General features: G+C 47.0%; 2 protein-coding genes across 2 annotated transcripts; one reads left to right on the top strand and one right to left on the bottom strand.

The window, feature by feature from the left end:
• Positions 1–29379: 29379 nt before the first annotated feature.
• On the bottom strand, positions 29380–30793 carry LOC132385972 (zinc finger protein 420-like). Its single transcript, XM_059958202.1, has 2 exons — positions 30268–30793; positions 29380–30131 (listed from the first exon to the last, which is right to left on the bottom strand). The coding sequence occupies exons 1-2, from the start codon at positions 30791–30793 to the stop codon at positions 29446–29448; spliced, it is 1212 nt and encodes a 403-aa protein (XP_059814185.1). The 3' UTR covers positions 29380–29445.
• An 18237-nt stretch (positions 30794–49030) lies between these two features.
• Positions 49031–65182, top strand: LOC132385971 (E3 ubiquitin-protein ligase TRIM39-like). Its single transcript, XM_059958201.1, has 6 exons — positions 49031–49441; positions 50067–50162; positions 50573–50629; positions 52524–52546; positions 52634–52752; positions 64574–65182. The coding sequence occupies exons 1-6, from the start codon at positions 49031–49033 to the stop codon at positions 65125–65127; spliced, it is 1260 nt and encodes a 419-aa protein (XP_059814184.1). The 3' UTR covers positions 65128–65182.
• The last annotated feature ends 6907 nt before the right edge of the window (positions 65183–72089 follow it).

Here is a 72089-nt window from a genome sequence, read left to right as displayed (position 1 = left end):
AGCGCCCTCGCAGTATGCACAAATAGCCTCTGGAAGTGTGACAAACAGTCTGAATTTATGTTGCGTGTGCCTTATTGATCGATATATTTTCAGGTGCTTCGCTATTACTTCTTGAATGCTGCAAGCATTTAACAAACAATGGTTGTTAAACTAAATGGCATATAGTCCCCTGCTCTTTGCCTACATCATTTTTTTGAACATTTGCCTTCCTCCAATCCGCCGGTACCAGCCCAGAATCCAAAGAGTTTTGGTAAATTGTCACCAAACCCTCAACTACATCTTCTGTCTTTTCTTTCAGTACCCTGGGATCCTGCCCAGGTAGGGCATGTTCGAACAGGAAAATGGTAAGGATATTCAGTGTCATCATGAGTACCAGTCTTCATAGTATCCGAAGCATCTTCAGGAAGTGGTGGCTCAAAAGAGTGCGGCATCATTAATGACCCCCATCACCGAAGATATACCCTCTTCTGACTGTTGCGATCAGGGAAAAGGTACGGAAGCCGGAATACACACACTCAACGATTGAGGAACATCTTCAGTTCCTCCGCGATCAGATTTCCGAATGGACTTTGAACCCATGGACACTAACTCACTATATTTTTGCACTACTTATTAAATTTAACTCTGTATAGAATATAGATGCAAAGATCAGAGGAGGACTGGGAAGGGCAGTATTCTGTGATCCTATCCAGATTCGCGCTGCGCATCGATTTGGAAATATGCCATTGATCTCAGCAACCAGCGGAATGAAATGCTGCAGTCTGCGCGCTGGTTGTAATTTCTTTCGTTATCGGAACCAGCAGTGGTGCTGATATTTATAACGCTGTCCAAATTACTTGACCGACGAAAACCATCGTGTTGAATGTGTTTAATAAGGAACTCAAGATGTAATTAGATTAAATTTGTCATATATCATCGAGTCCACCGATTCCCATTGCTAGAACGCTAAAATACTACAAAACAGTACGGGCCCTTCAGCCCTCGATGTTGTGCCGACCCATATATTCTTTTAAAATAAGTACTAAACCCACACTACCAAATAACCCTCTATTCTACTTTCATCCATGTGCCTATCCAAGAGGCTCTTAAATGCCCCTAATGTTTTAGCCTCCACCAACATCCGTTTCAAGTAATTCCAAGCACCCACAACCCTCTGTGTAAAAAACTTACCATTGAGGTCTCCCCTAAACTTCCCTCTCTTAACGTTATACATATTCCCTCTGGTGTTTGCTATTCATGTCCTGGGATACAGGTACTGGCTATCCACCCTATCTATGCCTTTCATACTTCTATCAAGTCCACTCTTATCCTTCTACGCTCCAAAGAGAAAAGTCCCAGCTCTGCTACCCTTGCCTCATATGTCTTGGTGGATCTGTGAAATACAGGAGGGCCCGCGGTAGAGAGGTCGGTAAAGGAAAGTATGAAGACATTGCAAGGATGGAACTAACTCAGGAGTTTTGTGACTGGGAAAATACTGAATTGTTGTTGTTCCTTCATTTTGAAGGCAAGGTGGTGAATTGATGAGGGAGTGAGAACTCATCAACCAGTTGAGCAATGTAGCGGTAGCGTGTTCCGCATGTTGCTTAAGATTTCCAGCATCTGCAGGATTGTTGGTGTTTATGTACAGTGGGATCTCCGTATTCAGCTGCTGCTGCTGCACAACGCACGTAGCCATTATATTTGTAAATCAGACAAACATTCTGGTTGAATGTTGCTGGAAGGAGGTAACGTGACAGGATTGCAACTTCCATGAGTCCAGTTTTGCAAACTCAAGGCTAACTTTAAAGAATTAGAACTAGAACTCGCAGAGTACCTGGTTCAAAAAAAGTTAGTATATACAAACGTAATTACGCAATTTTTGTTGTTATATTAACGGAGGAATACAATGTATTGCGTCGTGAAACATTGAGTAAGAAATTGTTTGTTCACTGGGTTGTGTGTGATGTGACTGATGAACGACTGTCTTTAATTGGCTCAGTGTAATATCCCGCTGCCTTTAAAATGATCCGACAGTTCTCCTAGACAATTAAATTTGTTTAATGCTACTGCACCATTCGAAAATGCGATATCCTGCAATTTACTACATCGCGAGCATTTTCTATCCCACACTTGTAGCTGTTGGCATTGTCGGTAAGAAACTGGAACGGGCTGCAATTCTGTGGCCATGTCCTTGTTTTACATTAGCCATAACGTAGAACATTTCTCTCGGTACTTTTGGTTCTGGTTCTTCTATTAACGGCGTCATTTAATTTCGAAATTTTTTAGCCATTCGCTAAACAATTGCAGAAATACTTGTGCAAATGTCTCGTCAAATATCAGTCTGAAAGTGAAACCTCTCCACGGTTCCTCCTTGATGTCTTATTTTTGCCAGTCAATTTAAATTTGTCATTCTGACTGATAACGTATCTTTTCTACACGTTTTAATCTATAATACATGTTACCTTTAGACTGTGCGAGGGATATCTCACAAATGCTGAATTACTCCGAACTACCTCTGGTCCATTGCTGTCGATATGTCCCTCCGCTGTCTCCAGCTAGGCACTGCTGCTCATTTCGTTTTCGAAAACTGCCTCAGGCTGGTCTGAGGACAGCGTTTTGAGTTTCTACTTAGCAGTCGGGAGATGCCACATGCAGAGACGCTCGTTTGGTTTTAGCAGAATCAATTCAATTACTTATTTTGGTTTGGACATGCTTTCCCCTCGTCATATTGAACGCTCCGGGAAGTAACGCTCTATGTCTTTACTTTTGTTTTTTCTTGCAGTTAATTTAACGGCGATTATGATCCTATCCCGCGGAAAATGTGGTCTGTCTAAATGTATCACTCACTACCTAGTGGCCATGGCGGCGGCGGATCTGTTGGGTGTTTTTCTTGGTGCCCTGATGGAGCAAACCAACAATATCTATATGTTGGCTCATTTCTTGCTCATAACTCCGGTATGTGCCGTGTCACTTGTTCTGAGGATTGCAAACACGGACTGCTCAGTTTGGTTTACAGTCGCCTTCACTTTCGATCGCTTCGTTGCTATCTGCTGTCAGAACCTGAGAAAGAAGTATTGCACCGAGAGAGTGGCGACTGTGGTGACAGTAATAGTGGGGACGATGAGCTGTGTGAGGTGTATTCCATTTTACTTTGCAGTCGTTCCATATGCAATCATTGACCAAGTTCCATGGCGTTGCACCCAAAGAGCTGAATATTTTACTTCTCCCTTGTGGAAAGCGTACGAGGTATTTGACAGCATCGTAACACCATTATTGCCAATCAGTTTGATCCTGTTATTTAACGCGTTAACCGCCAAGCATATTATAGCGGCAAATAGAGTCCGGCAGGGACTGCGAAACAAGAACGAGACTCAGAGAGATGAAGAGATGGAGAACCGGAGAAAGTCACTGATTCTATTGTTCGCTCTCTCGGGTAATTTCATATTGCTGTGGATGCCCTACGTGATACATTCGATAAACTGGCGAACGGAAAACTACTTCTACACTGACAGATTCTACAACACCCCGATATACATCGCACAGCAGTTCGAGACCATGCTGCAGTATCTCAGTTCCTGCACCAACACTTGTATCTACGGGCTGACACAGAGGAAATTCAGAGCGGAGCTGAAAAATGGAGTGAAATATCTGTTTACATTAAACGGGCATCTCTGTAAATAAAATGCAAACTTTATTTCATTTTCAAGGCAACACGAGTGAATCTGCAGATGCTGGAAATCAAGCGCGACACACAAAATGCTGGCAGAACTCAGCAGGCCGGACAGCATCTGTGGAGGCGGTAGTGACGGCGTTTCGGGCCGAAACGCTTCATCATCGCTCCTGATGGCAGTTCTGCCAGCGTTTCGTGTGTCGTCCTTATTTCATTTTGTTTGAATTCCCGAATAATTGTTCCAAACGCTTCATAGATTTCATAGCTGTTTTAGATGGTAAAGAAAAACAATCCTTGAGTCAAACTCAGTAATTTATGATTAAAAACAAGAGGAACTGAACGAGCTGATTGGATTCCAGCGACATGCCTGTTACGCGAGACGATCTGTGTTGCAGAAAACTGGATCACTGATTATTGTTTTTTTATGAGAGGAATGCAACATCGTAAGATGAAAAGTTTTAAGTTAGAAATGTGCGGAAATGACCAGGAAATTAGATGAGTAAACTATTGGCTCCATATAATATGAAACAAATAACGGTACTTTAACATCCGCGCAATGAGAACAAACACTACACTAACACAGCTCGATTGCAGAGTGCTGGAGAAGGGCGTTTGTGCATCTTAAATGAGATTTCTAGGAAATGGGACATGAATCATAAATATTTTCAGACCATGTAATCTACTGATAAACCTCCCACGTGATTTCTGGGATTTCTGTTTTCGTCGTGGCGATTTACTTTGTTTGCTTTAAATTGTGCGATGCGATTTCAAAGCACAGAGCGGAAATTAGCTCCACATTGAAGTTTTCGGACGTTGTGGGTTCTTCCTCCTCTCTTCTCCATTCTTGTCTGAACGATGCAATATTGTCTGAAAAGACACTGAAATCTGATGGCTACAGCCGCAGAAGTAATCAAGGCAGCAGTTAGGAGAAAAAAATAATCATCATCCAGTAATGCAGACGTTTTCTGTCTGCCCCCGTTAGCAGCTGATCTCCACAGCAATTTAACGGCAGGTGGAATTTCACGTCAGTGTTGAGATAGGATCTGGTGATACATTTCGAATGCGAATACATGAAGATACGTAAGCAAACGAGGATGTTGTAACCTCGGTGGTGTGTCCTACCCATAATACTCCAGACAGCTGGAGGCGGAGTAAAGAACATGAAAGCAACAAACACAGGGGTGTGTGATGATGCAGGGCGATTGTGAAGAGCGGTTGAATCGACGAATTACATACTACACGGAAACATCAAATATCTCGATCGTCGACATCCTCCTGACGACAATTCCAGTTACCGGCATTCAGCCCGTAAACCTACAAATCACTAAAAATAATAATATTATGAATATATGTCTGGAGAAACAGCTTTGGTGCCCTGGGTCACCCGGATAATGTGACGAATGCTCTTGGAACAGCCCGCATCAGACTCGCCAACGGGAAAGGCACCTTCCAACTTCAACATCTTCTCCACCAGCTTCCTTTTCCAACCCCGCGGCACCGGGGAGTCCCCGGAGTTGGATGACTCAGCGGTCAACCTGTCCCCCTTTTCTAACAGTTTCTCGCTGGCGTGCCTCACCGTTCCCGGGAACGAATGCGCCAGGGACATCACCCGCTTGAAGGTGACCTCGCTCTTCGCAGAGTTCCTGAAGATCACTGCCATCCTGCTCGCCTGTACAACCGAGGGCTTCTGCAATTCGGGCCTCACCAGTAGCCCAGCAGGAAATCCCGACTCCCCCTCGTGGTCTTCCGGAGCGTCCACTAAGAGGGCTTCGCCCCCAGGAACTCCGGGAAATTTGGGGGTCCCTATCATTCTCGCTACTTCCCCAGGGCTTACCACCATTGGCTTCGACTGGGTGAACCACAGTCCCCCGTTTAAATTCGGTAACCGGCCCAATGCTGCCACGCAGTTCCTCAAAATCAGCTCGAAACACTGGGTGCACAGACAATGTCCCCAACAAGCTCTCACCCGCCTTCTCCTTGCAAGAGGGGTGTTGGTCCCCACCAAAAGCGCCCTCTAATGCATCTGGATTCTCAGCAAAGGGAGCAGAGGGTCGGTTAGCTGTCACAGCTCTTACTACATCAGGCGCCAACCCCCTCAAACTTCCTACCAATCTCTGTTGTTTTCGTCATCACAGCACTGCCACTCATCTAACAACTGAGAGGTCTGCTCCACCCAGGTCTCCTGTTCCTTTTCCCCCTCGGGGGTAAACGTCATTCCAGAGAAAATTCTTAGCTTCCGGTTGGAACCTTCTGCCTGTGCGCTGGGCCACTTATTCGCCAGCGCGGTAAGGGCTGATGCCAACTCAGAAACCGCCATCCTTACTGGGGGACGGGGACTAATTAAACTTTCCAAATCCGACCACTCTTCCCCCTCACTCCACAGAGACGATAGAACCCTGTCTCTGAAATCTCCGCCTCCAACTGCGGGCAACTCAGCTTGTGACCTAGCCTGCTGGGCTCCCTCCTCCTTCTCCCTGACAGTATGGACAGGCCATGACCCCGCCTCGCCTGGGGCACCGATAGACACCGGCAGTCCCACCGGCGTTTCGCCAGCGCTGGTCTGAAATGAAACAAGCTCTCTGCCCGCAATTTTTTTAAATTTTTAATTTTTTTCAAATCTTCGCGCTACGATTTCAACTTTGCCAAGATCTACTCAAAAATCGAATTAACAACTCATCCGGGGTACGAATATCCACCCCACTCAACACGCACGCATTAATTACCGGGAATTCCACAGAGGCACACCATACTAGCACAGATTTAAGCAGGGCTATCACACAGCTTCCAACGGAATCAATTCAGGAGGTCGTCCCACAATTGTAACTCACAGGCTCACTCAGCTCCAGTTCATCTAGGAGAAACAGCCTCGGCCCCGCCAAACTGGGTAATCGCGTTTGTGTGGATGCTGTGTAATGTACCCCCAGTTACAGACCCACAACGCAAAATATCAGACAGTACACCATATGCAGTTAAATGATTGAACTTTATGAATCTTGAACTGAATATAGGGTTAGTAATGAAAATAAACGAAAAACGGCCCAAAGTCAAATCAAAGTCACGTTGGAACTCACTCAGTAGTCATTCTTTCACCATCGGTCTCCTCCGAAAGTCGAAAACTTTCGGACCCTCAGATCCCAGTGCACTGCGTCCGGTGGTCTACCAGACCTCTCCACACGCGACTTCCCTCTTCATCCCTTCTTCACAAAAGACAGCGAAAAAAACATCCCACAAGACACAGCAACAATCTTTTATTGGCTAACATGCATCCTGTTATCTCCAGCCATTACCCAAACATTGCTGCTGCAGAGAAACCGTTACCTCAGCAGTGAACATTACAAATGAGCCATTACATTAGCGGTGACACCGGACAGCGCGTTACACAAGGATGTTGCGAAACCGTTACCTCAGCAGTGAACATTACAAATGAGCCATTACATTAGCGGTGAAACCGTACAGCGCGTTACACAAGGAAGTTGCGAAACCGTTACCTCAGCAGTGAACATTACAAATGAGCCATTACATTAGCGGTGACACCGGACAGCGCGTTACACAAGGATGTTGCGAAACCGTTACCTCAGCAGTGAACATTACAAATGAGCCATTACATTAGCGGTGACACCGTACAGCGCGTTAGACAAGGATGTTGCGAAACCGTTACCTCAGCAGTGAACATTACAAATGAGCCATTACATTAGCGGTGACACCGTATAGCGCGTTACACAAGGATGTTGCGAAACCGTTACTTCAGCAGTGAACATTACAAATGAGCCATTACATTAGCGGTGACACCGTACAGCGCGTTACACAAGGATGTTGCGAAACCGTTACCTCAGCAGTGAACATTATAAATGCGCCATTACATTAGCGGTGACACCGTACCGCGCGTTACACAAGGATGTTGCGAAGCCGTTTCCTCAGCAGTGAACATTACAAATGAGCCATTACATTAGCGGTGACACCGTACCGCGCGTTACACAAGGATGTTGCGAAACCGTTTCCTCAGCAGTGAACATTATAAATGCGCCATTACATTAGCGGTGACACCGTACCGCGCGTTACACAAGGATGTTGCGAAACCGTTTCCTCAGCAGTGAACATTATAAATGCGCCATTACATTAGCGGTGAAACCGTACAGCGCGTTACACAAGGATGTTGCCAGGACTGGGGAGCAGGCCGGATGAGAATAGCTTGAGTCAACCCGGACGTTTTCTCCCAGGAGCGACGTAAGAGGAGAGGTGGCCTGAGAGAGGTGTATAGGATAGTCAGAGGAATTGATCGTGTGGAGAATTAGAAGCTTTTCCTCACGGCTAAAATGGTTACGCAGGGATTGGTGAGTTCATGGAATGGGCTGCCGGCGGAGGTGGTGGAGTCGGAAACGACAGGGTCTTTAAAGGGACTTCTGGATTGCTACATGGAGCTTAGAAAAATGGAGAGCTATGGGTAAAGCCTATGTAGTTCTAAGGTAGGGACAAGTTCGGCGCATCTGTGGAATTTCTATGAACCAGACTGCTGTTTTCCCGCCGGATATAAAGAGTTAAACTAGTATCGCCATTTCTTTGTGTGGATATAATTCCTTCCCTCTCGTTTTACCACTTCCCCCATACATGCAACAGAGTTATGTGTTCCTTAAATGTGTCTCCCCTTTATGTTCATTATCACATTTAGTCTTGCCTTAACCGCCGAATTCATAACCCAACCAAACACTCAGCGACTGATTTGCTAGGTGGAAGGGCTTGCCGTGCGCAGTTTCTGGGTTCACTCGGGAGCTTGCCGTGCGCAGTTTCTGTGTCGAGTCGGGAGCTTGCCGTGCGCAGTTCCTGGGTCGAGTCGGGAGCTTGCCGTGCGCAGTTTCTGGGTCGAGTCGGGAGCTTGCCGTACGCAGTTCCTGGGTCGACTCGGGAGCTTGCCGTACGCAGTTTCTGTGTCGACTCGGGAGCTTGCCGTGCGCAGTTTCTGGGTCGAGTCGGGAGCTTGCCGTGCGCAGTTCCTGGGTCGAGTCGGGAGCTTGCCGTGCGCAGTTTCTGGGTCGAGTCGGGAGCTTGCCGTGCGCAGTTTCTGGGTCGAGTCGCGACCTTGCCGTGCGCAGTTTCTGGGTCGACTCGGGAGCTTGCCGTACGCAGTTCCTGGGTCGAGTCGGGAGCTTGCCGTGCGCAGTTCCTGGGTCGAGTCGGGAGCTTGCCGTGCGCAGTTCCTGGGTTGAGTCGGGAGCTTGCCGTGCGCAGTTTCTGGGTCGAGTCGCGACCTTGCCGTGCGCAGTTTCTGGGTCGAGTCGCGACCTTGCCGTGCGCAGTTTCTGGGTCGACTCGGGAGCTTGCCGTACGCAGTTCCTGGGTCGAGTCGGGAGCTTGCCGTGCGCAGTTCCTGGGTCGACTCGGGAGCTTGCCGTGCGCAGTTTCTGTGTCGAGTCGGGAGCTTGCCGTACGCAGTTCCTGGGTCGACTCGGGAGCTTGCCGTACGCAGTTCCTGGGTCGACTCGGGAGCTTGCCGTACGCAGTTTCTGTGTCGACTCGGGAGCTTGCCGTGCGCAGTTTCTGGGTCGAGTCGGGAGCTTGCCGTGCGCAGTTCCTGGGTCGAGTCGGGAGCTTGCCGTGCGCAGTTTCTGGGTCGAGTCGGGAGCTTGCCGTGCGCAGTTTCTGGGTCGAGTCGCGACCTTGCCGTGCGCAGTTTCTGGGTCGACTCGGGAGCTTGCCGTACGCAGTTCCTGGGTCGAGTCGGGAGCTTGCCGTGCGCAGTTCCTGGGTCGAGTCGGGAGCTTGCCGTGCGCAGTTCCTGGGTTGAGTCGGGAGCTTGCCGTGCGCAGTTTCTGGGTCGAGTCGCGACCTTGCCGTGCGCAGTTTCTGGGTCGAGTCGCGACCTTGCCGTGCGCAGTTTCTGGGTCGACTCGGGAGCTTGCCGTACGCAGTTCCTGGGTCGAGTCGGGAGCTTGCCGTGCGCAGTTCCTGGGTCGACTCGGGAGCTTGCCGTGCGCAGTTTCTGTGTCGAGTCGGGAGCTTGCCGTACGCAGTTCCTGGGTCGACTCGGGAGCTTGCCGTACGCAGTTTCTGTGTCGACTCGGGAGCTTGCCGTGCGCAGTTTCTGGGTCGACTCGGGAGCTTGCCGTGCGCAGTTCCTGGGTCGAGTCGGGAGCTTGCCGTGCGCAGTTTCTGGGTCGAGTCGGGAGCTTGCCGTGCGCAGTTTCTGGGTCGAGTCGCGACCTTGCCGTGCGCAGTTTCTGGGTCGACTCGGGAGCTTGCCGTACGCAGTTCCTGGGTCGAGTCGGGAGCTTGCCGTGCGCAGTTCCTGGGTCGAGTCGGGAGCTTGCCGTGCGCAGTTCCTGGGTTGAGTCGGGAGCTTGCCGTGCGCAGTTTCTGGGTCGAGTCGCGACCTTGCCGTGCGCAGTTTCTGGGTCGACTCGGGAGCTTGCCGTACGCAGTTCCTGGGTCGAGTCGGGAGCTTGCCGTGCGCAGTTCCTGGGTCGAGTCGGGAGCTTGCCGTGCGCAGTTTCTGGGTCGAGTCGCGACCTTGCCGTGCGCAGTTTCTGGGTCGAGTCGGGAGCTTGCCGTACGCAGTTTCTGGGTCGAGTCGGGAGCTTGCCGTGCGCAGTTCCTGGGTCGAGTCGGGAGCTTGCCGTACGCAGTTTCTGGGTCGAGTCGGGAGCTTGCCGTGCGCAGTTCCTGGGTCGAGTCGGGAGCTTGCCGTGCGCAGTTCCTGGGTCGAGTCGCGACCTTGCCGTGCGCAGTTCCTGGGTCGAGTCGGGAGCTTGCCGTGCGCAGTTTCTGGGTCGAGTCGGGAGCTTGCCGTGCGCAGTTCCTGGGTCGAGTCGGGAGCTTGCCGTGCGCAGTTTCTGGGTGGAGTCGGGAGCTTGCCGTGCGCAGTTTCTGGGTCGAGTCGGGAGCTTGCCGTGCGCAGTTTCTGGGTCGAGTCGGGAGCTTGCCGTGCGCAGTTCCTGGGTCGAGTCGGGAGCTTGCCGTACGCAGTTCCTGGGTCGAGTCGGGAGCTTGCCGTGCGCAGTTCCTGGGTTGAGTCGGGAGCTTGCCGTGCGCAGTTTCTGGGTCGAGTCGCGACCTTGCCGTGCGCAGTTCCTGGGTCGAGTCGCGACCTTGCCGTGCGCAGTTTCTGGGTCGAGTCGGGAGCCTACTGACCTAATAGTTCCAGCTGAGTAGGTCCAGCCGTTTGCTGATACTCCAAGTTGGGTAGTCTGTCGCCTCCTTGTCTAAGTCTTTCAAGTCTTGGCTCGTGGTCCATGTCGAAGTTCAGGGTCGCGGTTAGTGTCCAGTTCCAGGCTCCAAGTCGCATTCCAGTTCCAGGCCCCGTGTTACAGTTCCAGGCTTCGTGCTCCAAGTTTCAAATCCGAGTCAAGATCCAAATTCCGAGTCTCAGTCAAGATCCACGTCCGAGTCCGAGTCACGGCCCGAGTCCTAGTCCAGGTTTCACCGGTTTGTTTCCAACGTTTACGTCCATGTTGACTTTTTGACCCTCGCTCCCTGGCCTTCCTAGTAACTATCCCTGAACACTGTTCTGCTTATTCTACCTCTGTGTCTGAGTCCTGTGCTTGGGTCCGCTCTCAACGCCTCCTCGCAACATCATGCCAAAATTCCCAGCTAAATTATCATTTGAACACTTGGTAAAAATGATTAATATATAATAGTTCTCCTAATTATACTGGTGGACAAAAAGACTGTCAGGGTATAGTCTATAGACAGAAACCTTAGATTTTATTCACTCATGTATCCCAGAATCGACTAAAACCATTGGTTAAAAAAGGTGGGGTGACCGGGATATCTACAGTGGGACATAAACCGACCAACCCATATTCCCAACCTGAGAAAACACAAAACCAAAAACACTTTTCTTGTGATGTTTCCAACACACCTTTTAAAAGATCATCATTTCTTTCACAAACCAGAAAATCTGCAGATGCTGCCACCCAATTATTTCTTTGCCGCCGTAAATTAATCCAGTGTGGCACCTATAATTCAACCTCAGCCATTGTCCCATTTTCACCAGTAAATGCGTAACGACCTTGCTACAGCACACACAAAAATCTTAAAGTCTGTGTTGTCCCACTTCCCAACATTTTAAAGCCGAAGATGAAGCTGATCCATAAACCTTACAGACATAATCAAAAACAGATCTAATTAAATAAACATAAATATTCAACACAGATTTTCGTAACAGCACGAACCTGAAGAATACTCACATTGCCAGTTAAGTATATTTAATGCTCCCTTACACTTTATCAATTCCTTTACTGACATCGTGCTACCATGTCAGTTTTTAATCCAGCCACACACTAAGAAATCTTCACACTGACAGTCCTTCAAGCGTTTGATCATATAATTTCAGATCAGGTTCAGGTCTATTAATCCTATTTGTGAAACGCCTAACTTTTGTTTTCGCTACTGAATGCTCAAATCCTATCCTACTAGCCTACTGTTTATCCTTATTAATTGCTAATTGTAGCCTACATACACAAAAAATGATATTTCTACTTCTCGTCCATAAAGCTCCGTCATCTACATATAGCACTTATCTCAGAGAAAAATCATTTATCAAAACATTAAATAATTACGACACAAATACTGCCTTGTGGGCACCCTTCTCTTTTCCAATGAAAACTGAATTTCACTTGATCACCCTTAACTGTATACACAGTCCAATTAAAAACAAACTCTGAACTTCATACCTTTTCATATAAACATATTTCTTTTCATAGAAACATATACCTTTTCAATAACAAAAAATACTGCTATTACAAGGAAGGGATGCTTATGCTCCACGCCCGCTGGACTAAGTGTGTAAATGGAGGAGGAGACTATGTTGTAAAATAAATATGCTAGGTTTTCTAAAATTTACTCCTTCTACCTTAGGCCACGAACCTATCAATCGCCCCTCGTATTTCTTTAACCGTGCATTCCTAACGTATTATTCTAAACATAAAGTTAAATCCAATGTCATTATACATTTCCGAAATCCACTCTGAGAAAACACTATGATCGCTCTCTTTTCCAATATACGTTTCAAACTCTAGATTATCAGATGTTCGATAAGTTTGCATAGATAAAACCTTGCCGTTATAGGCAGATAAACGAGAGACAGTTGACGGGGAGTTACCACGTGTTGGATTACGTACTGCTATTGCCATTTTACACGAGAGAGGAATGTGGGTCAATTTTCAAATACAATCCAAAAAATTTAAATTATCTCAAGAAGGTTGCCAGTCATATGTCTAATCAGACAATAAAATATATCATCCTTTTCTGGAGACATCTGACCTGCATGAATAATATTTTTTTTAAATTTTTCACATCAGTAATTCCATCATTGCTGCAGCTAACGTCCAACCGATCAGGGTATTCAATGAGAACATTAACCCTACATTGTTTAAGCTCTTCACTAATTATCTTAATGATGAATCGCACAAATTACCTAGCCACTAATTAAACCATCCATATTTCAGCAAGAATCAGTTTACACTCATCAATCAATACTGGAATATCATTAATCCTACAAGTACTTCCTTCATTTTCTTAATCATTTCTCAAACATCGCCAAGTTTAATATCTCTTCCAACATTATTGCAATATGATCTCCATTAAACCTTTTCGCAATCTTCACAGCTTTGTTCACCACGGTCTGTATCCTTTTCTACTCATTCGGTGACCTTTACCTCTTAACTTTCGAAAACGCCTTGACTTCCCTCCTTAAAAAAACAATGCACGATCCTCTGTCTACCACAGTAGATTCCATTCCCATAGTAGGGATGGGCCATCAGGGGTTCCTTCATCAACCCTGTACCCTGCTGGCGGAGGCCTTCGGTGCCGCTGTCGCATTTCCCTCCTCTCCTACTCCCCTGATCAGCTTGTCTGAAAAGGGAAGGGTTGCGTCTTACGAGACATGCGGGGACCGCAGCCGATCAAGTCCTGTGACTGTGTGCTTTTCTCCAATTTCGCCGAGTCACGTCAGCCGTTCGAATGGACCCCTCCGCCGCAACCGAATCAGCTGCCGCAATAGCCGAAAAATGTAGGCGGAAAGTATCAAATACACGTCAGAAGTTCCATTGGGAATCCCGTTGCGCCAAATGCAGTTTCTGGAGCTTTCATGCAGCCCGCGAAAGTACCCAGAAGTTTCTGTGTCTTAAGGAACTCACTACCTCAGCAACCTGCCCTCTCAGACTCTCCACCAGTCGCTGTCTTTGCACGTTATTTAATCCACTCATCCAGCATCTGATAATTCTGCTCTGCCCAGATCTCAGATTCCCCTTCCCGTTCCGCAAGACCATAGGCCATATGATATGGGAACAGAAGTAGTCCATCAAGTCTGCCCTGCCATTCAATCATGGGCTGATCGAATTCTTCCAGTCATCCCCACCCCTGCCTTCACTCCACACCCTTTGATGTCCTGGATAATCAATTACCTATCCATCTCTGCCATACACCTGGCCTCCACAGCCGCTCGTGGCAACAAATTGCACAGATATACCACCCCGTGACTAAATTAGTTTCTCTGTGCATCTCAGATAGCAAAGGACATCTTTCAATCCTGAAGTCGTGCCATGAATCCAGAACCATGGGAAATAATTTTGACATATTTAATCTATTCTGTTCAAGCCTTTTAACATTCGGAATGTTGCTTTGACATCAACCGTCATTTTCTGGAACTCCAGGGAATACTGACCAAGATCTGCCAGACTTTCTTCACAAGGTAACACTTTTGTTCCTGGAATCATTTTTGTGAGCCTTCTCTGAACCCTCTCCAACGTCAGTGTTTCCTTTCTAAAATAAGGAGATCAAACCTGCACACACTACTCGAAGTGTGGTCTCACTAGTGCCTTATAGAGCCTCAACATCACATCTCTGCTCATATATTCTGTACCTCCAGAAATGAATGCCAACATTGTTCCGACTTTTCTTAACCCACTGAACTCGTGGGATATTTTTGTGGGTATGTTGCACAAGGACGCCCAAGTTCCTTTTGTTGCAAGGACGAGGCTGAGGACGAACCCAAGTGTAGGGCGCAGGCGCGGAGGCAGAGTTGTGAGGCGTTAGCACCGCCGCGAAAGGGGAACCGGTATCTAGGAGGGCCTTTACGCGGGTTTACGGAGAGGATCCAGGAAATGATGCGGAGCTTAGAACTGACAGTCGTACTGAATCAGAAAACGAAGTTCACTCACAGTCGAGTCGACCACTGGACTGGCAAAGCAAGGCTGAGCCGCCCGAGTTTTATTTTATCTTCCCTGATGGGAAGATAATGGGTTCGCGGGTCTGCGCCATTTTCCCACCACCCGGACCCTCTCGGCGTCTGCCCTCACCTGCCCGCTCTCGATGACATAGCCCAGGAAGCTGACCGAAGGGACGTGGAACTCAAATTTCTCCGCCTTCACAAATATCTTGTTCTCCCACAATCTCTGGAGAAGTAAACGGACATGATGAGTGTGTTTCTGGGCGCTGCTAGAAAATATTAAGACATCATCTACATAGACGAACACGAAGCGATTAATAAAGTCCCTCAACTTGTGTTCGATTAGGGCTGGAGAAACGGAAGGGGCATTGGTGAGGTCAAACGGCATGACTAAGTATTCGAGGTAGCCCAAAGTTGCACTAAAGGCAGTCTTCCACTCGTCTCCCTCCCTCATCCTGACGAGATGGTAGGCTCTACGATGGTCCAGCTTCGAGCAGATGGTGACTCCGTGAAGTGGTTCAAATGCCGAGTTAATGAGGGATAGTTAGTACTTATTTTTAACTGTTATATTCTTTAGGCTTCGGTAATCAATACAGGGACGAAGCGACCCATCCTTTTTTCTCTACAAAGAAACCGGCGCCCACCGAGGAGGATGAAGGTCGAGTAATGCCCGCTAATACATTAGTGAGAAATACTCACTAATGTATTTCTCCGTGTCCTCTTTCTCCGGTCGGGATAAGTTATAAAGACGACTGGTGGGCAACGAGGCCCCAGGGAGAAGGTCGATAGCGCAATCACACGGGTGGTGCGGAGGAACGGAACGAGCCCTTTGTTTGCTGAATACCTGTCCCAGGTCCTGGTATCCTGCGGGGACTCCGGACAAGTCGAGGGTTTCCAAGACAGGTGAGGTCGCAGTAGCCTCCGTCGGGGATGGAACCGACCGCAGGCAGGTGGCGTGGCAAAACTGGGTCCAGCTGGCTATCTTCCCGGTAGACCAGTCGATGTGGGGGTTGCGGTGGTTCAGCCAGGGATATCCTAGAACTCCAGGGGCTTGAGGAGAATGGATGAGATTAAATCTCACCTCCTCGCGAGAGTTTCCGGACAGAATCATGGTCAGGGGTGACGTACCCTGGGACCCCGATCCAGCAGTTTTCTGTCCAGTGCCCAGGGCTCCAGAGGGGTACTTAACGGCACCCAATGTTTCCCAGCCAGGGAGGCTATGTCCTCGTCCAGCAGATCTCCCTCGGCACCGGAATCCACCAAGGCGAATAGGGACAGGGGCTGTTGTTAATAATTCACGGTAGCCGGGATCTGCCTCCGGATCCGGGGGACTGAAGCGATTGTCGTCCGGCTCACAGGGATTTCCCTTTCCGCTGGTGAGCCCTCCCTTTGGCCGCAGAGGACAGGTATCCCGGAAATGTCCCGGCTGGCTGCAATAGTAACAGTCCCCAGCTCTCCGCCTCCGAAATCGTTCAGCGGGCAGAGACGGTTCCGTCCCACCTGTATCGGTTCTTCCCCCAGGGCAGTGGGGACGGTCGGATCAGGATCTGTACTTGGAGTGGCCGGGGAAGGGAGGCTGGCTGAAGATGGTACGGTGGGGCGTGGGCTGACCCGAGGAGCTGGGCGACTTTCTCTTTTCTCTCAGACGCTTTTGAAGTCGATTATCTAACCTGATGGCTAGAGAATTCAGAGAGTCCAGGCTGTCCGCGTTCCCCGCCGCCGCCTAATCATCTTTTATCTTATCTGAGAGGCCTTGTCGGAACACATACCGTAGTGGCTCGTCATTCCACCCAGAGTCGGCCGCCGACGTTCGGAACTCGATGTCGGAGCACTTACCGTAGTGGCTCGTCATTCCACCCAGAGCCGGCCGCCGACGTTCGGAACTCGATGTCGGAACACTTACCGTAGTGGCTCGTCATTCCACCCAGAGCCGACCGCCGACGTTCGGAACTCGATGTCGGAACACTTACCGTAGTGGCTCGTCATTCCACCCAGAGTCGGCCGCCGACGTTCGGAACTCGATGTCGGAACACTTACCGTAGTGGCTCGTCATTCCACCCAGAGTCGGCCGCCGACGTTCGGAACTCGATGTCGGAACACTTACCGTAGTGGCTCGTCATTCCACCCAGAGTCGGCCGCCGACGTTCGGAACTCGATGTCGGAACACTTACCGTAGTGGCTCGTCATTCCACCCAGAGCCGGCCGCCGACGTTCGGAACTCGATGTCGGAACACTTACCGTAGTGGCTCGTCATTCCGCCCAGAGTCGGCCGCCGACGTTCGGAACTCGATGTCGGAACACTTACCGTAGTGGCTCGTCATTCCGCCCAGAGTCGGCCGCCGACGTTCGGAACTCGATGTCGGAACGCTTACCGTAGTGGCTCGTCATTCCACCCAGAGTCGGCCGCCGACGTTCGGAACTCGATGTCGGAACACTTACCGTAGTGGCTCGTCATTCCACCCAGAGTCGGCCGCCGACGTTCGGAACTCGATGTCGGAACACTTACCGTAGTGGCTCGTCATTCCACCCAGAGTCGGCCGCCGACGTTCGGAACTCGATGTCGGAACACTTACCGTAGTGGCTCGTCATTCCACCCAGAGTCGGCCGCCGACGTTCGGAACTCGATGTCGGAACACTTACCGTAGTGGCTCGTCATTCCACCCAGAGTCGGCCGCCGACGTTCGGAACTCGATGTCGGAACACTTACCGTAGTGGCTCGTCATTCCACCCAGAGCCGGCCGCCGACGTTCGGAACTCGATGTCGGAACACTTACCGTAGTGGCTCGTCATTCCGCCCAGAGTCGGCCGCCGACGTTCGGAACTCGATGTCGGAACACTTACCGTAGTGGCTCGTCATTCCGCCCAGAGTCGGCCGCCGACGTTCGGAACTCGATGTCGGAACGCTTACCGTAGTGGCTCGTCATTCCACCCAGAGTCGGCCGCCGACGTTCGGAACTCGATGTCGGAACACTTACCGTAGTGGCTCGTCATTCCACCCAGAGTCGGCCGCCGACGTTCGGAACTCGATGTCGGAACACTTACCGTAGTGGCTCGTCATTCCACCCAGAGTCGGCCGCCGTCGTTCGGAACTCGATGTCGGAACACTTACCGTAGTGGCTCGTCATTCCACCCAGAGTCGGCCGCCGACGTTCGGAACTCGATGTCGGAACACTTACCGTAGTGGCTCGTCATTCCACCCAGAGTCGGCCGCCGACGTTCGGAACTCGATGTCGGAACACTTACCGTAGTGGCTCGTCATTCCACCCAGAGTCGGCCGCCGTCGTTCGGAACTCGATGTCGGAACACTTACCGTAGTGGCTCGTCATTCCACCCAGAGTCGGCCGCCGTCGTTCGGAACTCGATGTCGGAACACTTACCGTAGTGGCTCGTCATTCCACCCAGAGCCGGCCGCCGACGTTCGGAACTCGATGTCGGAACACTTACCGTAGTGGCTCGTCATTCCACCCAGAGTCGGCCGCCGACGTTCGGAACTCGATGGAGTATTTTGCCACACTTCGCGAACCCTGACAGAGAGTTAGCAAGCGCTGAGCAGCGTCCTTACGGCGAATGGGCTGTTCGAAGTCCTTCCTCATTTCGGATCGCAGGAGGGAGAGGACGAACAGACCTCTGGTCGGTTATCCCAAATCGCAGAGGCCCATGCGAAGGCATCCCCTCGAAACAGCCCCATGATGTATGCAGTTTCTGATCTGTCCGAGGTGTATGTACGTACCTGTTGCTGAAAGAGCGGTACGTACGGCTCTCGCGGGGATTGTGTTGCCGATCCAAGGGGCATAGCCATCCCAGGCTGTGGGGTTTAGTCAGACGGGGTTCTTGGAAGGGACGGAAGCGGATACCCGGTCATCCTGCTTACCGAACTTCCTCACGTTCGTGGAGAGGGCACAAAGATTTTCCGTGACTCTCTGAGCAGTTGGTCGTGTGCGCCCGGTAGGTGGCCCTGGCTGGTGAGGGCCTGTTGCACGGGGTCCGTGTCCGCTGGATTCATTCGTGGCCAGTTCGTTCTGTTGCAAGGAGGAAGCTGAGGATGAAACCAGGTGCAGGACAGAGGCACGGAGGCAGAGTTGTGCGGCGTTAGCACTGTCGCGAACGGGGAACCGGTATCCAGGAGAGTCTTTACACGGAGACGAGGTTTATGTAGAGTATCCAGGAAATGATGCAGAGCTCAGAATTGGCAGTCCTGAGGAATCAGGAAACGAGGTTCACTCACACGAGAGTCGAACAACGAACTGGCAAAGCCTGGCCCTGACGCCCGAGTTTTATCCTGAGTTCGCTAATGGGAACCAGGTGTGTTGTAATTAGTGGAACTGGGAATGATTGGCAATCAGACGAGGGGATCAAGGCCCAATAAAGGATGCAATAGCAAGATGGAGAATTGCCAGAAGGGACCGTGATACCTCTGCATCTCTGCATTTGCAATTTTCTCTCCATCTAAACAATAGTCTGCCCGTTTATTTCTTCCACCAAAATGCATGACCATGCATTTTCCAACATTGTATTTCATTTGCTATTTTAGGTCCATTCCGCTAAACCATCTAAGTCTCTCTGTGGGCTCTCAGCTTCCTCACCACTGGCCGCTGTTCCATCTATCTTGGTATCATCGGCAAATTTAGCCACGAATGCCTTAATACCTGCAGTCCTGTAATTTCCACAAAGAATTGCAGTAGGTTTGTCATTCAGGATTTTCCTTTCAGGTTCGTTTTGGCCTATCTTGTCATGTGCCTCCAGGTCCTCCGCAAATTCATCCCTTACAATCGATTCTAACAACTTCCCAACCACTGATGTCAGGCTAACAGGTCTGTAGTTTCCTTCCTGCTGACTCGCCTTCTTTTAAAAATTGCGGAGTAACATTTACAATTTTCTTGTCATCCGGTACGATGCCAGAACATATGGACTCCTGAAAGATCAACGTTAATGCCTCTGCAATCTCTCCAGCTACTTCCCTCAGGATCCAAGGGTGCATTCCATTATGTCAAGGAGATTTATCTACCCTCAGATGATTAAGCTTCCAGAGCACCTTCTCAGTCTTTTTCTTTTTTTACCTTCTGTGTCAACTTCCCTGACACCCGCGAATGTCTGATATACTGCAGACGTGCTCCACTGTGAAGACCGATGCAAAACGCATTATTTTCCTCGCGCATCTCTATCGTCATTTTGTTTTGGCCTTGTCCCTACCCTCGACTCTCCGTTACTCTTTATATACTTAAAAAATTATTTTAGTATCTTCCTTGATATTACTCGCCAGCTTCTTTCATTACTGATCTTTTCGATCGTAACTAGCTTCTTAGTTTTCTCCTGAAAGTTTGTAAAATCTTCCCAATCCTATATCTTCCCACGAGCTCTGGCTTCCTTGTATGCCCTCTCTTTTGCTTTTACTTTGCCTCTGATTTCAATGGTCAGCGAAGGTAGTGTCCTTCTTACCTTTAAATAATTCTTCTTATTTGGAATATGTATGTCTTTCCTTCCCTCATTTTTCACAGAAACTCCAGCCATTGCTGCTCTGCTGTCCTTCCTGAAAATGTCCCTTTCCGGTCAACTTCAGCCAGTTCCCCTCTCATGCCATTGTAATTTCCTTTATTCCACTGAAATACCGATACATTGGATTTTATTTTTCCCTCTCAATCTCAATGTGAACACGATCATATTGTGACCGCTGTTCCGTAAGTGTTCCTTAAACCTAAGCGCTCTTATCAGGTCAGGATCATACCGAGGTGAGCGTTATCCCAGAGAACATTCTGAGTCTACAATAACGGCGTCCTTCCACGTGGGCATTTGGGCATTTATTCCACAGGGTGATCACGGCCGATACCAACTCAGAATTGTCACCCCTCACTGGAGGACTCATTGAAACTTCCGAATCAGTTCACCCCTTTCCCTCACTCCGCAGAATCCAGAGCAATTGTCTTTGAGGTTTTCGCCCCCAGCGATGGGAGACTCGGCTTGCAATTCGGCCCGCTGAAAGTCGTCAGCATCCATAGCTATAGACCGTAATCACTTTAACGGACAGACTTAAACACACGACCCACTAGCTCAATGCCCAGGGTAATCACACAGCATCCAAAGAAATCGATCGCGCACGATGCCCCCAGAATTGAAGGACTCTGGTCCCGTCGGCTGTGCAAGTCCAAAGAAAACAATCTGTGGTCCCGTCAAACATTCCAGACTGAGGTGCGAGCCCAACCCGAAAACAACTGTTTGTGTGGATGCTGCGTGAATCGTTACCCTGTTTTACCACGAAATTACAGATAGTACCCCGCACACAATCAAATGATTTAGCTTTATATTTATTAATTTGACTAAAGGGTCAGCTGAGAAAAAGCTGTAACACCCTGAGAACGATGTCACTGCGAATGTAACGGTCTTTCTGTAGAAACAGTGTTTGGGTTGTGGTTGGAGATAACGTGTGCTGTGGAATGTGAGCCGTCCCATGCCGGGGCTGCAGTTTCGAGCCGTGAGACCGACACCGGGATGATCCAGGTGGGAGATGAAGCGAGAAGCCGCCGGAGAGACTCGACCCGGAGCGGAGCCATGGTCCGACGAAGGCGGGGAGATCGAAGGCGGATTGGTGAAGGGGAAACCGTGAGCTCCAACTTGTACACATTCGATCGCTTCATTATAATGGGCCCTTATCTTTTTTTCTTCTCAGCTTTTTCTTCACTAACCCTGCAGTCAAATTAAGAATTAATATAAATCGTTTAATTGTACGCCGCTACTGATTAGTATTTCGTGGTGCTGATTTGCAACAGGGTAACAAATCTCGCAGCATCCACACAAACAGGGGTTTTTCGGAGTGGGTTCGCACCTCAATCACACATGTCCGGCGGGGCCAGAGATTGCCTTCTCTAAACTTACTCAGCCGACAGAAGCAAAGTGTTTCAATTGTGGCTGTACCGTTCCGGGATCGATTTCGTTGAGCATTGAACCAGTGAGTTGTGTGTTTAAATCTGCGCTAAACCTTTCTCCGGTAAATTGATTACAGTACGTGCTATGGATGCGGCCAGTGCGGAGTCTCTCATAGCTGGGGGCGGAGAATTCAAACAAAAGTTATGTTCGTTTCTGCGGAGCGAGGGGGAGGAGTGGGAAAAGTTACAAAAGACCCAGTGAGGGGACTGCCTGGCGTATCGAGGAGAACACATTCCCAGCAATATATCAAGGGGCACCCTAAAGAAAAAAAAACATGTTTCTGAAGGCTTAGAAGCTGCAGTGTATCTCTGTGGATTTATGCGAGAGCCATGCTTGATACAGGCGCGCAGATCACTTTGCCGTACCGTTCATTTCACAATCAGTATTTGACGCATACATCAGTGACGACACTCAGTACACCAGAGATCTGGGATCTTAGTGCGGGTGATTGACAGTATGACGGTAATTTGTCAGTGAAACTGCGGTCTTCAGAGGCAGATGTCAAACTGGCTAAGGTATTTGATAAATCAGCGCTGGTTTGTCCGGACCCTGTTGAGAGGGGCGGAGTTTCAATCCTCGTGCGATCCAATGTCTCAGCTGTGGGGAGGCGAAAGGGAGCCTGCAAGGGGAGTGCTGGAGCGAGCTTTCTGTAAACAGTTCTGTTCACCCAGTGTTTCGAGGAAATGCGTGGCCCCACTCGGCCGGATAATCAGTTTAGACCAACGAGTGTGTGATTCACTCAGTCAAAGCCAATCCTGTTATGGCTAACAGAAGTAGGGCGAGTGATGGGAAATCTCCAATTTTCCGGAATGCCTGAGGCTGAGGCCCTCCCGATGGTTGCTCCGAAAGACCACGAAGAAGAGTCGGATGTGCCTGCTGGGATACTGGTGAGGCCCGAACTACAGACACACTTGATTGTACTGGCGAACAGGATGGCAGTGATTGTCAGGAACACCACGAAGAGACAGATCACCTTCAAGCGGCGCTGTCCCTGGCGAATCTCTTCCCGATGACCGTAATATCCCGTGTTCCTGTGAGACAGGCGGCGAGAAACCATCTGCAAAAGGAGGGAAGATACCGCTGACTCCCCGGCTCCTCCGGGTTGGAAAAGAACACCGATGCAGAAGATGTGGAAATGGAAGGTGTTCTTCTACCTACGAGTTTGATGTGAGTTGATCCAAGGGCACTCGCCAGACTATCGGGGTGACCGAGGACACCCCGTTCAGAGAAAGCTCGCGGCAACTAGCCCCTGCAAAGGTGGAAGACGTTCGGCAGCAGTTGTGCAAAGGGAAGGAAGCCCCAGTGTGTCCCAAATAGTATTGGCCTGGAAGATGAATGTGAAGATACGGAAGTGTGTGGACGGCAGGACGACAAGCGTACCGTCCCAGACTAGTATCCGGTCCCGAGAAGCGAAGACGCGCTGGACTGTCTGACTGGTGAGCAGTGGTTCAGTGTACTGGACTTGAGGACTGGGTATTACAAGATCCTCATCCGTGAGGCTGACAAAACGAGGACGGGCATTTATATGTCTCCGGAGATGATTCGAGCCCCTGCAACCTTCCATTGTGTCATGGAGTAAACGGTGCGAGGTATGAACTTACGTGAGGTATAGGTGAATCGGAACGACTTTTTTGGTCCACCTGAGAAACATGAAGCGAGGCTACTGAAGGTGCTCGGTTGAGAGCTGAAAAGTTAAAATATTCCCTGGACAAGTGCCAGTTCTGCAAGAAGTCTGTCAGCTGGGTTGGGCTCAGAGTCTCACGAAATTGAGTAGCTACTGGAGTAACTTCCAGTGTTGTTGTTTATTTCATCTCCCTGCTATGGTTGCAAGGTCGAGGCCAAGGATGAACCCTAGTGCAGGACAGAGGCGTGGAGGCAGAGTTATGAGGCGTTAGCACCGTGGCGAGAGGGAAACCGGTATCCAGAAGAGTCCTTACACGGAGACAGTGTTAACGTTGAGTATCCAGGAAATGATGCGGAGCTCAGAATTGGCAGTCCTGAGGAATCAGGAAACGAGGTTCACTCACACGAGAGTCGAACAACGAACTGGCAAAGCCTGGCCCTGACGCCCGAGTTTTATCCTATTTTCGCAAATGGAACCAGGTGTGTTGTAATTAGTGGAACTGGGAATGATTGACAATCAGATGAGTGGATTACTGCCTAATTAAGGAGGTAATACCAAGATGGGGAATTGCCAGACGGGTCCATGATTGTACACCCCACCCCTTCAGCGGGAGCCTCCAGGCGATCCTCCAGGCTTGTCCCGATGGTCCGGATGGAAGTCTTGGATGAGGGTGTAAGCTTAAATTTACCAGACCAAATTACTGCACCACAAACAAGTTTTTATTTAATCTTTCACTCGTTTATTTGTTCGAATTCAGCCGGCGAAAAGGACTCGGAGCCGATCATAAGGAAGACTGAGTATCTCTCTCTCTCCCCGGCGGCTCGCAACAAGCTTTCTGTCTAACACTCAGAAACATGACAATTTATAGAACTGGCGGAACAAAGAACAGTCGGTTCAATGGATATTCCCACCAAATTAGTTACAGCAAAAAATAATTAATTAGATAAGAGTGTACATTAAATCACAGGTTTTACTTACAAATTCTAGCTTTATCATTAAAACTTCAACAGACAAAGGTGGGAACATAGATCAGTGACGTCACATTGTGGGGCATGATGGAGGCAGCCTAGGGCTAAGGGTAAAACCTTCAACCAAGTCAATCCAGTTTCTGGTGTAAGTTTGGCCAGCTGATCATTCACTGTACTATTGGCTGGTTCCACTATGCCGGCTGCTTTCAGAAGGCAGGAGCAGTGGATCTGCTGTTTTATAGCAAGTTTTTTGCAGACTTCCTCATTTATTTTGGCTGCAAAATGTGTCGCATTGATCGAGTTTATCATTTCTGGAAGTCCACAGCGAGGAATTATTGATTTTAGAAATATTTTCACAAGTCATGGTCGTATTATTAGTTGGAGGAACAGCTTCAATTCATCTGCTAAATGCATCTACTGTCACTAAGCAATACTGATAACAATGTAGGAAATTCTATAAAACCAAGCTGTAAACAAGAAAAAGGCCCGCCAGACAAGGGGGTAGATCCGGAAACACAAGGCACTTCCTTTCCAGCATTCATCCTTTTACAAAGTAAACATGCTTTGGCTCGCTCTTCAAGTCGTCACTTTTATTGTCATTTTTTCCATAACTGCTGGTATAGTACATAGTTAAAATGAGCAACGTTTTTCAGGACCATAGTGTTACTTGACTCTACAAAAACTAGACTGAACTACGTTAAAAACAACACAGAGAAAGCTACACTAGACTACAGACCTACACAGGACTGCATAAAGTGCACAAAAACAGTGCAGGCATTACAGTAAATAATAAACAGGACAATAGGGTAAGGTGTCGGTCCAGGCTCTGGCTATTGAGGAGTCTGATAGCTTGGGGGAAGAAACTGTTACATCGTCTGGTAGTGAGAGCCCGAATGCCTCGGAGACTTTTCTCAGACGGCAGGAGGGAGAAGAGTTTGTATGAGGGGTGCATGGGGTCCTTCATAATGTTGTTTCCTTTGCGGATGCAGCGTGTTGTGTAAATGTCAGTGATGGCAGGAAGAGACACCCCGATGATCCTCTCAGCTGATCTCACTATCTGCTGCAGGGTCTTGCGATCCGAAATGGTGCAATTTCTGAACCAGGCAGTGATGCAGCTGCTCAGGATGCTCTCAATACAACCCCTGTAGAATGTGATGAGGATGAGGGTGGGAGACGGACTTTACTCAGCCTTCGCAGAACGTAGAGACGTTGCCAGGCTTCCTTGCTAAGGAGCTGGTGTTGAGGAATCCGGTGAGATTCTCCGTCAGGTGAACACCAAGAAATATGGTGCTCTTTACGATCACTACCGAGTTGCCGTCAATGTTCAGTGGGGAGTGTTCGCTCTGTGCCCTCCTGAAGTCAATAACCATCTCTTTTGTTTTTGTTCACATCAAGAGACAGGTTGTTGGCTCTGCACCAGTCCGTTAGCCGCTGCACCTCCTCTCTGTAAGCTGACTCGTTGTTCTTGCTGATGAGACCCACCACGGTGGTGTCATCGGCAAACTTGATGAAATGGTTCGAGCTGTGTGTCAGCACAGTCATGGGACAGCAGAGTGAACAGCAGTGGACTGAGCACACAGCCCTGGGGCGCCCCCGTGCTCGGTGTGATGGTGTTGGAGATGCTTTTCTCGATCCGGACTGACTGAGGTCTCCCAGTCAGGAAGTCTAGGATCCAGTTGCAGAGGGAGGTATTCCGGCCCAGTAGGCTCAGCTTTCCAATCAGTTTCTGAGGGATGATTGTGTTGAATGCTGAACTGATGTCTATGAACAGCATCTGAACGCATGTGTCTTTTTTGTCCAGGTGGGTTAAGGCCAGGTGGACGGAGGTGGCAATGGCAGCATCTGTTGAGCGGTCGGGACGGCACACAAACTGCAGGGGGTCCAGTGAAGGGGGGAGCAGGGTCTTGATATGCCTCATGACGAGCCTCTCGAAACACTTCATGATGATGGATGTGAGTGCAAGGGGACGGTAGTCATTCAGGCAGGACACTGAAGACTTCTTCGGCACAGGGACGATGGTGGCGGCCTTGAAGCACGTTGGAACGGTGACGCTGCTCAGGGTGATGTTGAAGATGTCAGTGAGAACACCTGCTAGCTGGTCTGCAGGAGATGTTGTCCTGTAATTGGTGATGTCCTGGATGCCCTCCCACATGCGCCTCGTGTCGCCGCTGTCCTGGAAGTGGCTGTGGATTAGCTGGGCGTGTGCACGCTTTGCAGCTGCTTTCTGGAAATCAGGGTGCCAGCAAGATTGTAATAATGTATTAACCATTCAACCATTCCCTCCTTGTCCAGGCGTGTACAATTATGTACATAATCTATCACAATAGGTAAGAACACAGAGGGAACACAGACCTGACCTGCAGAGGTCACCCATAAATTGGTCTGCGGTTTAAGGTGGCAAACCATGTGGGACCATAGTTCGCGCTCTCCTTCAGGGTCGTCCTCCTGATACTTACGTATCTCCCCCATGTCTAGCATGCCCGTCCTTCGATTTTGTCTGATAGGAGCTTGCTGGGTTCATGAGGGGTCTAAACTTGTGGGATTCGAGGCTGTCTGTCCAGCTGCTGAATCAGCCCTGGCATTGCCAATAGATATCTCAACAGATTCCCCAGTATGGGCTGCACATTCCATAATAGACAAAACTCGAGGGAGCTGTAGAGTGCTGAGTAAGTTGTTTGCAAAGGCAGGTTAAAACGGGGTAGCCAAAACAAGTCAGGAAACATTCAAAGCTCCGTAGTCTGTGCATAACGGGAGATTGTGTAAAACTTCCCATTTAAATCTGTTGCTAGGCTACAGGCACAAGTCAGAGTGAGCAGCTCAGCCTTCTGGTCGGACACAGCTGTTTCGAAAGAGGCTTACGTCACTGTCCCTCATTATCACACAGCCAGAACATCGATTCCTCGCTGGATTACCAAAGACCTTCCATCCTCATAAAACGTTGCCTCGGGCTTGAGGGGTAATGCGGAAGGGGTGGGAGAGTCTGTCCTTCGTTCACGGTGATCCAAACAGGGGGGTGAATTTGGTGCCGCCGACTTCATGGACTGGAATTGTCCGGAGATGTGGTACGTCTTGGGTTCGGTCAATATTAAAAGCGTGCCTTACCAGATGTCCCGTCTTCGCCTCTGACTCCTTCCCGTATCGGCATTGGCCCGAGGCCAAGTCTTGCCAGTCTCCATTGGTGCTAGAGGCTTGTTTCGTCAGGGTGTAGGCAAGAAACTCACGCTCTTTAGCTTGAACCCAGGGCAAACCCGAATGGTGGTCTGGGGCAGCACCAATCCTGTCTGTCACCGAAAAAATCTGGAACTTCGGCCAGTCATGCACTGCCGACTTTTCCTTTAACCTCTCCAGTCATCTCTTCAGTCTTCCAGGGTGCATACACAGGAATTACTGAGGGCTGTCCCTCCTCCGCTGCTCATGGATTAGGCAGCATTCGGGTGGGCAATTGACTCTGCAGAGCCATTAACTCTTGGCTTTTATTGGATTCTTCCCTCCCTGACTCGGAATAATCCTCTGTATTCACTTTCTGGATCTGAGGGTATCGACAGCCTCCCCTTCCCCGCTGCTTCTGTTTTACCCGAGCAGCCGCCGTATCTGAGTACTGGGAGGCTTGGTGTTCGGGAGCACCGGGTGCACTCGGCCCCTGGTAAGGTGGGGAGAGTACATTGGGTGCCCACTGCTCATCACGGTCAACGTCCTCAAACAGGGTCGGTATCCGAGACATGGGTTCGGGATCCCTTGTTTCCCCGTCAGTTCGAACGTTAGACTGACGTTCCTGCCCTTCTCTCCTATCTAGGCCGGCCTTGGTTTGCTTACCTTGTTTTTCCTGCTCTCTTTTCGGCGCCCATTCACCCATTCACACTCCACCTTTAGCGTCTCCCAACCTTCTGCAGTACGTACCTCTCTCCCTTTGTCACACGCATTATCCCTCCAACTTGCTCATCATGTACTGTTCAACTTTGCATCTGCCTTATCCTTCCATTGCCTTTTCAACAATTTCCACTTCTTCCCACAGTTCATCTTCCAGATCAGATTTACTGCGTGTTCTCAAGAGGTGATATCGCCGGCTCCCGCCCAGTGGCCACATTCTTTTCCCCAATCTTTTCATTCAGCGCTGCAGTCAAAATTCACAAATCTTTTTCCTTGTCTGGAAAACTCTCACACACGTTGTGTAGGGCTGCTCTTGGCCCACTCGTATCACTCGACTCCATGCCCTCTAAGTAATTTACCCAGTAGGCACCAGGTGCTGAGTTGATAAATTTACCCAGCACGTCTGCCTCCTGCCCAGTTAGTAAAATTCACCCGGTACCGCCTCCTACTCAATTAATAAAATTTGCCTACCTTATACAAGTCTTCCGACAGATACTTTCCCGATCCTGTCAAGATATGCAAGCAGCCCTCAGCGAGGGACCGTGCCTCCACAGGAACTGACGGAGAGCGACAAAAGGTGAAATACCCGTTGGGCGCCCGGTCGGTCTCTGCAGTCCCCGGAGTGGTCCGGCCGCTTACTCAGTCTGTCTGCTTTGCATTGGGATCCTGTTCGTGACGCCCAATGTTAAACTCGGGAGACCAGTTTCCTCTCGGCACCACAGTTTATTGGATTCTCTTGCAAGAGTTTGAAACCCAGTTATCAAAGGGAAGGCATGTCAGTGCTGCCAACCATCTGACAAGTGGACTCTGTCAGTCAGGTTACAGCAGTATATTCATACATAGTAAGCCCCATACATCACTGTTGCAAGCTGCTATTAGAACTGGTACGCCCACCAAGTCTGTTGGTGCAAAACTTAATGTCTTAGATAACAGAGTGCACTAACTCAAGGCTTGAATACAGATGGATATACAGTCCAGTCCTTATCAGCTATTCCCTTTGCAAGGACCTGACTTCATTCCAGACAGATGTTCATTGCTGTCCTTATCGATGAGTCCTGACTCAAACACGAGTACAATGTATATTATCAAATTCTCAATGTCCCTCTGACAATTAAAAGGAAACCAGTATAAGTCGCTTACTTTCTTAACTACTGAAGAAAGAGTTTACTTTAGTTCAAAAATTCCTGTTCAGTCCTAATTATTCTTTTATCTAGAGGTTACTTCGGTTCAAAATGATTTTTCATATATCCGCATTTCCTCAGAATGGTTTCTCCCCATTCTGAATTTGCTGATGTCTCGAGAGCTGAGATGAACGACTGAATCCTTTCCCACATTCAGAGCAGATGAATGGCCTCTCCCCAGTGTGAACTCGCTGATGTAACTTCAGTTGAGATGACTGAGTGAATCCCCTCCCACATTCAGAGCATGTGAATGGTCTCTCCCCAGTGTGAACTCGCTGATGCACCTTCAGACTAGATGACCGAGCAAATCCTTTCCCACATTCAGAGCAGATGAATGGCCTCTCCCCAGTGTGAACTCGTTGATGTAACTTCAGTTGAGATGACCGAGTGAATCCTTTCCAACATTCAGAGCAGACGAAGGGCTTCTCCCCAGTGTGGACTCGCTGATGCTCCTTCAGTTGAGATGACTGGGTGAATCCTTTCCCATATTCAGAGCATGTGAATGGTCTCTCCCCAGTGTGAACTCGCTGATGCACCTTCAGTCTAGATGACCGAGTGAATCCCTTCCCACATTCAGAGCAGATGAATGGCCAATCCCCAGTGTGAAGTCGCTGATGCACCTTCAGTCTAGATGACCGAGTGAATCCTTTCCCACATTCTGAGCAGACGAAGGGCTTCTCCCCAGTGTGGACTCGCTGATGCTCCTTCAGTTGAGATGACTGGGTGAATCCTTTCCCACATTCAGAACATGTGAATGGTTTCTCTTCACTGTGAAATAACTGGTGCGTTAATAGATTAAAACGCCGAGTGAATCCAGTCTGAGCAGGTGAATGGCCTCTCCACAGTGTGAACAAACTGATGTTCCTTCAGATGAACTAAATCGGTGAATCCCTTCCCACGTTCTGAGCAGATGAATGGTTTCTCCCCAGTGTGAATTTGCTGGTGTCTGAAGAGTTGAGATGAACGAATGAATCCTTTCCCACATTCTGAGCAGCTGAACGGCCTCTCCCCAGTGTGAGCTCGCTGATGTACCTTCAGTTCAGATGACTGAGCAAATCCCTTCCCACAGTCAGAGCAAGTGAACGGCCTCTCCCCAGTGTGGACTCGCTGATGTAACTTCAGTTGAGCTGTCTGGGCGAATCCTTTCCCACATGCAGAGCATGTGAATGGCCTCTCCCCAGTGTGAACTCGCTGGTGTCTCTGCAGGTTGGACGAGTGAGCGAATCCTTTCCCACTGTCTGAGCAGGTGAACGGCCTCTCACTGGTGTGAACTCGCTGATGTACCTTCAGTTCAGATGACTGAGCAAATCCCTTCCCACATTCAGAGCAAGTGAACGGCTTCTCCCCAGTGTAGACTCGCTGATGCTCCTTCAGTTGAGATGACTGGGTGAATCCCTTCCCACAGTCTGAGCTTGTAAACGGCATCTCCCTAGTGTGAACTAACTGATGTTGCAGCGGGTGATTTGACTGAGTGAATCTCTTCCCACAGTCTGAGCATGTGAATGGCATCTCCCCAGTGTGAACTAACTGATGTTGCAGCAGGTGATTTGACTCTTTTCAGGAGCAGGAGAATGGCCTCTCCCCAGCGTGAACTCACTGGTGTCTATGTAGTGTGGACGAGTGAGTGAATAACTTCACCTATTCAGAGCAGGTGAATGGCTTCTCCCCGGTGTGAACTCATTGGTGTCACTGTGGTCTGGTTGAGCGTGTGAATGTCTTCCCACCATCCGAGCAGGTCAATGTCCTCTCACTGGTGAACTTTAGGATATATCTTCAGCATCGATGACAGAATGTATTGCTTCCCGCTGTCAGAACAGGTGGAGCATCTCACTGTGGTGTGAACTTGCTGATGTATCTTCAGGCTGGATGACTGAGTAGTTCCCCTCCCTCACACAGAGCAGGTGAATGGCCTCTCCCCACGGTGAACTCACCGGCGTGTCTGCGGGTAGGCTGTGAGAGAATCCCCTCCCACACTGAGAGAAGGAGAATGATATCTCATTCTGATCAATTCTCTGCAATTCAGAAAGTCAGACGTTTGAATCCCTTGTACAATCAATGCAGCTGAAGAACTGATCTCCAGTGAACAAATGCTGGTTCTCAGCTCCCCGGTTCCAGTGGATTTCACTGAGTTACAACAGAAAACTTCATTTCAGTGACAGAACACATTACCAGCTGGTATGAGATAATTCTTCATCTCTGTGGATCGACAACAGATGTGTTGGTGTTGCAAAGAAAATATTTGGTCACTCCTAAATTATCCAGACAGAGTCAGCAAAACTGATGTGTTGTTGTGTTTGAGATTCACGTGCACAAGTGTACTGCCATTTCAAACCTGTAAAAATATTTGCAAAAGACTTCAATGGGTGAAGGACAGTATTTCAGGAGAGTCTGTGGTGAGAACATAAGAACATAAGAACATAAGAAATAGGAGCAGGAGTCGCCCATCTGGCCCTTTGAGCATGCTCCACCATTTAATAAGATCATGGCTGATCTGGCGATGGACATCTCTACCTACCGTACTTTTCCCCACAACCCTTAATTCCCCTGCTATGCCACAATCTATCCAACCTCGTCTTAAATATATTTACTGAGGTAGCCTCCACTCCTTCATTGAGCAGAGAAATCCACAGATTCACCACCCTCTGGGAAAAACAGTTCCTCCTCATTTCCATTCCAATTTCCCCCAAATCTTGAGGCGATGTCCTCTAGTTCTGGCCTCATCTACCAGTGGAAACAACATTCTTGCCTCTATCTTATCTATTCCTTTCATAATTTTACACCTCTATATGTTCTCCTCTGAATGAGAGCTCTGGCATCACAATTTTACCAAATTCAACTCAAGTTGGGGGTACTCATCTTGAGATATACCGCAGGCTACCGTGGGAAATGAGGGAGGAAAATGCTGGACGTCTGATGATGACCTTTGCACCATCAGTAGGGAGGGGAAAAGTACCAGAGGATGAGGAGACATTGTTCCCTTTTAAGGTCAGCCAGATAAGCCAGGAAATTACAGACCAGTGGTTCATACTTCAGAGGAGGGCAAGTTGTTGGAGAAGCTCCTGAAAGGGCAGCATTTATGAGCATTTGGAGAAGCATAATCTGATGTGGGATAGTCAGCATGGCTGTGTCTAGGGCAGATCGTGCCTTATGAACCCGATTGATTTCTTTGAGGATGTGACAAAACACACTGATGAAGGTAGAGCATCGGATGTAGTGGCTTTCGGTAAGACTTTTGATAAGATTCCTCATGCCAGGCTCATTCAGAAAGTAATGACGCAAGGATCCAAGTAGACCTTGCTTTGTGGATCCAGAATTGGTTTGCCCACAGAAGCCAAAAGGTGGTTGTAGATGGTTCATATTCTGCATGGAGAACGGTGACCAGTGGTGTTCCGCAGGGATGTGTTCTGAGACTCCTTCTCTTTGTGATCCTTATAAATGATCTTGATGAAGAAGTAAAGGGTGGGTCAGTAATTTTGCTGATGACACAAAAGCTGAGGGTGTTGGACAGTTCTCCAGAGGTTGCAGCAGGACATCGATAGGATGCAGAACTGGCAGATGGAGTTCAACCCAGATAAGTGTGCTGTGGTTTATTTCGGTACATCAGATTTGAAGACAGAATACAATATAATTTTAGGACTTTTGGCAGTGTGGAGGATCAGCGAGATCTTGGGGTCCATTGTCAATTTTACACAAAGCTGCAGCGCTGATTGACATTGTTATTAAGAAGGCCTTCATCAACCATGGAACTGAGTTCAAGAGTGGTGAGGTAATGTTGCAGCTATATAAGAACTTATTTATACCCCACTTAGAGTATTCTGTTCAGTTTCCTCATTACAGGAACGATGTGGATACTATAGAAAGAGTGCAGAGGAGATTCACAAGGATGTTGCATGGATTGGAGAACATGCCTTATGAGAATAGGTTGAGTGAACTTTGTAGCGAAGGAGGATGAGAGGTGACCTGATAGATGTGTATAAGATGATGAGAGGCATTGATCGTGAGAACAGCCAGAGGCTTTTTCCTGGGGCTGAATTGGCAAACACAAAGGGCATTGTTTTAAGGTGCTTGGTCGTTTGGAATGTCATAGATATGTTTCTCACACAGAGTAGCAGGTGTATGGAATACACAGTCAGCGATGACAGTACAGACAGATACTATGCAGTCTTTTGAGAGATTCAGATAACTTCATGGAGCTCAGAATACACAGAGTGCAATGCAGTTGGAAAATAGGAGGCAGTTTCTGGAATAGGTTACATGGACGGCACACTGTGTATTATATTGTAGATTTCCATGTTTCCATAAGCACTCATCTTCTAACAAGGCTCGGATCAGACATTCTGACTGACCATTAAATTATCTGACTATTTCCCTGTCTTTATGAGAATGGGCTGTTTCTGACTTCAATCAACCTGTGACTTGGCTCAATTTGTCTCTGGGATTATTTCAAGTTCTGGTCATGTTCCACAATACTACAAAGATCACTTGTTACTGCATGTACGATCCTGGAGATTTACTAATTGCTTGGATCGCCCCCCATTTGCCGATTGACAGTGGTGGACCCATCGATGGCAATGCCCAGTGGAGGGCAGTGTTATTCTCATTGGAGTGCGGCACCTTTGTGATCTGAAAGCCAGAAGTCACTTGTCATCGAGGCAAAGGTGTTTCATATCATTACTGATCCAGAGAGAACTAAATCGGACGGAAGGTTTTATTTCCGTACAGCACTAATTGACATTTTCACTTACTGGAAGGTAAACTCTTTAACCGAGCTTAACTGGGAACTATATTTTTGTTCGGAGTTCATAATCCTCAGATTTACATAGTGGAGCTCGGCAATGTTTGGGAGATACATCCGCTCGCGCTTCCTTCGACTGTACAGAACAACACCGGAAGTAACGCCCATGGCTGCCTCTTTACCCAGAAACCCTCACGAAGAGAAACCTCCATGGGCGCATCGAAAGGCCCGAGAATGCGCATGCGCCGTAAGATAAGCGGCGGCGGCACCGACGCCGGGGAATCGAAAGCTCTCTGGGGCCGTGCACGGATTATGGGGCTGAGAGAGAGGGAGAGGACCAGGACCGTCGTGGGGTGGAGCACCCGTATTTCTGGAAATCACAGTAATTGTCCTTCGGTAGCGTTTCAGACGCCGGTGAATTAGAACCTGCCCGGAACCCGCTCTTACCTTTGTCCGGTCGTTGTCAGACTCTGCTACTCAGCGCATGCGCGATATTCGGGATTGGTGGCCACGCATGCGCAATGGTTTATCAGGCGAGAATCTGCAGATACGGAAACCCAAACCAACAGACACAAAATGCTGGAGGAACTCAGGGGGGCAGGCGGCGACTCTGGAGAGGAGTGAACAGTCGGCGTTTCAGACCGAGAGCCTTCTTCAGGACTGGAAAGGAAGGGAGAGAGTCAAAATGTAGGGGGAGATGGGTGATTTGTGAAAACGGGTGAGGGGGAGCAGTAAAGTCAAGAGCGGTGAAGTCGGTGAAAGAGATATAGGGCTGGAGAATATTAATAATAAATACTTTATTGATCCGGAGTGGGAAATTCTTTCGTTACAGCAGCAATATTTGAAATCACACTTAGCAGTGTGAAGACTTTACTAAAAATAGAGAATAACATACACAGTAATACTGTACCAATGTGCAATAATAATGTATGAAACAATATTGCAGAAACTATTGAACAATGATCTGTCGCAGAAAAAGGTATTGAATTGACTTTATTTCTTACATCCTTCGCATACATGTGGAGTAAAACTGTTTATGTTACGCCTCCGTCTAAATGTGCAATGTGCAATCGTAGTATTTCATAGTAATTTATAATAAACAGAACAAGAAGCTATCCTGGAGCCCGTTGGTCCTGGCTTTTATGCTGCGGTAGCGTTGCCCCGATGGTAGCAGCTGGAATAGATCATGATGACCGTGACTCAGGTGCCTCATGATCCTGCGGACCCTTTTTACACACCTGTCTTTGTAAATTTCCTGAATCATGGGAAGTTCACAACTACAGACGCGCAGGGCTGTCCGCACCACTCTCTGCAGAATCCTTCCACTAAGGGAGGTAAAGTTCCCATATCAGGCAGTGATGCAGCCAGTCAGGATGCTCTCAGTTGTGCCCCTGTAGAAAGTCCTTAGGATTTGGGGGGCCATACCAAACTTCCTCAACCGTCTGAGGTGAAAGAGCCGCTGTTATGCCATTTCCACCGCGTAGCTTGTGTGTACAGACCACGTGAGATCCTCGGTGATGAGGATTCTGAGGAACTTAAAGCTGTTTACCCTCTCCACCCCAGATCCATTGTTGTCTCTAGGGGTTAGCCCGTCTCCATTCCTGTAATTCACAACCAGCTCCCTTGATTTTTCGAGATTGAAGGAGAGGTTGTTCTCTTGACACCAGTGTGTCAGAGAGATGATTTCTTCCTTGCAGTTTGAGATTAGGCCAATCAATGTAGAGTCGTCGGCAAATTTAATTGACAGATTAGAGCCAGTTAGCAGATGAACTGTTGTATTATTACATCTGATAGGAAAGAGCTTCTGTAACGATCCTTGTGACAGCGGTGCTGAGTGAGTCTGTTCGAAAGGGTGCTCCGCTGCCTGTGCAGTCGCTCATGGAGAGGATGTGCCCGATTGTCCGAAATGGGTGACCATTTGTTTAGTGACACCACTCCTCTCCACCACTCACTCGAAAGAGCCCCGGTTGTGGCCAAGGACGGTTCCAACCTGCTGCTCCCCCAACATAAAGCGGCAAAGCAGACTGCAGTCGCTACAACAGACTGGTAAAACATCTCCAGCATCCTGCCTGACACATTCAAGGATCTCGGCTTCTTTAGAAAACGGGGACCGCTCATCCCCTTCTTGTAAACAGCCTTACTTCTGTTACTTGTGTTCTCAGCGCCCGGTTCCAGTGGATTTCACTGAGTTACATCGAAAATATTTCAGTCACGTTTCCGGCTGAGATGAGATACTACTTCATCTCCAAGGATCAACAACTGATATATCAGTGTTTCAATGGAAATATCTGGTCACTCCTTAAATATCCGGACAGAGGTGTGCTGTGATTGAGAATTCCCGGACACAAATTGTTGTTTCTTTCCTGTAGAAAGATTTACAGAGGACATCAATGGATGAAGGACTGAATTTCGGGGACGGCATGGTCGTGTACTTTGGTAGAAGAAATAAAAGGGCAGACCGTTTTGTAATTCCGGCATCACTCCTTCTGAACGTCGAACTCTCCACTCCCGCTGCACTGATCCTAACCTCTCCATCAAACCCGCAGATAGCGGAGGTGCTGTAGTAGTTCGTTGGACTGACCCCTACCTTCGCCAACTCTCAGACACCTCCTCTTACTTACCCCTCGAACAGGACCCCTGTTAGAAACACCAGGACATTGACTCCCTCACCATCACCAACCATTTTGACTCTGGGGATCTCCCAGCACCCACGACCATCCTCATTCAGTAGCTGAGCCTGCTGGGCCTGAACACCTCCCTCTACAACTGGATCCTAGATTTCCTGACTGGGAGACCTCAGTCAGTCCGAATCGGGAGGCAGCATCACCAACACCATCACTCTGAGCACGGGGGTCCCCCAGGGCTGTGTGCTCAGTCCAGTGCTGTTCAGTCTGCTTTACCCACGACTGTGCTGCAACACACAGCTCGAACCACGTCATCAAGTTTGCCGATGACACCACCGTGGTGGGTCTCATCAGCAAGAACAACGAGTCAGCTTACAGAGAGGAGGTGCAGCGGCTAATGGACTGGTGCAGAGCCAACAACCTGCCTCTGAATGTGAGCAAAGCGAAAGAGATGGTTGTTGACTTCAGGAGGGCACGGAGCGACCACTCCCCGCTGAACATCGACGGCTCCTCGGTAGAGATCGTTAAGAGCACCAGATTTCTTGGTGTTCACCTGACGGAGAATCTCACCTGGTCCCTCAACACCAGCTCCATAGCAAAGAAAGCCCAGCAGCGTCTCTACTTTCTGCGGATGCTGAAGAAAGTCCAACTCACACCCCCATCCTCATCACATTCTACAGGGGTTGTATTGAGAGCATCCTGAGCAGCTGCATCACTACCTGGTTCGGAAATTGCACCATCTCGGATCGCAAGACCCGGCAGCGGATAGTGAGGTCAGCTGAGAAGATCATCGGGGTCTCTCTTCCCGTCATTACAGACATTTACACTACACACTGCATCCGCAAAGCAAACTGCATTATGAACCCCTCATACAAACTCTTCTCCTTCCTGCCGTCTGGGAAAAGGCTCCGAAGCATTTGGGCTCTCACGACCAGACTATGTAAGAGTTTCTTCCCTCAAGCTATCACACTCCTCAATAGCCAGAGCCTGGACTGACACCTTTCCCTACTGTCCTGTTTATTATTTATTGTAATGCCTGCACTGTTTTGTGCACTTTATACAGTCCTGGGTAGGAAATGGTAAGGAGTGAAAGTGAGCTTTGTAGGCAAGAGAGTGAGGAGGGGGGAGGGACAGAATGGATGGATATGGAGTGGGAAGTGCCTCACCTCATCTTGTTCTGATGACGAATGCTCCTTTTCGTTTTTCTAAGGCAGACGTTGATAGACTTTCGATCGGTCAGGGCATGAAAGGATACGCGGCGAAGGCAGGAAAATGGGGCTGGGAGGAAAAATGGATTTACCATGATGAAATGGCAGAGCAGTTTTGATGGGCCAAATGGCCTAATTCTGCTTCTGTCTCTCATGGTCTTGTGGTCCAAGAGCAGCCTCTCATTCAATGAGAGCAAGAGCAATGAACTGGTTCTGGACTTTGGAGGAGGAAACAGGAAGCCATGAGGCAATCCTCATCGGGGCTCAAAGGTGGAGACGTTCAGCAACTTTAAATTCCACAGTGTCAACATTTCAGATGATCTGTCCCGAGCCCGGGACACAAGTGCAATTACAACAAAGCAGGAACTGTCTGTCCTCAGTAGTATGGCCCAGCACATCATAGTGGATATGGCCCAGCACATCATAGTGGATATGGCCCAGCACATTACGGGTAAAACTCTCCTTACGACTGAGCACATCTCTGCAGAGTGCTGTCGCAGGAAATCAGCATCCATCATCAAGGACCCCCACCACCCAGGCCATGCTCTCTTCTCAATGCTGCCATCAGGAAGAAGGTGCATGAGCTTCAGGAGCCTCAACCCCAGGTTCAGGAACAGTTATTACACTCAACCAACAGGTCCTGCTTTCTTTTTACAATATATTTATTCAGAAGAAAAAACAAAGATTTACAGAGTGCAACACATAGATACATCTCAACATACCTTGTGTACATTCACATATTGTAATAAAATTGATCAAAATGTTATAGCATAACACATAAAGGTATACCACTCTGTAATCAAAAAAATAAAGATGGGTCATACCTCATAAAAGAAATGTTTTATATATATATATATAAAAGTCAACCCCCTTCCAACTACCAAAGAAAAAAGCTGATGGATGACAATGGATGACAATGGATAATTAGAAAAATAACATACTCACTTAAGAAAAGAAGATAAATATATACATAAAAGCATGTGCACAATTAAACTTTATAAATTGGAAAAGTAATTTAGGAAAGGTCCACAAATATCATAAAAAGGTTGTTTCGAATTTAGGACTGTGCAGCGAATCTTTTCTAAATTTAAATACGACATAATATTACGTAGCCTTTGAAGATGTGTAGGACGGGTTGACTCCTTCCATTTAAGCAAGATTGCTCTTCTTGCTAAAAGAGAGGTAAAAACTAAAACCTGTAGGTTAGGAGTATTTAAAGTTATATCTTCATTTGCATTAATACCAAATAAGGCAGTAAGGGGATTTGGGTCAAATTGGACCCTAAAAAGTTGACAGAAGGTATGAAATACTTCCCGCCAAAAGTTTTCAATTGTAGGGCAAAACCAAAACATATGAATTAAAGAGGCATCAGCAGAGTTGCATTTATTACAAAGTGGGGAAACATTCGGGTAAAAACTGGAGCTTCTGTTTAGAAATGTAAGCTCTATGAACCACTTTAAATTGTAGAAGAGAATGACGAGCACAGAGAGATGATTTATTAACCCATTTAAGAATTATATTCCATCTATCATCAGAAATCTGACAACTTAGGTCATCCTCCCAAGCTTTTTTTTATTTTATCTAAAAAGTCTTGTCCAGAATCAATCAACAAGTTATAGACACCGGTAATAGAACCATTAAGAAAATGTTTTAAATTTAAAAGATCGTCCAGTAAATTTTATCAGGACCTATAGGAAAAGTAGTTAATAGGAAACGTAGAAAATCTCTAATTTGAAGGTATCTGTAAAAATGTGATTTTGGGAGTGCAAATTTATTTGACAATTGTTCAAATGATGCAAGAGATCCTGAGATAAACAAGTCCCAAAAACGCTTAATACCTAGTTCATCTCAATCCTTAAAGACTTTGTCAGTCATGGAAGGGATAAAAAAAAAATAATTACGGAGAATGGGAGATTATAATGAAAAATTCGCTAAACCAAAAAATTTTCTAAATTGAGACCAGATCCTTAAACTTTGCTATTCACAAAACCAATGGACACAATCAACAGCTCTTCATCTCAAGTTCTGGATGTTTATTTCTGGGTTATTTATTAGTTTTATTTCTTTTCTATTTGAATTTTGTTGTTTTTTGCACATGGTTGTTTTGTTTGTCCTGTTGGGGGCGATCTTTCATTCAACTGATAATGGTTCTTGAGTTCACTGAATTTACGATATAATCAAATCAAAGGATTATACATGGTGACATGCAACTGGATCCTCACCAGGAGACCCCAGTCTGTGTGGATCTGAAATAACATCTCCTCCTTGCTGACAATCAACACTGGCACACCCCAACAATGCGTGCTCAGCCCACTGCTCTACTCTCTCTACACCACGTCTGTGTGTCTAGGCTCATCTATAAACTTGCCGACGACACAACTATTGTTGTTGGAATTTCAGATGGTGAAGAGGAGGAGTACAGGAGAGAGATAGATCAGCAAGTTGAGTGATGTCACAGCAACAACCTTGCACTCAACATCATGAAGACAAAGGAATTGATTGTGGATTCAGGAAGGGGAAGTCGAGGGAACACACACCAGTCCTCATCGTGGGATCAGAAGTGAAAAGGGTGAGCAGTTTCCATTTCCTGCCTGTCAACATCTCTGAGGAACTATCCTGGGCCCAACATATTGATGTAGTTACAATGAAGGCACAACATCGGCTATATTTCATTCGGAGATTGAGGGGAATCGGTCTGAAACTAAAGACACTTGCAAATTTCTACAGATGTACTGTGGAGAGCATTCGAACTGGTTGCGTCTCTGCCTGGTGTGGAGAGGCCACTGCACAGGATCGGAAAATGCTGCAGAAAGTTGTAAAGTCAACCAGCTCCTTCATGGGGACGGGACTCCACAGCATCCATGACGCATTCAAAAGATGATGCCACAAAAAGGTGACATCTATTATTAAGGACCCCCGTCACCCAGGACGTGACCTCTTCTCATTGCTATCATCAAGGAGGATGTACAGGACCATGGCGACACACTCACCGGTTCAGGAACAGCTTCTTCCCCACAATCAGATTTCTGAATGACAATGCGCTGATAAATACTTCCTCAGAATTTTCCCTCACTTTTTGCACTTCATTTTAAATATAATTTCACGCATACTAATTGTAATCCGTAGGTTTTATTATTAAATAATGCAATCTGCTACTGACAAATTTCACCACAAACGCCGGTGATATTAAACCTGATTCTGATACACAAACACACAGAGCTGGGCTCAGACATACAACACTCCCACATTCCTCCATTTGTGACACCCTGCTTGCTCCGTTGCCCCCGGTATGAAGCTCAAACTGTTGCAACACCTGCCCTTTGAATTCATGGCTGAGGCTGCGTTGTGTCTGTTCACTGTTTGAGTTCGATATTAAATGAAGGGCATTGAATGGGAAGGAAGGTTTGAATAGAAGAATAAAGATCTCCTCTGGGGTCCTGGTGAGAGCGTACATGGAACACTGTGCACAGGTCTGGTCTCCCTCCCGGAGTCAGCCTGTGGGATGAAGGGAATGAAGAGATTTCCCAGATTGATTTAGGGGGTGAGGTAGTGTCCTCGGAGAGATTATACTGACCGGGCCTGTCTCAAGATTAGAGAAATAAAAGGCCGTCTGACTGAGACAGACACAGTCTCACAGGCTATTGACAGGGTAGAGGGAGGAACGATGTTTCCTTTGGCTGTGGTGAGGAACGGGGGGTCACAGAATCCGAGTTCACCTCAGCAGGACTGAGATGAGGAGAAATTTCCTCACCAGTGGGCAGCGAATCTTCGGAATTTTTCCCACAAGGTTTCTAAATTCGATGGACGGATTTTGGGGCTCTGCGATGCTGGGAACGTTGCGAGAAAGTGGCGCTGATGTCAAAGATCAGGCATGTTCTGAGTGAAAGGCAGAACAAACGCAAAGGGCCGAATGGCCTGCTCCTGTTTCCTTTTTCTAAAGTCCGAGTTTACCTTTGCGCCTGGCTCTCCCTTGACCTTCAGCCTGTCCTTTTGCACAGGGGAGCGCTCACAGCACCGGAGCTCCATCGGCAGCCGCTGCGGGCCAGCTCCCGTATCCCAGCAGCAGGAGGCAGGACCATGAGGAAACTCCGGAAAATAGGTCCCGATCCACGGCGGGGAAAGACCGGGCACCCACTGTGTGGCTGAAACATCTCACGGAATCTCCGCCCGAATCTTCACCTCTGCCATCGGAAGGATTCAGTTTGTTCTCAGAATTAAAGCAAGTTCCCCGAGGCTCAAAGTTCAAAGTGAATTTTATTATTATTTTCTATTTTTTAAAATTTTTTTTTGAACACAAACAAAAACAGAAACACTAAACATATGCTAACAAAGCCAGGAAGTCACACAAAAGCAGCAACAAATATATAACCATTAACTTTAAATATACAAATAAACAAGGAAATCCTGTTGGACAGAAGGAACTGTATCGAACAGGAGTCACAAAACAGGAACATTTACAGAGATATCCCAAAACTTTCACAGATTTGTACAGTCTTTACAGCTTTCTGGTTATGGGAAATTCTCGGACTATAAACGTATAGTTTGAAATCTGATGTAAAAATATAAACGAAGGTTTGTTATTGCTGTGATTGCATTTATGGATATTTAATTTGGTGTACATTAACAAAAGATTTATGATAGAGAAATGATCCCCATGAGATTTGGTGTTTATTAGTAAACCCAAATAAGACATTTTGAAAACAAAAAAATAAAATCCACATTAATAAATTGACAAACATCAACCCAAAATGTTTTAACATATTCACAATCCCAATACAGATGAAATAAATTCTCTGGATATAAACCACAAAATTAACAGTTAGTTTCAATATCAGAATTAACCCTTGTCGAATAAACACTGTTTGGATAATGTCTATGTATAATTTTAAATAAGCCCCAGATATTCCTCCACATCAGATACCCCAAGGTTCTATTCCAAAATCTAACAGAGTATATAAATTTCGCCACATACAACTCCTACAAACATACAGAGCAAAGCTACAGAACAGTAACTATATCTGGATCACTGAAAGATTAACCAGAGTGGAGAAGATAACAAATTTCGCCAATGCAAATAAACAATGAGAACATGAAATAACCACAGCGGCTGCCGATAGATGTCCGGTGCACTCAGCGCTCCCTGTTCAATCTGACAGGAAAAGAAACAGAGAGGCACAAAGATAAACTCGTGTTTCAGAAAAACAGAAATGAGAAGGCGTAGCCATTCGGCCCACTGCACCTCTTCTGCCCTCCACTCAGAACATGCTTGACTTTTGGCCTCAGCACCACTTTCCTGCAACTTCCCAAGCCCCCTGAGACTCAGGATATGTCCATTCAATTTACAAATCTTGTGGAGATAATTGCAATGATTCACTGCACTCTGGGTGAGGAAATTTCTCCTCATCTCAGTCCTGCTAAGTTCTCCTCTGATTTTAATTCTGTGAGCGCAAGTTCCACACCTTATGGGAAACTTCATTCCAGCCCTTCCGCTGTAAATATCCTGTGAGATTGTATTTCTCTAATTCTACGACAGGAATGCTTACTGTCTCTGTCTAACCACCTCATATTTCACTCATTTTCAGACAGTCCCAGTACGATGATTTGTTGTGGGAGCATCTCTATGGACAAGTGAGTGCAATTATCCTGTGTTGTTCCACAGCCTCATGGTTGAGGTGTAGTAACTGTTCCTGACACTGGTGGGGCGAGTCCTGAGGCGCTTGTACCTTCTACCTGATTGCAGCAGTGAGAAAAGTGCCTGCCTGTGTGGTGAGCCTGATCACAGCCGCCTGTATCACCGTCCCCTCTGGCCTGCCAGAGTAAATGTGGTACTCTGTCGAGTATTACTGTGATCCGTCCCCTCTGGCCTGCCCTGTCCGGGACCAATGGGATTGTGGAGAGTAAATGTGGTACTATGTGGTACCAGAATGTCATTTCCTTAGATGCTGAAAAAGTGTTCGATAGAGTTGAATGGCTAGATTTATCTAATATGTTGCAGAATTTTAATTTTAGCTTGAAATTTATATCATGGATTAAATTAATGTATTATAAACCTTTGGCTTCACTTCTTACCAATAATCAAAGATCTCCTTTTTTTCAGTTGCCCCATGGTACGAGGCAAGGCTGCCCTTTAAGTCCTCTATTATCTGACATTGCTTTGGAACCTTTAGCCGTTGCTATTCGTGAATCACCTAATAGTTTTGGTATTGGGACTTGTAAGTTATCATTATATGCTGATGATTTGTAACTATACATATCTGACCCCGAGAGATCTATTCCTTCTATTTCATCCTTGCTTGCTCAGTTTAGTAGCTTTTCTGGCTACAATCTGAATTTTAATACGAGTGAATTATTTCCTTTAAATATGCATTTCCAATTTATAAGCACTTACAATTTAAAGTTGTCACAGATCATTTTACTTATTTGGGTATTCAAATTACCAAGAAACATAAGGGTTTATTTAAAGTTAATTTTTACCTTTAATTGACCAAATCAAGCAACTTGTTACCAGGTGGTCCCCATTATCTCTGTCATTGGCTGGTCGACTTAATGCTATCAAGATGATAATATTACCCAAGTTTTTATATTTATTCCAAGCATTACCAATTTATATTCCAAAATCTTTTTTGATATTATTGACTCCAAAATATCCTCGTATGTGTGGCAGAATAAAAATCCTAGATTAGGTAAAAATAATTACATAAGCCTAAGAAGGAAGGTGGTTTTGCTTTGTCAAACCTGAGATTTTACTACTGGGCAGTTAATATTCAATACTTAATATTTTGGACACAAGAATCGTTCATAGTACCTTGCCCACAATGGGTAAATTTGAATTGTAAATCTGTACAAGACTTCCCGTTGTTTTCTATTTTAGGATCTCCGATTCCTTTTGCTTTATCTAACAAATAAACAAATAACTAATCCTATAGATAAACATTCATTAAGAATATGGTTTCAATGTTGTAAATTCTTTGGCTTCAATAATCAAGCCTTATTATATCTAACTTCTTTTTCCAGCCCTCTTTTATGGACCAAGCCTTTGTGTTTTGGAAAACAAAAGGTATAACATGTTTTTGTGATCTATTTTTAGATAACAGTTTTATGTCCTTTGAACAAATCAGAAATTTCATGACTGTTAGTACTCTCTGAAATTATATCCAATGGACATTACAGAAAACATTCTAGCTCTGAATCCTTGCCAGAAGGGTTAAGTAGCCATCATTTATCATATGATCATGAAAATACAGCCAGGGGTATCAGAAATAATTAAGAAGGAATGGGAAGAAGAACTTCACTGTCTTCTACCCACAGAGCAGTGGGAGAAAATTTTACAATTAGACAATTCTGCTTCTATTTGTGCTAAACATACTTAATACAATTAAAGGTTGTTCATAGGGCTCACATGTCCAAGGATAAACTCGCTCTATTTTATTCTTATGTTAATCCAACCAGTGACAGATGTCATTCTGAAGTCGCTTCATTGAACCATATGTTCTGGTCTTGCCTCTATTTGTAAAATTATTGGAAAGTTATTTTCGGTATTATTTCAACAGTTCTGAATATCAAATTGCAACCACATCCTATTACTGCAATTTTTGGTTTACCAAAGGTGGATAATCGTCGTTTAACCCCCCCCCCCCCCCCCAGCCCGGCGGATGTTTGCATTTGTTACATTAATGGCTAGAAGATCCATTCTATTGAATTGGAAAGATATTAATCCTCCAAATATATTTCAGTGGTTTTCTCAAACTATTTCTTGTTCAAGTTTAGAAATAATTACAACTGTTGTCTTTGACCCTTCAGTTAAATATGAAGAAACTTGGAGACGATTTATTCAACATTTTCATATCAGCTATACCTTCTTTTTATTGTCCTTACTTATTTGGATGTAGATGCGGAGTTATTGACGCTACTGTGTATAATTGATATAATGCAATTGCCCATGTCGGTCAGGATTTTTTCATTTTTTTTGGGGGGGGAGTGTTTCTTATTTTCTCCATATTTTGTAACCACTATAAGTTTGGGCGGTTATTATCATCTATTTGTATTTATACCTTAACCTATTAATTATGTTCTCTCAAGCTCTTTGTATTCATGTTTCATTTAAGTTTGTTTAAAATCAATAAAAAGATTTAAAATGAAAGGACTATTCTGAGGAAAGGATGGAATAGGTGCAACGGGCCGAATGGCCAGCCATGCTCCTGTTACTTATTTTCTAAAGCACGAATTTACCTTTACGCCTTGTTCTCCCTTGGTTTTCAGCCGTTCGGATTGCACAGGGGAGCGGTGAGAGCTCCGGAGATCCACCGGCAGCCGCTGCGGGGCAGCTCCCGTCTCCCAGCAGGAAGGGACGGGTCTGGAAGACAACTCCAGACAACAGGCCCCGAACCTCGGCGGGGAAAGGCCGGGCGCCCTCCGTGTAGCTGAAACATCTCACGGAATCTCCGCCGGTCTCTTCAGCTCTGCCTTCGAAAGGATTCACGACCCGCCGGTGGTGCAGCCGAAACCCCAGGCGCAGTTCCTGGTCTCCGGCCTCACTCGGTCCCAGTTCCAAACAACGTCCCGCCCACTGACACCCCTCAGCCAATGGGAGCATCCTTCTCCCAGCGGTGATCGCTGATTGGCTGTGAGTGTGTGATGACTGGCAGCTACTGGGAGCTGGAGATGTCAGTCGCAGTTTGTTCCTGGGATTTTGAGTCTGTAATCTCTGGACGGGTTGCTGATGGGAGCTGGCGATGTCAGTCACAGTTTGTTCTCAGAATTAAAGGAAAATCCCCGAAACTCAAATTTCAAAAATAAATTTTATTATCAGAGTCCAGATAAGTCAGCACATACAACCCCGAGAAGCATTTTCCTGCGGACATACTTGGAAAAAATATAGAATAGTAACCATAACAGAAGCAGGCAGTGGAAGATCAGCCAGAGTGCTGAAGGTAACAAACTGTGCAAAAACAGAGAAACAGCGATAAATAACGAGAGCATGAAATAACCGCAGCGGCTGCTGGTGGATCTCCGGAGCTCTCACCGCTCCCCTGTGCAATCCGACAGGCTGAAGACCAAGGGAGAACAAGGCGCAAATGTAAACTCGTGATTTAGAAAATAACAAACAGGAGCAGGCGTTGCCATTCGGCCCGTTGCACTGTTCTGCCCCTCGCTCAGAGCATGTTGAACTTTGAACTCAGCGCCACTTTCCTGAAACGTTCCCAATATCGCCGAGCCCCTAAATATGTCCGTTTAATTTAGAAAACTTGTGGAGAAAACTCCAAATATTCACTGCAATGTGTTGGGGAAATTTCTCCTCATCTGTCCTGCTGAGGTGACCTTGGATTTTGAGTCTGTGATCACTGGTTCCACTGCCCAGCCAGAGGAATCATGATTCCTGCCCCTAGCCTGTAAATACCCTGTGAGACTGTGTCTGTCTCAATCAGGAAGCTTCTCCATGTGAACCTTGTGTTAATGAAATTGGTGACAGTTCTTTCAGACCAGCAGCTTTGAGCACAAGAACACCAGACAGTGGTCAGCAGGGAATGTCCTGCAGTTACTGCAGGAGAAGGACTGGATGGACACAGTGGAGTGGTTCCCTGAGCAGACAGTCCAGACCATCTGGCAGAATGCCTCATCACCAGATCTCACCAACAGGCAGCAAGACCTCACCTGTCTGACAGCGAGAGGACCCCTCCCAGTCTGATCCTTGCTGCATGCCCGGAGATCACTCCCACAGCGCGCTGCCCCGAGATTACTGCAGTGGAGACGAGAGGGCCCCTCCCAGTCTAATCCTTGCTGCATGCCCGGAGATCACTCCCACAGCGCGCTGCCCCGAGATTACTGCAGTGGAGACGAGAGGGCCCCTCCCAGTCTGATCCTTGCTGCATGCCCGGAGATCACTCCCACAGCGCGCTGCCCCGAGATTACTGCAGTGGAGACGAGAGGGCCCCTCCCAGTCTGATCCTTGCTGCATGCCCGGAGATCACTCCCACAGCGCGCTGCCCCGAGATTACTGCAGTGGAGACGAGAGGGGCCCTCCCAGTCTGATCCTTGCTGCATGCCCGGAGATCACTCCCACAGCGCGCTGCCCCGAGATTACTGCAGTGGAGACGAGAGGGCCCCTCCCAGTCTGATCCTTGCTGCATGCCCGGAGATCACTCCCACAGCGCGCTGCCCCGCGATTACTGCAGTGGAGACGAGACGGTCATTCACCTCTTTGCGGACTGTCGGCTGGCGAAGATCTGTGGAGAAAGATGCAAGGGGCTGTGCCACAGCAGCTGCGCGACAGTAGGCTCACTGTTCCTCGGGCTGGTCCCAGTACGCGCAGAAAAACGGACAGCGAGTGCTGCTGGAAGATCATCAACTCGGGGAAAGACGCCCGAAACTTGTTGGCCTGGCATCACATCGAGATGTCCGAAGAGCAGGGTTTACCAACCTGGTATTGGTCTTTGGCATAAAAAAAGTTTGGGAACTCCTGTCGTACAGGAATGCTGCCGGCTGACACATTCCAGACTGCAGGGACACCATTGGAACTACAGGGATCCTCTACACTGGACAGGGAGAGGCCGGGTTGTCTGAGGAAGCCTCACAGTTATTGTAGTAGTGAACCACCCCAGGGGGGCAGATGGCTTCTCCTTTCAGCGCAGGACTTCAATCGTCTTCCAGGGGAAGGTCCTCCCGACCGCAGGGATGAGGCTTTTGGAGATTCAGCTGACGTTTTTGTCGCACTGGGTTTTTAAGAAATGGGTTGGTAGCCATACGGACAACCGTCCTCCGCTCGTAGCCGGGCTTAGACAGTCCATGGCCACGTTTTCTGATCTGTTGCCCGTTTAATGCCTAAGAAATGGCCAGAATTTCCACTGAACACATCCAACAAAACCACACACGAGGAAATCTGCAGATGCTGCAAATTCAAACAACACACACAAACCGCTGGTGGAACACAGCAGGCCAGGCGGCATCTATAAGGACTGTGGACGTTTCGGGCCGAGACCCTTCGTCATGTTCATTCCCCGAGTCTGCAGCGCGCGTAGTGGACAATCGCGGTACTGCAGGGGATCAGCTGCTCCCTGAAAGCGAAAGCATTCTGAATCAGGAAGTGCCGGGAGTTAACATGGCTTCGAAAGGAGAGACCGAGAGTTTGAGCGAGGAGGCAATTTGTCCCATCTGCCTGGATTTCTTCACCGATCCGGTATCACTGGAGTGTGGACACAACTTCTGTCGCTCTTGTATCACACAGTATTGGGAAAGGGAGGAGAGAAACTTCTGCCCGGTATGTAGAGAGGTGATTGCTGACCGCACCCTCAGGGCCAGTCGGGCCTTAGCAAATCTGGCTGAAAAATTTCGAAATCTAAACCTGAATCCGAAACGGAAGGAATGTAAACTTCATTGCGAGGAACATGAGGAAGAACTGAAGCTGTTTTGTGAAACGGACAAGACACTGATCTGTCTGGTCTGTAGAGACGCGCAGGAACACAGAGAGCACCGCTTCAAGCCGATTAAAGAAGCTGTTAAAATCTACAAGGTAAAAACTAACGTCAGCTTAATACTTAAAATATTTGCTTTGTCCTACATATCGTCACACGACCCTCTGCAACTTCCGCCATCTCTAACGGGATTCGAGCACCTCTCCGTCCCACAGCCCAACTCCACACCCCGCAACTCTCCGCTCGATCCTCCCCACTGATCTCCCTCCTGGCACCGACACTTGCTATCGGGACAAGTGCTACACCTGACTCCTAACCTCCTCCCTCGTCACCATTCAGGCCGCAAACAGCCCAGTTCTTCCCATTTCTTCCAGGGTCGATTGTCCTCTCGTATTAGATTCCTTCTTCTCCAGGCCTTTACCTCTTCCACCCGTCCCCTCTCAGCTTCTCACTTAATCACCCTCCCCCACGTTCCCCCTCAAGTTGTCTCACCCGTCACCTGTCAGCTGGTTCTCAGCCCCAACCTTTTTATTCTAGCTTCTGTCCCATTCCTTCCCAGTCCTAATGAAGGATCTCAACCCGGAACACCGACTGTTTATTTCCCCTGAATAGATGCTGCCTGACTCACTGAGTTCCTCCGGCATTTTGTGCGATAATCGAGTTTGATCCCCTGTTTATTTTGATTCATCTTTGTTTCTATTCCCTTCACTCTCTGACTTCCAGGATCAGCTAAAATCTTCCTTAGACTCTCTCACAAAAAAAAAATCAGACTTCCAGGAAAAGGAGCAGCAACAGAAAGAGAAGATTTCCGGAGTTTGGGTGAGGCTTCCTGAGCGGAATTTCTGATATTACTCCATTTTGCTCCATTTAATGCAGAATAGCAGAGTATCGCAGCTCCAGTGACCTGGGTTCGATCCTGTCACCTGATGCTGTCTGTGTGGAGTTTGCATGTTCTCCCTGACCATGACAGTTTCAGACACATTCCAAGGACATACTGGATGAATGGTTAATTACAGTTAACCCTGTGAAGGTGGGGGAGGGTGTATGTGAATCAGGTGGGAGTTAATGTGTCAATGGGGGAATAAGTTTCAGGAAAATGTGAGGGAATGGTGTTGACGGGAATGTTTCAGAAGTAGTATGAACCCCAATGGGCCGAATGGTCACCTTAATGTAATCAGGAAATACAACACAGCAATGCAGTAAACTAATCTTCACCTTTCATTGGACAGAAACAGTCACACAGCGTTCAGTCCCACATCACATTCCAGTTTGCTGAACTGCGCCAGATTATCACTGAGAAAGAGCAGAGCTTACTCAGGGATCTCAGGGAAGCAGAGAAGCGGATTCTCGATCCAATGGAGAACAATCTTCTTAAAATTCAAGGGAATATATGGATTATTCAGGAGGAAATCACTAAGTTAAAGGAACAGATGGATCAGAAAGACAGCGTGATGTATCTCAAGGTGAGGGATTACATTTCAATTTATTTCTGTCAAATTGAACTAAATGAACGGTGGTATATTTGAAATGAACACAGCACAGCGGCCAATTCTACCAAATCATTTGCCGCTGCTGGTGTCCTCACACAGAGTGTTCTCCTTGCATGACGAACCTCCAATCACTCCGCTAATGACATTCTAAATATCGGAGACAGATATTCGATCCTTTATCAGCAACATACAATATTTAAGCGATGAAATTTCAGCATAATTAATCGTAAATTAAACTGCAATTAATCGGTCAACAAAAGATATGGCATCTGCCAGTCCCAGGATCAAAACAACGCAGAACGAAGTACGAATATGTAACTTATTCCCTTCACTTTGACCACGTCCCCACTCACGTGACTGGTTGTCGTAATAAACACATAACATAGAATACAACGCAGACAGAAAACAGACGTGTTGCTCCTGCACACAGCATTTACAAATGGCAGTAAACTGTTTCTCACCAGACAATTGATGCAACTATTCAGGGTTGTTGTTTCCCCAAAACTGGACTTCCACAACTTCTGTACATCGCAGGACAGAATGCAATTTTTTCTGAAATGATTTACTCTGACCATAACACAGAGCTGCTGATTGTGTCCTTAATTACCGCATTAAATATCCTTTAATACTCCCATCAACACTTATTTCCAGTCACAGGCTGTGAGTGTGTCTGGTGCAGTGGGCGTGAGGGTCTCTCTGTCAATCAGTGAGAACAAAGAATGTGATCCACATATCAGACATCCTCCATATCCGGTTTCCATCAGATTCCAGAAACTTTCACTGTCTCTCCTTTTTCAAATTAGTTTTACATGGGATTGTGTCCCATTCTCCGTCATGAGCAGGCCATTTGGTCCACCTTATATCAATTTTCCCTCCGCCACAAACCTCCTGCCACCTGCTCACCGCACCCGGCAACAGTGCCCCTAACTCCCTGGTCCCTCACGTGTTTATCCAGACTCCCCATTACATTCAATCTCTGCTGATCCACTTTAACCACTTCTGTGGCTCTGAGTTCCACATCCTCCACACTAAATTTCTTGTGGAATTTATTAAAACCTTCTTGTATTTTATCTTTGACTGAAGGTTTCCCCATAAATAGAAACATAGAAACAAAGAAAACCTACAGCACAATACAGTCTCTTTGGCCCACAATACAGTCTCTTTGTGCCGAACATCTACTTACTTTAGAAATTACCTCGAGTAAGTCATAGCTCTCTATTTTTCTAAACTCCATGTACCTGTGTGGGAGAATCCTGAAAGACCGTATCGCATCCACCTCCACCTTCGTTGCCGGCTGCTCATTCCACCCATTCCAAAAAAATTACTCCGACATCTCCACCGTACTAATTCCAAGCACCTGTGTCCTCTCGTGTTCGCCATAATGAGGTACTTTTTCCACCTTCACGCAAGCAAATCCATCACTGATCTTAAATTGTTCCATTTTATCATTCTGACGCCTTATCCAGATGGCAATGCACAGCCTGTCCTGTCTTTCCTGTAAGTTTCATTGCCTCACTAATGGTCTGACATTCAGAAACTTTCCCTGTCATTTACCCCGTGGTTCTGTATTGTCCGTGTGTCTGAGTGACTGTGGGAGTTGGAATTTTCAACACCTTGTAATGATTTGGATGAAGTTCAGGATGTGGATAGTAAGTCCAAGTCTAATCAGATTTTTGTTCTATTATTTCAGGAGGAAGCTCGTCGGAACAGAAGGTAGGACAGGCTCTTTACTGAAACCCTGTATGGATTTGTAAAATACTTCAAAATTCCCGTTTATCACCAGCAGTTTATTATTTACAGAATCAGTGACGATGTCCAGGAATTGTCAGTGACAGATGAGGCCCTACCGGTTGAAAAATTTGATCACCTCTATTTGTTGAAAACAGTGCTGAGAGAAACACTTGATGCTATTAACCGAGGTAAAACTTACAAAGTTTTCCTTGTTTATGAAGATCAATTTAGTTCCAATTTGAGGCAAAGATTATCTGTAAAACTGGGCTGAAGGGGAACTGAAGTTTATTCCACATCAACCCCACCGACCGGGAGCCATCACTGTCACACAACATGCCAGTCAGTTTAGAGAGGGAGGGAAAACAGTCAGATATATTGGTACATTTTGCGGCCAGTTACATAGGAAGTAAAAGCAAAGATGTCCTGAAAATAGAATTTGGAGAGCTTGGTAGAGAGCTCAGAAGCAGAACCCCCAGGGTGGTAATCTCTGGATTGCTGCCTGTGCCACGTGCTGGTGAGGGTAGAAACAGGGTAATTTGGCAGATTAATGCATGGCTGAGAAGCTGATGCAGAGGGCATGTTTTCAGATTCTTGGATCATTTGGATCTGTTCTGGTGGGGTAAAAAGGGATAGGCACAAAAGGGATAGGTTGCACCTGGACCTGAGGGAGAAAGATTCTCAGAGAGGTTTGATGGAGTTGTTGGGGAGGGTTTAAACTAATTTGGTGGGGGGTTGTTAGGAATTGGAGTGAAGGGATCGGACTTTTGGTAAAAATACAAAATAGCGTGCAGTCAGACTGTCAGATAAGGCGGACAGATGAGAGGACAAAATCGCAGCCAGCAAGGTGAGTATCAGTGCATTAGGGATACAGAATTAAAAAGGGTAGCAGATACAGTACACAAAGTGTTATATCTCAATGCATGGAGTATGAGAGATAAGGTGGATGATCTTGATGCTCGATTACCGATTGTCAGGTATGATGTTGTGGCCATCAGGGAATCGTGGCTGAAAGATGCTTGTAGTTGGGAGCTGAAAGTCCAAGGTTACACAATGTATCGGTGGTATGGGAAGGAAGGCCGATGGGGTGACGTGGCTCTGTTTTCAAATCAGTAGCAAGATGTGACATAGGATTGGAAGATGTTGAATCCTTGTGGGTTGAGGTAAGCAACTGCAAAAGTAAAAATGACACTGACACCAGTCATATACAGGCCTCCCAACAGTCAGTGGGTTGAGGCCCACAGATGACAACTGGAAATAGAAAAGGCTGATGAAAAGGATAATGTTATGATAATCATGGGAGATTTCAACATGCAGGTCAATTGGGAAAATCAGGTTGGTAAAGGATCTCAAGAGAGTGAGTTTGTTGAATGCAATGTGATGGCTTTCTAGAGCAGTATGTCGCTGAGCCTACTCGGGGAACAGCTCTACTGTATTGGGGGTTATGTATTGAACCAGAGGTGAGTAGTTAAAAGAAACCTTAGGAAAAAGAGCTCACAACATGTCTGAGTTCAACTTGAAATCTGATAAGGAGAAAGTAAAGTCTGACATTGTAGTATTTCAGAGAAGCAAAAGAAATTACAGTGGTCTGAGAGAGGAGTTTGCCAAAGTAAATTGGAAGGAGATGCGGGCAGGGATGAGAGCAGAGCAGAAATGGTGTCAGTTTCTGGGAAAATGAGGAAGGTGAAGGATAGATGTATTCCAAAGCTAAATAAATACTCAAATGGCAAAATAGTAAAACTGTGGCTGACAAGGGAAGACAAGTTACTGTAAAGGCAAAAGAGAGGGCATACAACTAAACAAAAATTAGTAGGAAGACAGAGGATTGGGAAGCTTTTAAATATCTACAAAGAGGAACTAAAAGGATGATTGAGTGTGAAAAAAATAAAGAAGAAATTGATTTGAATTGAATTGACTGTATTACTTACATCCTTCATAGACATGAGGATTAAAAATCTTTACGTTAGCTCCATCTAAATGTGCAATGTGCAATTTATTGTAATTTATGTTGAATTATATGTATAACAGGCTGATTAATATAACTTAGAAACGCAGTTGTGTCAGCATGAGTTAATCAGTCTGATGGCCTGGTTGAAGAAGCTGTCCCGGAGCCTGTTGCTCCTGGATTTTATGCTGCGGTAACGTATACTGGATGGTAGCAACTTGTACAGGTTGTGGTTGGGGCAACTCTGGTCTCCGAAGATCCTTCAGGCCCTTTTTACACACGTGTCTTTGTAAAACAAGTTAGCAAACAATATCAAATTGTTTTTAAATTATTGTAACAGAAAATAAAACAGAGATGAGAGTGGATATAGGACCGCTGGAAAATGAGGCCGGATATATAATAACGCGGGATAAAGAGATGGTAGATATACCAAATATTTTGTACCAGTCTTCACCATGGAAGACACTAGCACTGTGCTCGGTGTTGAAGGGTGTGAGGGAAGAGAAGTGAGTGCAGTTACTGTTACAAGGGAGAAGATGCTCAAAAAACTGAAAGACCTGAAGGTACATAATTCACCCGGACCAGATGAACTGCACCCTAGTGTTCTGAAAGAGCTCGCAGTAGATTATGGAGGCATTTCAAATGATTTTTCAAAAATCATTGGACCCTGGCATGGTGCCAGAGGACTGCAAAAAGGCAAATGTCACTTAGCTCTAAGTAAGGAGGAAGGCAACAGAAAGGAAATTATTGACTAGTTAGCCTGGTTGGGAAGAAATTGGAGTCAATTGTTAAATATGAGGTTATGGAATACTTGGTGACACTGGACAAGATAGGACAAGTCAGCATGGCTTCGTTAAGGGAATATTCTGCCTGACAAACCTGTTGGGATTCTTTGAGGAGATTACAAGGAGGATCGATAAAGGGGATGTAGTGGATGTTGTATATTTGGAATCTCAGAAGGCCTTCGACAAGGTGCCACACATGAAGGTGGTAACCAGGTTAAGAGGCCAGGGTATTACAGAACAGTTACAGGCATGGTTAGAACATTGGCTGATTGGTAGGAAACAGCGAATGAGAGTAATGGTATCATTTTCTGGTTGGCTGCCAGTGACTCGTGTTCCACAGGGGTCAGTGTTAGTACACCTTCATTTTATGCTGTATATCAAGATCTAGCTGATGGAATAAACAATAAGATATAGGAGCAGAAATTGGCCGTTCGGCCCATCGAGTCTGCTCCGCCATTCAGTCATGGGCTGATCCAATTCTTTCGGTCATTCCCACTCCCCTGCTTTCACCCTGTACCCTTTGACGCCCTGGTTAATCAAAAACCTATCTTTCTCTGCCTTAAATATGACTTGGCCTTAACAGCCACTTGTGGCAACAAATTCCACAGATTTTCCACACACTGAGTAAAGTCGTTTCTCCGCATCTCAGTTCGAAAAGGGCGTCCTTCAATCATGAATTCATACCCTTTTGTCCTAGAATAGACAAGTTTGCAGATGGTACAAAGATTAGTGGAGGGGCCGGTAGTGTTGAGGAAACAGTTAGGCTGGACAAGGACTTGGATGAGGGGAATGTGAAGGAAAGTGGCAAATGATATACAATGTTGGAAAATGCATGGCCATGCACTGTGGTAGTAGAAATAATGTGCAAAATATATATTTTTTTCAAATGAGGAGAAAACCCAAAAAGCTGAGATGAAAATGGATTATTCTGCAATCATTCTGCAGAACACACTAAAGGTTAACTTGCAGGTCGAGTCAGTGGTGAGGAAGGCAAATCCAAGGTAAGCATTCAATTCAAGGGGTTTAGATAGCATTCAATTCAAGAGCAGGGATGTGATGCTGAGGCTTTATAAGGCACTGGTGAAGTCTCACATTGAGTATAGTGAACAATTTTGGGCTCCTCATCTAAGAGAAGATGTGCTGGCATTGCAGAGTGTTCCTTTTATAGGGATGATTCCAGGAATGAAAGGGTTATCATACGATGAAAGTTTGATAGCTCTGTGTCTGTACTCGCTGGAATTTAGAAAGATGAGGGGAGATCTCATTGAAACCATTCGAATGTTGAAAGTCCTAGACAGAGTAGATGTGGAAAGGATGTTTCCCATGGTGGTGGAGTTTAGGACAAGAGGGCACAGCCTCAAGTTGTGGGGGGGGGGGGGTTCTATTTAAAACAGATGTAGAGAAATTTGTGCCAGCAGCTGGGGAATTTGCTAAAATTGTTATCAGTATTTAAGGCAGAGCTTGATAGGTTCTAGATTGGACACAGCATCAAAGGTTACGGGGAGAAGACCAGGGCTGAGGAGGGAAAGATAGGATCAGCCATGATTGAATGGCGGAGCAGACTTGATGGGCAAATGGCCTAATTCTGCTCCTGTGTCTTAAGGTGATCAGACCACTACATTGAAGCATTGTGAGAATGAGCTCGGACACACCAACAAGCATTGACATAGGTCAAGATTTCATCTCGGGAGAAGCACACACAGCATAACCGGCCTGGCAAAGCTCCCTCACAGACATACACAGGAGGATTGGCAGATTGTAGTCAGAGCCTCAGCAATACACGTTGTTATTTCCCTCAGTAACCTGGAAACCAATCTGTTCAGAGACAGTCATTTATTCATTTAAACAATTCAATCACGTGTGACACATTGTCAACACACACTAGACATGTGATGACACACTGTCACATACAAATTCTTCAACGTGCACCACACTCTCCTTCAATGTGTATACACACCACACGGATATTTAAACACACACACACACACACACACACACACACACACACACACACACACACACACACACACACGCACACACACACACGCACACACGGATATACTATCAGAGTGTGCCACACAGCCACAGAAATAGGCACAAATTCCCATTTAGAATTGAAACCTGCCGTCCTTACCCAGTCTTTCAGTTCTGTGGCACTGAGCTGCCCTCTGACGTGACGTCACATCAACACTTCACAGACAGACTCCGGGGTGAGATTCCTCAGGAGGATGATCTGGGAGGGTTTGATGGATGTTGAACTCACGGCTCACTTCATCAATCTGCAAGACTAAGATGTCTTCTTGAGCATGACCCATTTGTGTGTGTTTGCCCCCCCCCCCATTCCTCTAATCATTTCCCATCTGTGTACCTGCCGAAATTTATTTTAAAATATTTTATTTTTACCTGTTTCTACAGTGTCTGAGGGCAAATTCTATTTACCAACCTCGCTCTCTATGAGAATGTTACCCGATAGACCACTCAGAAAAATTTCCCGTCTCACATTCAGTCTGAGGCCTCTGGTTGTGCTCCCAGTTCTTGGAAAAAGAAACTTTATTTAAGCTCCTTATGAATTATTTCCCTCGATAAGGGGTCATACCTGAACATCCAACACTACAGCTGAATAGCACAGGCTTATCCACTCTCTGCTTTTAACTCAAGCCCCCAGTCCTGGTAACATTCTCCTGATGCCTCCTGTCCAGTGTAATGACATCCACCCCATATTCGGGAACCGGAAATGCAGACAATACTCCAAGTGTGGTCGATCATCGACATCAACGGCCTTGCTGAATTTCATGTGGACAGTGTGGAATAGGCTGATTAATACAGGACTGAAGGTGTTTTGTTAGATTGGGACAAGAAGGGCGGCGTGGGAGCTAAATTCTGAAGGAAGGCAGTTTTTTTTTTAAACTTTGCGTACAAGAACGGCGAGACTGCGCAGGACAGCGCGGAGAGTTTAAAAAGATGACCACCCTATACAGCGGACAGCGGAGTGGGTGGCAGCAGAGTGTAGGGCTTTGGCTCAACGGGCTTAGGCGGTAACGGGAAGAGGCGAGAGCGAGGCACCGACTCTTTTTCTCCCCTTGGCAAATCGGCCCGTCGGACGGGGGAACAGCAGGGGACATTAGCTAACGGTTTAAAAAGTTTGTGTGTTTGGCGAAGTAGGTGGGTGAGTATTTTTATTTTAAAATATTTTATTTTTACCTGTTTCTACAGTGTCTGAGGGCAAATTCTATTTACCAACCTCCCTCTCTATGAGAATGTTACCCGATAGACCACTCAGAAAAATTTCCCGTCTCACATTCAGTCTGAGGCCTCTGGTTGTGCTCCCAGTTCTTGGAAAAAGAAACTTTATTTAAGCTCCTTATGAATTATTTCCCTCGATAAGGGGTCATACCTGAACATCCAACACTACAGCTGAATAGCACAGGCTTATCCACTCTCTGCTTTTAACTCAAGGGTGGGTGAGTAGACCTATCTTTATTTGTTTCATTCCTGTATAATTAGGTAGCATGTCTGCAGGGTTAGTGCTTTGTTCAGGGTGTCAGATGTGGGAATCCTGGGAGACCTCCAGCCTCACTGATAGCCACATCTGCACCAGGTGAATCGAGATTCAGCTCCTCGGAGACCGTGTTAGGGATCTGGAGCTGCGGCTTGATGACCTACTGCTTATTAGAGAAAATGAAGAGGTGATAGACAGGAGCTACAGGGAGGTAGTCATCCCTAGGCTACAGGGGTCAGAAAACTGGGTGCCTGTCAGGAGAGGGAAGGGAAATGCCCTGAGAGTGGAGAGCTCCCCTGTGGCTGCCCCCATCAGCAACAAGTATATCGTTTTGGATGCTGTTGAGGGGGATGACCTGACAGGGGACGGCCACGATGACCGGCTCTCTGGCACTGAACCTGGCGCTGTTGTGCAGGAGGGAAGGAGGGAGAAGAGGAATGCGGTAGTCATAGGGGATTCCATAGTCAGGGGAACAGACAGGAGATTCTGTGAGCCTGATAGAGATACCCACATGGTGTGCTGCCTCCCAGGTGCCAGGGTACGGGATGTCTCGGATCGGGTCCAGAATATTCTGAAGGGAGGGGGCGAGCAGCCAGCTGTCTTGACATATGTTGGTACCAATGACATAGAGAGGAAAAGGGAGAAGGTCCTGAAGAGAGATGTCTGGGATTTAGGAATGAAACTGAGAAGCAGGATCTCCAGGGTAGCATTTTCAGGATTGCTACCTGTGCCACGTGCTAGCGAGGGCAAGAATAGTAGAATCAGGCAGATAGATGCGTGGCTGAGAGACTGGTGCAGGGGGCAGAGCTTCAGATTCCTGGATCATTGGGATCTCTTCTGGGGGGAGTATTACATGTTCGAAAAGGATGGGTTACAACTGAACCAGCGCGGAATGTTTAATAGAGCTAATTGGCAGGGTGATGTGAAACCGGAATGAGAGAGTAGAGAGTAGAGAGTAGTCATAAATCTAAGATAGTGTGCAGTAAACATGTCAGGAAGGACAGGCAGGTGATGGGGCAAATTTGCAGCCACTGGGATGAGTTGCAGTGGAATAAAAACAAAAAGTAGCAAATACTGGACTTAAGCTGTTATACTTAAATACACACAGCATAAGGCATAAGGTGGATGATCTTGTCGTACAGCTGCGGATTGGCAGGTATAATTTTGTGGCCATCACTGAGATGTGGCTAAAGGATGCATGTCTCAGAGAGCTGAACTTCCATGAACACACTGTGTATCGGAAGGATAGGCAGGTAGGCAGAGGGGGTGGCATGACTTTATTGGTAAGAAACGATATTAAATCATTAGAAAGAGGTGACATAGGATCGGAAGGTGCAGAATCTTTCTGGGTTGAGCTAAGAAATCGCAGGGGTAAAAGGACCCTGATGGCAGATATCTACAGGCCTCCTAACAGCTGCAGTGAGGTGGATTACAAATTACAACAGGAAATAGAAAAGGCTTGCCAGAAGAGCAGTGTTGTGATAATTGTGGGGATTTTAACATGCGAGTGGATTGGGAAAATCAGGTCGACACTGGATCTCAAGAGAGAGAATTTGAAGAATGTCTACGAGATGGCTTTTCAGAACAGCTTGTTGTTGAGCCCACTAGGGGATCAGAGGTACTGGATTGGATATTGTGTAATGACCCAGAGGTGATTAGAGAGATTGAGGTGAAGGAACCGTTTGGAGGCAGCGATCGTAGCATGATTGAGTTCACTGTGAAATTTGAGAAAGAGACGCCCAAATCCGATGTGTCGATCTTGCCGTAGAGTAAAGGAAATTACAGTGGCACGAGAGAGGAACTGGCCAAATTTGACTGGAAAGGGACACTAGCGGAAGGACGGCAGAGCAGCAGTGGCTGGAGTTTATGTGAGGAGTGAGGAATGTGCAAGACAGATATATTCCAAAAAAGAGACAAGAGAACTGAAAGCCAAAATAAAAGCAAAGGAGAGGGCATTCAAGGAAGCAAAAATTAGTGGGAAGACAGACGATTGGGAAGTTTTTAAAAGCTTACAAAAGGAAGCTAAGAAGGCCATTAAGAGGGCAAGGATGAACTATGAAATGAAGCTAGCAAATAATAACAAAGAAGATACTGAAAGCTTTTTCTAGTATATAAAGAGTAAAAACAGGTGAGAGTGGATATAGGACCGATAGAAAATGATGCTGGAGAAATTGTAATGGGAGATAAGGAGATTGCTGAGGAACTGAACGAGTATTTTCAGCAGTCCTCACTGAGGAAGATATCAGCAGTATACTGGACACTCAAGAGTGTTAGGGAAGAGAAGTGTGCGCAGTCACAATTACCACAGAGAAAGTACTCAGGAAGCTGAATAGTCTAAGGGTAGATAAATCTCCAGGACCAGATGGAATGCACCCTTGTGTTTTGAAGGAAGTAGCTGTAGAGATCGCGGAGGTCTTAGCAATGATCTTTCAAAAGTCAATAGACTCTGGGATGGTAACGGAGGAGTGGAAGATTGCAAATGCCACTGTGGTATTTAAGAAGGGGGCAAGGAAGCAAAAAGTAAATTATAGACCTGTTATCTTAAGAAGTGGTTGGGAATTTTCTGGAGTCAATTGTCAAGGATGAGGTTACGGAGTACCTGGAGGCATATGAAAGGATAGGCCAAACTCAGCATGGTTTCCTTAAATAAAAGTACTGCCTGACAAACCAATGGAAATTTTTTGAGGAAATTGTAAGTAGGCTAGCCAAGGGAGATACAGTAGATGTTGTGTATTTGGATTTTCAGAAAGCCTTTGACAAGGTGCCACACATTAGGCTGCTAAACAATATAAGAGCCCATGGAATTATGGGTAAGTTACATCCATAGAAAGAGCGTTGGCTGATTGGCAGGAAACAGAGAGTGGGAATAAAGGGATCCCATTCTGGTTGTCTGCCAGTTACCAGTGGTGTTCCACAGGGGTCTGTGTAGGGGACGCTTCTTTTTACGTTGTATATCAACGATTTGGATTATGGAATAGATGGCTTTGTGGCTAAGTTTGCTGATGATACAAAGATAGGTGGAGGGGACGGTAGTGCTGAGGAAACAGGGAGTCTGCAGAGAGACTTGGATAGATTAGGAGAATGGTCAAAGAAGTGGCAAATGAAATACAATGTTGAAAAGTGTATAGTCTTGCACGTTGCACAGTCTATTATTTAAATGGAGAGAGAATTCAAAGTCTTGAGATGCAATGGGACTATTATTTAAATGGAGAGAGAATTCAAAGTCCTGAGATGCAATGGGACTTGGGCGTGCTCGTGCAGGATACCCTTAAGGTTAACCTCCAGGTTGAGTCGGTGGTCAAGAAGGCGAATGCAATGTTGGCATTCATTTCTAGAGGAATAGAATATAAGAGCAGGGATGTGATGTTGAGGCTCTATCAGGAACTGGTAAAACTTCACTCGGAATACTGTGTGCAGTCTTGGGCTCCTTATTTAAGAAAGGATGTTCTGACATTGGAGAGAGTTCAGAGAAAATTCACTAGAATGATTCCGGGAATGAGAGTGTTAACATATGAGGAATATTTGACCGCTCTTGGACTGTACTCCTTGGAGTTTAGAAGAATGAGGGGGAACGTCACAGACACATTTCGAATGTTAAAAGGCATGGACAGAGTGGATGTGGCAAAGTTGTTTCCCATGATGGGGAAGTCTAGCACGAGAGAGCATGACTGAAGGATTGAAAGGTGCCCATTCGGAACGGAGATGCGAAGACATTTTTTTAGCCAGAGGGTGGTGAATCTGTGAATTTGTTGCGGCAGTGGAGGCCAGGTCATTGTGTGTATTTAAGACGGAGATTGCTAGGTATGTGAGTAGCCAGGGCATCAAAGGTCATGGTGAGGTGGGGGAGTGGGACTAAATGGGAGAATGGTTCAGCACATGAGAAAATGGAGGAGCAGATTCGAGGAGCCGAATGGCCGGCTTCTGCTGCTTCGTCTTATGGTCTTATTTGAATACAGCAGTATACGTAATAAAGACCTTGTAGCACAGGTAGAGTTTGACAGGTACAAACTTGGGCAGGTACGACTTTGGTCAAAGGAATAAAGACATAGACAATTCAGTAAACAGGGCGAAATTCAAAAATCTGAGGTGCAAAGGGACTTGGGTGTCCTTGTGCAGGATTCCCTGAAGGTTAACTTGCAGTTTGTGTCAGTGGTAAGATTGGCAAACTCAATGTTTGCTTTCATTTCGAGAGGATTAGAGTACAAGAGCAAGGGTGTAATGCTGAGGTTTTATAAGGCATTGGTCAGACCACACACGGAATATTGTGAGTAGTTTTGGGTCCCTTCTATCTGTTGGAAAACATGTACTGGCATTGGAGGGGTCCAATAGATTTACAAGAATGATTCCGGGAATGAAAGAGTTAACATATGAGGCGTGTTTGATGGTTCTGGGCCTGTGCTCACGGGAGTTAAGAAGAATAACTGATTTATTATCCCTCTGAACCCAATTCTCCCGTCTCCTCCCCATAACTTTGGAGACTCTGACCAATCAAGAAGTTTACTTATTAACTTCTGCTTTAAAAATCAAATAGTAATAAATCTGCAGATGCTGGTAATCAAAGCTACACAGGTCCTGATGAATGGTCTCGCTAGATCTCTCTGACACCTGTCTGGAGAGAGTTGATGTTGGGAGGATGTGGGTGGGTAGAGAACGGTAAGCACAGCCTCCGACTATAGGGATGTCCATTTAGGACAGAGATGAGGAGGAATTCCTTTATCCACAGGATAGTGAATCTGCCACAGGCAACTGTGGAGGCCAAATAATTGAGTATATTTAAAGCAGAGGAACACACACAAATTGATGGGGGAACCAGCAGGCGGGGAAGTACCTATGGAAAAGAGTAAACGGTCCATGGTTCAGACTGAAACACTTCAAGACCTGTGTTACTTAAAGGTTCCTGCAAATTCATCCCCTGTCCGAATGAGGGGCTGCGGGGGATGGGGTTGTGGGAAAGGGGTCAAAGTCATCCTCATCTGCCATTTTTGCCCCCTCTAGCTTCTCATTACGTCTACACACACAGTTCACCCACAGGCTTTCCACCCTTCCCCCGACTGGTCCAATCTGCCATTCATCTCTCCCCTACTGGTTCCCATTGTCACCTCCTTTACTGTCTCAAACCATCACACTGCCCCACTTCACACTCACAAATGAAAGTGAACATTGTATGACGGGTCTGTTCCTGTGCTGTACTGCTCTATGTTCTCTGTTCCCAGTTTCGAAGAATGAGAGGAGATCTCATGGAAACACAAAATTCTCTCAGGGGTCAACAGGCAGGAGTGAGGGAGGATGTTTCCCCTGTCTGAGGAGTCAAGGGCCAGGGGTCTCTCTGCTCTCTGTCCAGCGGAAAACCCCTGGGGAGACATTAGTTGTCCACCCGCTATTGTCGAGGCAAATGTTCGTGTCGGGCACACGACCGCGCCTGTGGCCCAGCGGCCTTTCCCTCGGTCCCCGGGGCCGCGCTGCCCGAGTCTCAGCTCCCCCCCCCCACCACCCCGATCCCCGTGGCCGCGCTGCCCAGGAATCCCCCCGATACCCAGGGCCGCGCTGTCCGATTCTCCCTCCGATCCCCGGGGCCGCGCTGCGCGAGTCTCCCCCCGATCCCCGATGCCGAGCTGCCCAATTTCCCCCCCCCCCGATCCCCGGGGCCGAGCTGCCCAATTTTCCCCCCGATACCCAGGGCCGCGCTGTCCGAGTCTCCCTCAGATTCCCGGGGCCCCGCTGCCCGAGTCTCCTCCCCCCCCCCGATCCCCGGGGACTCTCTAACTCTCTGCTTCTCCCCCCAGTCTCTGTCACACTGGATGTGGAAACGGCGCATCCGCGGCTCGAGGTGTCTGAGGATCGGAAGAGTGTGAGACGGACCGGGACCCGAAGGGATCTCCCTGACACCGGGAAGAGATTCACAATCTGGCTTTGTGTGCTGGGGTCGGAGGGATTCACATCAGGGAGACATTACTGGGAGGTGGAGGTGACGGGGATTCGGTTCTGGTGTCTGGGAGTCGCCACAGAGTCTGTGAAGAGGGAGGAACGGGTCAGACTGAGTCCGGAGACCGGATTCTGGGTCATCGGGCGGGTTGGTGACGTGTTACATCGGGATTGTGACGTGTCCCGCGTTCTCCCCTCCCCCAAGTCCCGTCTCGCTGCCGGTCCCATCCCCGGGAGGGTGGGAGTTTATCTCAATTACGAGTCCGGGACAGTTTCAGTTTACAACGCGGAGACCAAGTCCCATCTTCACACCTTCTCTGGGAATAAATTCACTGAGAAACTTTATCCTTTCTTTCGGACTGTGGATGAAAACCTGTGGCTGAGAATTAGCTCCGGTTCCACTCCGGGTCTGTAAACGTGTCGGGTCCCGGGACAGGCGTCAGGAGTAAAGTCCCTGTAAATATAAATGTGCGGAGAGTGCAGCTAAATATGTGGCTAAGGAGATGGTGCAGGAGGGAGGGCTTCATGTTTCTGGACAAATGGGCTTTGTTCCAGGGAAGGCGGGGCCTGTTCCGACGGGACGGTTTGCCCCCGAACTGGAGGGGGACGAACATCCTTGCTGGTAGATTTGCTAGTGCTGCTCCAGGGAATTTAATCTAGATTTGGAGAGGGAGGGGAACCAGATAGTGAGGTGGAGGAGGATTAATGTCATGCGAGGACTGCATGTCTGAACAGAAATCAAAGGTTTTTACATTAGATTTTAAATTAATTTTCAGAACTTTAGAAATTGTAGAAAGCAAAGATTTTCAAAAGAAAATAATGAAGAACATGACCAGAACATATGTGAAAAATACCTACTTCAGTTTTATGCCTATCGCAAGAATTGTCTATGTTAAGAAATATTTTGGATCGTCTCTCCTGTGTTAAATAGTAACAGTGAACAATTTTAAAATGAATTAAACAGTGATTGGCACATATCAAAGAAGATTTATTTTTTGCATATTTATTTATTTTCATTTATTTTGTGATGGTCGATTGATGACTTTTGAAGAGTTAGTTTGCAAATATTCATCTCTCATACACACTTACTGCAATATCTTCAGGTTAGACATTTCTTACAAAAATAATTATCTAAGTTCCCATATATGCAAGAATCTGATTTGTTGGATACTATTTTGAATATGAATCCTTTAGTAAGTGGTTCCATTGGTAGAATTTATAATTTATTTTTAATACATTAATACAAAAAGATAACCTCCCACCTAAGGTTTATACATGATAGAAATATTCATTGCTTCAGACGTGATAGAGGGGGAGGGATGAAAGGGGGTGGAGTGGCATTACTAGGGAAAATATCACAGCTGTGCGTAGACAGGACCGCCCGGAGGGCTTGTCTGCAGAGGCCATATGGGTGGAGCTGAGGAACGGGAAAGGTGTGACCACACTAATAGGGGTGTATTATAGACTCCCCAATAGTCAGAGAGAATTGGAGGAGCAAATCTGTATAAAAATAGTAGACCGATGTAAGAAACAGGAAGTTGTAATAGTAGGGGATTTTAACTTTCCACATATTGACTGGGACTCCCAAACTGTAAAAGGGCTAGATGGCTTGGAGTGGGTGAAATATTTTTAGGAAAGTTTTCTAAATCAATATATTGAAGTATCTACGGGAGAGGATGCAATACTTGATCTCCTATTACGAAACCAGACAGGTCAGGTAACAAAAGTATGTGTAGGTGCACATTTTGGGTCCAGTGACCATAATGTCATTAGTTTCTTACGGATTAATTATGGATAAGGATAGGTCTGGTCCTCGAGTTCAGGTTCTAAATAGAAGAACGGCTAATTTTGTGGAAATGAAAAAGGATCTAGGAAGAGTGGTTTGGGATAAGTTTTTCTTCCTGATAAGGATGTGTTCAGTAAGTGGAAGAAGTATGTGTAGACGAACATTTTGGGTCCAGTAGCCATAATGTCATTAGTTTCAAGTTTATTATATATAAGGTTAGGTCTGGTCCCCGAGCTGAGGTTCTAAATAGCAGAAGGGCCAATTTTGTGGAAATGAAAATAGATCTAGGAAGAGTGGATTGGGATAAGTTTTCTTTTTTCCTGACAAGGATGTCTTCAGTAAGTGGAAGGCCTCCAAATGTGAAATTTTGAGGGTGCAGAGTTTGCATTTTCCTGCCAGGATTAAAGACAAAGTTAACAGGCATAGGGAACCTTGGTTTTCACCGGATATTGGGGATCAGGTTAAGAAAAAGAGAGAAGCGTATAGCAGGTAGAGGCAACAAAGAGCAAATGAGTTCCTTAAAGAGTATAGAAAACGTACAAAAATACTAAAGAAGGAAATCAGGAAGGAAAAAAGAAGACATGAGGTGGCTTTGGCAGATAACGTGAAGGAAAACCTAAGTTTCTACAAGTATATTAAGAGTAAAAGCATACTAAGGGACAAAATTGGTCCCCTAGAAGATCAGTGTGGTCGTCTATGTGTGGAGCCTTACGAGATGGGGGAGATCTTAAACAGTTTTTTTGCATCGGTATTTACTCAGGAAACTGGCATAGTGTATATGGAAGGAAGGGAAACAAGCAGTAGTGTCATGGAACATTTGTAGATTAAAGAGGAGGAAGTGCTTGCTGCCTTACAGTGCATAAATGAAGATCAATGCCCCGGGCCTGACTTGATATTTCCTCGGACCTTGAGAGAGACTAGAGTAAAAATTGCTGGGGCACTGACAGTAATATTTAAAACGTCCTCAGCCACAGGGGCAGTGTCAGGCCAGTGAGCCTGACATCAGTAGTAGGTAAATTATTGGAAGACCTTCTGAGAGATCAGACTTACAACTATTTGGACAGCCGAGGGCTGATTAAGGAGAGTCAGTATGGCTTTGTGCATGGTAGAATGTGATTAATGAATCTTGAAGAGTTTTTCGAAGAGGTTACCAGCAAAGTAGGTGAAGGAAAGGCTGTGGATGTTGTCTACATGAACTTTAGTAAGGCCTTTGACAAGGTCCCACATGGGAAGTTAGTTCAGAAAGTTCAGACATGAGGTATCCATGTAGAGGTTGGAGAGATTGAAAGAATGCAGCGATTTACTAGGATGTTGCCAGGTCTTCAGGAGTTGAGTTACAGGGAAAGACTGAATTGGTTAGGACTTTATTCCTTGAAGCATAGAAGAATGAGGGGGGATTTGATAGAAGTTTACAAAATTATGGGGGGTACAGACAGTAAATGGGAGTAGGTTCTTTCCATTTAGATTAGGAGTGATAAATACGAGAGGACATGGTTTTAGGGTGAAAGGGGAAAGCTTTAGGAGGAACATTAGGAGGAACTTCTTCACTCAGAGAGTGGTGGGAGTGTGGAACGAGCTGCCATCTGACGTGGTAAATGCAGGATCACTCTAAAGTTTTAAGAATAAATTGGATAGATACATGGATGGGAGAGGTTTGGAGGGTTACGGATTGGGTGCAGGTCAATGAGACGAGCTGAATAAAGTTTCCGCACAGACTAGAAGCTCCAAATATCCTGTTTTCTGTGCTGTAGTGTACCATGGTTCTATGGAGTGAAATAAACACGACATAAGAATTGTTGATCGATTAATTTTAACTCGTTCACCACATCCGTCAACCAAACAGGATCACCAGGGATCCAGCAGCAGCTTGGGGCGGGGGGTTTCTGAGCTCCGCCGGGTCACCCGCAATCAGACAGGTTAAATGGGACAAGTGGGGGCGGTGCTGACTGGGAAAATAACATTGGAGATTGATGCAAAGTGTTCATTAAGTTCATCTGCCATTTCTTAGTCCCCCATTACTACTTCACCAGCATCATTTTCCAGTGGTCCATCTCCCTCCCTTTGATGAGAGGGAGAACTCTCGTCTCCCTTTTACTGTTCATGTAACAGAAAACTGAACTTTTAGTATCCTGATTTATATTATTGGCCAGTTTGCCCTCATATTTCGTCTTGACCATTCTTATGGCTTTTTTTGTTGCCTTTTGTTGGATTTTAAGAGCATCCCAATAATCCAACATTCCACTCACCTTTGCTACCCTATATGTCATTTCCTTAGGTTTAACACAATTATTACATGCATTTTCCAGCTCAAACTGTGAATTAATTTAAAGTCAGTCCCATAATTTGATGGATTTTATCTGAAAACTATCTACACTCGCAAAGATTGTTCTGAAGACTGCATTTGATTTTTCTTCAGCCTTGTACGCTTCACATTGAAATAGTATGTGTTTCGACGGTTTCAAAATGACAAAATGTACACGACACAGAATGGAGTTTTCCAATTAGATACAAGGCCTAATTAAGCATAGTGTGGACATTTCTAAGTCGAGTCAATATCATTCCTTCCCTTGTTTTAAGCCTTTCTTCTATAAACCCAACAGGTTTATGTATTCTATAAAGGTGTCTGTCCTTATGTCCATTATCCTACAAGTCTTACAGTAGGCCCCTAATTCTTAAAAGTTCCAACTCTTTAGATTCTTATTTGCTAACTGGAAGGTCTATATCCACAGCTTTACATTTAACAGCTTTTGTTGGTAAACAGTCAACCCCATCATTTCCCTGAACAGTGTGATGTGCAGGGTCCATAGTGTGCAGACATAAATCAAACTTTATAAATTAAATACCGTTTGACGAGATTCCAATCTGACTTTGGTGAACTACATATACCTGTCTGGACACGCCCCCCAGCTGACAGCTCCTGTGGCTCCTCCCACTGACCGTGGCTCCTCCCACGGACCCCGGTATAAAGGCGATTGGAGCCTGAGCCCTGGCGTTAGTCTCCAGGATGCAGTGTGGTGGTCAATTGCCTCTTGTTCTTTCTTCTAATCAATAAAAGCCTATATCTAGCCTCACGTCTCGGAGAGTTATTGATGGTGCATCAATTTCATTGGCTGGAAATTTTAAAACATGCAAAGTATTTTACATTCGGAAAAATTAGACTTGGACCCCCAAGCTCCAGAAGCAGCTCTTGCCTTTGAACTCTGGTTTGCATGCTTCCAATCATGCTTGGAAGCGATTCCAGTGACTGAGCCTGCCACAATTTACAAAATACTACTATCCAGAGTATGTCCGAAAGTATTTTCCCTTTTCAGAGACCTGCCCACCTACCAAGGGGCATTGGACGCTCTCAAAAGACAGTATCTACGGCCAGTGAATACTGTCTACGCAAGACATCGCTTAGCGACGCGGCGACAGCGACCCGACGAGTCGAGCGGGCAGTTTCTCCGAGCCCTACAGACACTCGTGCGAGCTTGCGACTGCAGAGGACTGACGGCGGTACAACATGCGGAGCTGCTAGTATGAGACGCCTTCGTTACGGGGATCAGGTCAGTGTACGTGTGCCAGCGGATGCTGGAAAATGCCGATCATACCTTACGCTCGGCGATTGAGACGGCCGATACACTGGAGGCTGCTCTGCACAACGCTGACGCTGTCCAGCCACGTGATCCCCCACCGGAATTCACCACCACCGCTGCCAGTCGCGAGTCCACGAACTCCTCGAAACCGACCACAGCTGCTGCCAGTCGCAAGTCCGCGCAATGTTACTTCTGCGGACTCGAAAATCACTCCCGAAAACGCTGCCCGACCCGTGAAGCAACCTGCTCCAGTTGCGGGAAGAAGGGCCACTTCGCCAAGGTCTGTAAGTCTGAACCACGAGCGGGGTCGGGCAGCGCTGCGTGTGAGACGTGGGGGCCGCCATCTTGGTCGCCGCCATCTTGCCTGCCCGCCTCTTGCGAGACATGGGGGCAGCCATTTCTGTCGGCGCCACATCGCCTCGCCCCCGACCCACCGGTGCTTTCCGGCCACCAAGACGGCGGTTCAACTCTGGCCTCCGTAACCCTAGATCAAAACGCCCCACACCCTGGTGGAGGGGCACAGGACTAGCTGCCTGTTTGACATGGGCAGCACTGAAAGTTTTATTGACCCGGACACGGTGCAACGCTGTGGACTCATGACACAGCCGGTCAGCCAGAGGGTCACCATGGCTTCTGGGTCGCATTCCACATACATCCGGGTGGGTTGTGCATTGGTGGTGCAGGGCACAGAATACCGGAACTTTGCGCTATTGGTCATGCCTCAACTGTGCGCGCCGGTGCTGTTGGTGCTGGACTTCCAGAGCCTCCTCGAAAGTGTGACTATGGCATATAACGGGCCCCTCACACCACTCACTGTCAGGAATCCTCAGTGGGACTTCGTCATATACCCCGCTACTGACCACACACACACACCGACCCACACATCCCACCCAGCACCATGCCGACAGCTGCGCTACTGACACCACTTGTAGCCTCTCCACTCTCAAGATCCCTCCCCCACCACTGTTCGCCAACCTGACCCCCGACTGTAAACCTGTGGCAACTAAAAGCAGGAGGTACAGCGTGGGGGACAGGGCCTTCATTCAGTCGGAGGTGCAGCGGCTGCTCAGGGAGGGGATCATTGAGCCAAGCACAAGTCCTTGGAGGGCCCAGGTGGCTGTTGTTCGGACCGGGCAGAAAAATAGGATGGTCATGTACTATAGCCAGACCATCAATAGGTTCACGCAGCTTGACGCATACCCCCTACCCCGCATCGCGGATACGGTCAATCAGATACCACAGTACAAGGTGTATTCAACAATAGATCTGAAATCCGCTTATCACCAGCTCCCCATCCGCCCAGAGGGCCGTCCCTACACTGCCTTCGAGGTGGGCGGCAGGCTCTATCACTTCTGGCGCGTCCCCTTCGGTGTCACAAATGGTGTCTCTGTCTTCCAGAGGGAAATGGACCGGATGGTGGACCAGTGCCAACTAAAGGCCACATTTCCCTATCTGGATAACATCAGCATCTGTGGTCACGACTGGTCGTCTCACAACGCCAAGCTCCAACAATTTTTCCAAGTGGTCGAAGCTCTGAACCTTACTTATAACAGGTACAATTGTGTGTTCGGAAACACCCGACTCTCTATCCTTGGGTATGTCGTGGAGAACGGGGTCATTGGCCCTGATCCCAGCCGTATGCGCCCCCTGTTAGAACTCCCTCTTCCCACCACCCTCAAAACCCTCAGACGGTGCATGGGATTTTTTTTCTATTACGCCCAATGGGCCCCCCAATACGCAGACAAGGCCCGCCCCCTGGTCAAGTCTACCACATTTCCCCTCTCTGCCGAGGCCTGCACGGCCTTCAGCCGCATTAAAGGTGACATTGCCAAAGCAAAGATGCATGCGGTGGACAAGACCATTCCCTTCCAAGTAGAGAGTGACGCCTTCGATTTCGCGCTGGCTGCTACCCTCAATCAGGCAGGCAGGCCAGTAGCATGCTTTTCTCGTACCATTCAAGGCTCTGAAATTCGGCACTTCGCAGTGGAGAAAGAAGCCCAGGCCATAGTGGAAGCT

The sequence above is a fragment of the Hypanus sabinus genome (genome assembly GCF_030144855.1).
Source record: "Hypanus sabinus isolate sHypSab1 chromosome X2 unlocalized genomic scaffold, sHypSab1.hap1 SUPER_X2_unloc_8, whole genome shotgun sequence".
NCBI lineage: Eukaryota > Metazoa > Chordata > Chondrichthyes > Myliobatiformes > Dasyatidae > Hypanus > Hypanus sabinus.
The sequence above is the reverse complement of the archived record's forward strand: the minus strand, read 5'-3'. Positions and strand labels throughout refer to the sequence as shown.

What these genes read in the sequence shown, in the direction of transcription:
- LOC132385972 (XM_059958202.1), bottom strand. Translation starts at nt 30,793, where the DNA reads ATGCCGTTTACAAGCTCAGACTGTGGGAAGGGATTCACCCAGTCATCT. An exon ending in ACCATTCATCTGCTCAGAAC is followed by an intron (nt 30,132 to 30,267) that starts GTGGGAAGGGAT and finishes TTCACAGTGAAG; the next exon opens with AGAAACCATTCACATGTTCT.
- LOC132385971 (XM_059958201.1), top strand. Translation starts at nt 49,031, where the DNA reads ATGGCTTCGAAAGGAGAGACCGAGAGTTTGAGCGAGGAGGCAATTTGT. An exon ending in AGTTTGCTGAACTGCGCCAG is followed by an intron (nt 50,630 to 52,523) that starts ATTATCACTGAG and finishes CTATTATTTCAG; the next exon opens with GAGGAAGCTCGTCGGAACAG. An exon ending in ACTTGATGCTATTAACCGAG is followed by an intron (nt 52,753 to 64,573) that starts GTAAAACTTACA and finishes TTCTCCCCCCAG; the next exon opens with TCTCTGTCACACTGGATGTG.